At 36.9% G+C, this 72,089-nt stretch overlaps 4 protein-coding genes and 1 long non-coding RNA gene across 7 annotated transcripts in view; 2 read left to right on the forward strand and 3 right to left on the reverse strand.

The window, feature by feature from the left end:
- Window positions 1-4,926: 4,926 nt before the first annotated feature.
- On the forward strand, window positions 4,927-7,393 carry LOC147549549 (endoribonuclease L-PSP family protein). Its single transcript, XM_086664845.1, has 6 exons — window positions 4,927-5,326; window positions 5,424-5,539; window positions 5,631-5,675; window positions 6,334-6,407; window positions 6,496-6,545; window positions 7,090-7,393. The coding sequence occupies exons 1-6, from the start codon at window positions 5,155-5,157 to the stop codon at window positions 7,182-7,184; spliced, it is 552 nt and encodes a 183-aa protein (XP_086520971.1). The 5' UTR covers window positions 4,927-5,154; the 3' UTR covers window positions 7,185-7,393.
- A 600-nt stretch (window positions 7,394-7,993) lies between these two features.
- Window positions 7,994-11,712, reverse strand: LOC147549550 (uncharacterized). Its single transcript, XM_086664844.1, has 3 exons — window positions 10,891-11,712; window positions 10,279-10,404; window positions 7,994-9,832 (listed from the first exon to the last, which is right to left on the reverse strand). Exons 1-3 carry the CDS (start codon window positions 11,314-11,316, stop codon window positions 8,294-8,296), a joined length of 2,091 nt encoding a protein of 696 aa, XP_086520970.1. The 5' UTR covers window positions 11,317-11,712; the 3' UTR covers window positions 7,994-8,293.
- A 13,946-nt stretch (window positions 11,713-25,658) lies between these two features.
- On the reverse strand, window positions 25,659-26,003 carry LOC147549551 (uncharacterized). The gene has a single exon (XM_086668321.1). It carries the CDS (start codon window positions 26,001-26,003, stop codon window positions 25,659-25,661), a length of 345 nt encoding a protein of 114 aa, XP_086524447.1.
- A 12,168-nt stretch (window positions 26,004-38,171) lies between these two features.
- Window positions 38,172-43,047, reverse strand: LOC147549552 (polyadenylate-binding protein RBP45-like). 3 transcript variants are annotated; one of them, XM_086666685.1, is made up of 7 exons: window positions 42,561-43,047; window positions 41,574-42,051; window positions 39,298-39,353; window positions 39,090-39,220; window positions 38,900-38,996; window positions 38,589-38,771; window positions 38,172-38,495 (listed from the first exon to the last, which is right to left on the reverse strand). In XM_086666685.1, exons 1-7 carry the CDS (start codon window positions 42,846-42,848, stop codon window positions 38,493-38,495), a joined length of 1,236 nt encoding a protein of 411 aa, XP_086522811.1. In that variant the 5' UTR covers window positions 42,849-43,047; the 3' UTR covers window positions 38,172-38,492. The 3 variants fall into 3 exon arrangements, with proteins under 3 accessions (XP_086522811.1, XP_086522812.1, XP_086522810.1); XM_086666686.1 differs by having other exon boundaries at window positions 38,358-38,496; window positions 38,593-38,771; XM_086666684.1 differs by lacking the exon at window positions 38,172-38,495 and having other exon boundaries at window positions 38,583-38,771.
- A 26,410-nt stretch (window positions 43,048-69,457) lies between these two features.
- The window catches only part of LOC147549553 (uncharacterized), a 9,702-nt gene continuing 7,070 nt past the window's right edge, over window positions 69,458-72,089 (forward strand). Inside the window, exon 1 of the long non-coding RNA XR_015237920.1 lies at window positions 69,458-69,509. This is a non-coding gene — a long non-coding RNA (uncharacterized LOC147549553). The remainder of the gene's footprint in view (window positions 69,510-72,089) is intronic.

Genomic DNA, 72,089 nt, shown 5'->3' on the forward strand with positions numbered 1-72,089 from the left:
GTTTGTTTGTCAAAAATAAAAACAGGGGTATAAATGTCAAAATTAGAATTCAGATTTAAAAACAAACAAACTAACTTCTAAAATAATTCAACATATCAGATTCAGCCAATCCAATTCAGCGAATTCAGATTCAGCGAAATTCAGATTCAGACCAAAAACAAAAAACAAACAGCAACTAAGTTAATTGATCATCAAATTCCATTTCATCTAAGTTACATATAAAACAATTTGGATTTTGTTGATGAAGGAAAGAAACTCTGACTGGGTATGAATATTCAACTAACTCCCCGTCTCCAAGAATCAGTTTTGATGTTGCATCTGATGTTACATCATGAGAAAAAACTTTCACCAATTCCAATCAACGAATCTGTTCTTTCATTCTCATCCCCATCGTCTTTTCCAATATCTTCCTTTGGAGAAGGAAGAGGAAAATGGCCAGAATTGGAACAAGACAACAACCCAGAATCCCTATGATTAAGTAAAGAAGAAGAAGAATCACCCAAAGGCAATGGTAAGGGCAATGGTTGAGGGATTCTAGTTAAAGAAGAAGAATGATGACGATGATAATGATCGGAAACATTAGCAGATGATGGAGAAGGAGATGAAACGGTCCAACTTCCTGATCGAATAAATGAATTACTACTAGTTTCGAATCCTACATCTAGATCTCTGAGATGACGATGGTTACGTTGACAAGTTAAACGAGGTTTAGAACGTCGATGAAATCCACAACGTCTCTGAAGAAATTACTAGATCTGTTTAGAGACCTTTGAAGGTCTGCAAACAGACCTCCTGATGTAGATTGTTGCGGAAGCGTAAAAGTAATGGAATCCACCATTATAACAATGATAAAATGCGTAAATAAACTGATAAAATACGTAAATAAACTGATAAAGTAAAGAACAAAACTATAAACCTGATTAATAATAAACTCAATTGATAATATTCTCTGATCTAAATGACCAAGACAAACTGGACTTCCTTTTATAGGAACTAAGACACTTCTAGATAGACTCAAACTAGGATTCCTAAATATCAAAGATACTCAAATATAGAAACTTCTAAACCTGAAACTGTCAAATCTAACCCTAATGGGCCGTGAGGCCCAATGACTTGAACGTGAGGCCCATGATGATGGCCTCCATCATAACCTCCCCTCTCTCTCTAGATCTGTTTAAAAAAAAAAAAATTAGAGAGAGAAGAAAAAAAATTAGAGAGAGAGTTTTTTTTTTACGTTTGAAGGTTGCCGGCCGGAAAATTGGTCGGCCGGCAACTTTCGCCGGTGAAGATGATGAGGTGGCGAGAAAATGAGGTGGCAGAGAGAGGGGATGAGTTGGATGAGAGAGAGATGATGACTAGTTAACGCTGTTATAACGGAATCTGAAAAAGGGGGTCATCTGGGTATTTTGATAAAGTAGGGGGCTAGGCAGGAAGCCGGTCACAAAGTTGGGGGCTATTAGGGAAATAACCCAATATTTTACAACTATCTTAAAGTAGTGATGTTATAAAGGCCAGGCCGGCCCGGGTTGGGCTCGGGACCGGCCCGTACGGAAAACGGGCCTGGCCAACCCGGGTTCTATTCCGGGTCTGGGCTGGGCCTATGGTTTGGGCCTGACGGGCCTGACCCGTCAAAACCTGTTTTTTTTTTCATGCCTTATTTTTAAAAATTTCATAGAGAATTTGAAAACATTCCTTTTTGAAAAGATCTATCCAACAAAATCATTCCTAAAAGATTCATTTCCATAAAATATTTTCGAAAAATATTTCCTAACTTGTTAATTTATCTGTTTAAATCGTCCTCTATATTATTTCCGAAACGTAATTTCTAAAATCACTTTCACGAAATCTTTTCAACAATTATTCTTAAACTTGTTAACCTATTTATGTAAATCATCTTCTATTTATATAAATCATCCTCTACTAATTAGTTTCAAAATATAATTTCTAAAATCATTTCCCAACAATCTGTTCATAGATACTTTCCTAAACTTATTAATTTATTTGTGTAAGTCACCCTCTATTAATTATTTTCACAAAGTAATTTCTAAAATCAATTCAAAAAACTCTTTCTAAAAATCTTTTCTATACTTGTTTATGAAAATTATATCCTATTAACTAATAACTATTCCCAGAATCTTTCCAAAAGTCATTTCTAAATCATGTCATTATTTATAGAAAATCGTCTCTAAAGTTTTAATTTCTTATATTCAAAATAAAGAATAGATTTGTATTTTTTTTATTTTAATTTTGGTTTTTCAAATTTAAAAAAAGAAAAAAAATGTTATATAAAATCCTGGCTGGCCCGGCCAGGCCTGGGTCTATACCCAGTCCCGGGCTGGGCCCTTGTATAGCCAACCTGGATTGAGGCCCGACCCGGGACAATTTCAACCCCGTTTGGCTAGGCTCGCCCGGTAACTGGCCCGACCTGGACAGGCCTGCCCCGGTAACTGGCCCGACCGGGACAGGCCCGGGCCGGCCCGACCCGGCCTTTTAAGCATCACTATCTTAAAGTAGAAATTAGGTCTCTTTTTCTATATTTGTTTCCTCTTATCTAATCACTTTCATTTTCTTAGTTTTACAAGAGATATTTTTTTTTTGAAACCAAGCGAACCATATTCATTCATACGTGATTGAATCACAATTGTTACATGGATGATCATAATTATTTCTCTCTTCAAACATCATGAGAGTTGCATACCTTTAAATGCAAAGTGCCTCATAATGAGAAAGAAATTGGACTAGACATGACTCAAGAAAATGACCTTAAAGGTCGAAATAGAAAGGATCCTATAGATCACGGATGAAAAGACCCTAAAAGTCACCAAAATAACTGAAAATACAAATTAAGAATATACTAATTTACAGCCCCGTCACATTCGCCGAAAAACCGCCTTTGTCGCCGAAAAACCGACTTTTCATCGGAAAACCACCATCACCATAGGAAAAAACCGCAATCACTGAACCCAGTACCCCACCGTCACCACATCACCACCACCATCATCAGAGTACAACCATTTGTTACATAACACAGCATCATCGTACCACCCCTGAATCCCAGAGACCACCGTAACCACCACCACCAACAGTAAACATCACCACGGAACCCTCCACCAGACCACCAGATCTATACACAACATCCAATCGCACCCCAATCACCACCAAATCCGAGTTCGATGCCACCAGTACACAACCACATCCAGACATTTCCTAGGGCAAAAACCACCATTACGAACGGACAAAAAACCGTAAGAGAGTGAGAGAGGAGTAGAGGGAAAGAGAGATGTAACCCTCACCGGATCTGGCAAGGGTTAGAGCAAGTCCAATCCCAGCCTGTCTTAGGCCGAAAAAACCACTTTTTCACCTAAAATTATTGGCCTCAGCTCAGCCTCTAAAATTCAGCTCCAACCCCAGCCTCTCTTGAGGCCGAAAATTTGAATTAGAAATTTCCCAATTTACTAATAAAATTCAATTAAAAAAACATCGATTACAACTAATAATTGATTAAAAATTTAAAACTACTTAAATACGACTAAACAACACTAGAAAAATTAATTAAAAATAACTAGAAGGGGTTTCTTGGGTCTCGTGGTGCACCGTTGAACAAAGCCTCTCGCGCCGCTAAAAGCATTTGTTGAGCATGTTCGTCGAGAGACCTAATATCAATCTTCATTAAATCCATCGCATATTGTCGGTTCGCCAAGTCCGTTTGCACCCGTAGAAAATCTTGTTGCACCTTTAGGGTCTCTTGTTGAACCCGTACTGCTTCACTCAAAGTTATTGATCTTTGTTGGGAATCTTCGTCTCTTTTTTCCCAATATCCCTCACTGGGAGTTTTTGAAGCGGTAGAATGTGTGGATGGTTCGCCAACTCTTGCATTTGCTTTGGCTTGTTTACGGCCAATTGGTCTTTCTTCCGATGGATTGGTATTAGAATCTCTTTTACCGGATGTTGACTCTCCTGGCATGTCTGCCATCCACTTGTTGTGTGTCATCAAAATTTTGTAAACATGTAGGAACCTAAACCCTTTACCTTGATGATTTTTTTTATACATTTCGATAGCTCTTTGTAACTAAAATAAACAAAATATATATATAAGTATATATTATGAATGAAGTGAAAAGATAGAAAAAAGAAATTAAAAAGTTAGAAACAATTACCCGGTCATAATCGTTTTCTCCGCTTTTTGGAACTTTATTTATTATCCTCAAAGTCGATATAAAACTTTGACATTCCGAGCTTATCTCACTGAAACGAGATTTACAACTTCTAAGTGTGCGTTGAAACTTTGCACTCGCATTATATTCATCCGATATTTTTTGCCAAAATACTTTATATTTTTGGCTATTTCCGACAACCGCATCAAATGTTATTTTCAAATAACAATTAGTAAGTAAAATATCTTCATCCGGCTTATACGGTTCCCGTTTAGTTATCTTTGTCGAAAACGTCCCTCCTTGCACACAAGAATCCTCACATACTTCATAATCATCAACTCCTAATTGAGCCGACGGGTAAGTAGAATTAGGGGACAACATTTCCATATAACTTTGGTTATCGAATTCGTTGATGTCTAATGGATCCATGGGTGAACAAATGAAAAGATGAAAAAAAAATTGAAAGAAAGAGAGATAGAAATGGAGAGGAAGTTGCAAGAGATGGAGAGAAAGAAAGTGATGAAGAGGGTGAGAGATAAAATGGATCCAACCCCTATTTATGGAGAGGAGCAAATCCAACGGCTAGGGGGATCCCCAAGTGACCGTTGGAGGCCCCAACGGTCACTTGGGGCCTCCATTCAGTCGCCCCTAATGTTAGGGGCGACTGAATGGCCGACCCCAGCCTCCGCTCCAAGCGGCTGGGCTTGGAGCGGCGGGCTGAGGCCAATAATTTGAATTATTGGCCTCAGCCCGGCTGGGGTTGGACTTGCTCTTACACTACACTGCGACGAAAACGAAGAAGAAGGAAGTTGAGGAGCGTTTTACAGGATATACTACATAATCTACTTCAGCATGGCCTCCGGGCTCCGACCTTTCCATATACTCCAAAGGGCCTTATAAATATAGGAAGAGAAAAGAGATAGAGAGAGAAAACAACAGTGCTCAGAAGAGATAGAGAGAGAGAGAGAGAGAGAGAGAGAGACAACAACTCTGAACTGAAATGGCGTGGTCTATGGCAAGATCCTTCTCTGCCCCGGCGGTTGATTTACAAGCACTGCGCAACAGAGCTCCTCTTGCAGTAGGAATCGGCTGCGCTTCTGTAGCAGGATCGAAGTTGTGGAGTTCATCTTCTTCCAAGCCCTTCGCTTCCTTAAGCGTTGCTGCTGATACCAGTTAAACCCTCTTCCCCCCCTCTCTCTCTCTCTAGTAATTGTTCTTTCTCTGAATCCAGATAACATTTTGGCTACCCTAATCATTTCCTATTTCCAGGTAAAAAGGAGGGGATTCAAACGGAAAAGGCACCTGCGGCTTTGGGACCTTATTCTCAGGCAATCAAAGCTAATAACCTTCTCTTTGTATCTGGTTGTTTGGGTCTTAATCCTGAGGTTTGTTATCTTATCTTCCTCCCACTATTTGGATTATCAATCGTCCATTTTACCTTCAAATGATGTTCATGCATTTTGTATTTTATTTTAGACTGGAAAATTTGTCTCAGATGGGGTTGAGGAGCAAACAGAACAGGTATATGACTATAAACCCTAATTTTGCTTATATTAGGGTTCTACTGACAATGGCCATCAAATTTGTATGACTATAAACCCTAATTTTGCTTATATTAGGGTTCTACTGACAATGGGCATCAAATTTGTATGACTATAAACCCTAAATTGAGATATGATTCTTAACTAAGAATTTGATTGTTTCTCTCTTCACCTGTGATTGAAAAGGGCTTGTTTCTGATGTAGTTCTGAGTTATCCAAGCACATAATAAATTGTTAGCTAGGTTTTAAGAAGAATATTTCGTTTGTGGAGTGTATTTCAAAGATACTCTATTTGAATATTTATTACACAATAGGTTCTAACATATTATTCAAAACATTTAGCACAAATACACCAAGTCTAGTGTTATCTCTTTTCCGATGAATTTCATGTCGGAACATAAGACAACATATGGTATTGCTGATTTATACGCGGAGCTCTGATTTTCTTGTCGGGGTCACTCAAACTATAATTGGAGGCGGACTTTTGAGATTGTGCATTGTTTTCCTTTTTCATAGTCACAGTTGCTGAAAAGAATAGACAAAACTTTGAATTTTGAGAACTACTCCTTTATAATTATCAGGATCTTAAATTTATTGAGAGTAGATCATAGAAATTGAAGGGTATGCAATTTTTTCAGGTTCTTAAGAATATGGGTGAAATACTGAAAGCTGCTGGTGCAAACTACTCTTCGGTTGTTAAGACGACAATTATGTAAGGACTTGTCTTTCGTTCTAGTATGTAGTCTTTCGCAGTTGAGGACAGAAAAAACTGAAGGTTTTCTTATCTATTTATCTTACAGGTTGGCTGATTTGAAGGACTTCAAGAAAGTGAATGATGTATATGCTAAGTGTGAGTTTTAATGAAACCAAACTGTGATGCTTTAGTTACGCAGTTCTTGAAAACGTCCATATCAGGATAAAATACAGAAGAGACACATCCGGGTTGAAACATAATGGTCCTATAATTCACTCTGTTTAAATTTCATTGGCAGAAAAGACCAAAACTTTGTTGTCTTTCAACAAAATTCAAACGTCACGCATTTTGCGTCATGCATTTTGTGTCATCGTGCGGGTTGAGACGGTTTAGATTTTATGTAAGGAGATTAAGGAAGAGATAGTCGCACTTTGATGGTTTTTCTTCTTTATGTTGTACGAAGTCCGAAACCATAGACCTTCTACCGGAGTCCCAAGGCTCCTCCTGGCCATTAAGAGCGAAGGAAGAAAGAGCAACCGTCATTGTGGCACTATTGTTTCTTATACTGTCATTATAGTTATTCAAAGTTGCAATTTACGTTTATCAAACCTTTGACACTCTTAGTAATCAAACATCATGTCAGAGATGAACTTGTGAAATTAGGAAGCACATTAACCTGCTTGAGTGGTTTATTTTGCAGATTTTCCAGCTCCTGCCCCTGCTCGTTCGACATACCAGGTTGCAGCTTTACCCCTGGATGCCAGGGTCGAAATCGAGTGCATTGCAACACTTTAAAGTCTCTAATTCATTATCATTGGACTGGCTAAACAGGTTCAATAAAATATAATGAGGATTTCGCTAGGTAGATCTCAGTAGCTGTTTGAATTTGTTTTTTTTTTTTTTTTAGTTTCTTTTTGGAAGTTGTAAGTGTCCTGGAGTTGCATGGAACTACTGTCGTTGAATAATTGAACTTGAATAAACTTGCCAGCTTCAATTTCCTTGAATTTGTGTCTTTTACCTTTATAGCAAAATACTGATCCCTGAAGAACTTTTCCAATGCTGCTCCCCACCTCAACTCATGATTCTGCTTTTTATTTGGGAAGACATCCAGAAGCTGGAGCTGCTCTCACAAAATGATGTCTAAAAATCTCAGACTCTCAATGGGTACCCCAGATCAAATTCTGAAGTATCTCAGTTGGTGATTTTAAACCTTGGTTCTTATTGACTAACTTTAGACTTAAAACATTTAGTATTAACTTTTGGCAAATGGATCCAGACCACCTGCTCGAAGAGTACACATTTTTTTTGGTGAAGGTTCCATAGCATTTGGGGAGTGCTGAGATAACACTAAATTGCTTTCTCTATCTAGAGCTTTGGGAGGCCCAATAATGGAATTCCAATGAGTTCCATTCGTTTGGAGCTTCCAGAGAGCTCTGTCTCTTCGGGGCTTCCCAGTGAGCTCCGTTTATTACATCCCGTCTGCCTGGTCCATTGTTCCGGCCCAACCACGTAGTAAGATTTTTCTACCTCAGTCGTAGCCCAACGGCTGCATATTTATCACTTCTCATATCGGAAACTTGCAAACAGCAATAATGCAAGAAATATGAAACATAAAAACTACTTTTATTCATAATGAAGAAATATAAACTGAGCTGTTTGAAGCAAAACATCATATAATCATCATACAAGAAAAAGGTCATCAGGAAAAAGGTTATCGGCTTACCAGAACGGAAGAAGCATACAAATTGGCGACTCTACATTGAGTGGTCTAGAGAGATGAAATCGGGTATCTAGTGATTACATCAATCGGCGGCTAGAACCTACATTTCTTCATATTCTACTTTCATATGCCAAACTGGATTTCTGCATAATTTACACAACTTGGGTTCTAACTTGTAACTAAACTAAATCTTCTGCTTCAGAACATGACGCAATTGGTATTTATGGGAGTCTTGCCTTGCCTCCAAAAGCTTTGCCTTCAAACTGTTTCTCTGACCTCCTCGAGGCCATTCCATAAACCCTTTTGTCCCTTTAGTACGAGAATTTCCCAAGTCAGGTGAACTCCACTGACTCATCAGACTTGGTGAACTACATCCACCTTCACCTGACCTTCGATCAGGAGAACTAATTCCTCCTACATTAGACATTCTTGCATTTGATAGCCGTTCATTTCTCCTTTCAACTGAGATTATTTTGCACTTCTCGTTGTTATTTGGGTTTGATCTCCAAAGCCTAGATATCGAAGAACGCTTCTTTGATTGCTTAGATGCTAAAGAGCATATCTCACTGATGACAGAATTTGGTGTCTCGTGACCTGCATTCCTTTCCCACCCTTTAATACTTCCTGATGCATTACTTTCTCTTCTGTTCCTGTTAACAGATAGCTCACTTCCTTCAGGGGAATAACAAGATTCCCCTTCTTCAACATGAGTCATAGTTTCCCAACCACTTCCATCTTCTTCTATCTCTTCATTACGATTGACAAACCCAGATGAATATCTACTATCCATGGAGTTTCTCGTAATGCCACTTATTTCTGGGTTGAAATCTAGGCATGACTCAGTTTCATTTTCATTAGGTTCACCAGGTTGGAGATCTTTCATAAGGGATAAGATATCTTCTGAATTTGGAGGCTCATAAGCAAACTTTATGTCTTCGATATTTACCGACTTTGCTGATTCTCGCAGCATCTCAGCTTCTTTTGTCTCCTTCGAATTCATTGTTTCAGATTTCGACCTCAGAAATGCATCCAAATCTACTATAAGCTTGTTCATCTGCGAATATTTCTTCTCGAGTATAAGTTTTGCATCAATGAGTTTCATCTGTACCCTTTCCTCACGCCAGACCTCAGCCATTTGCAACATCTTCCTCTCCTCTTCCAATTCTGCACGCATTTTCATTGATTCTCTCTTCAGATCTTCTACTTCAGTCTTGTCATCTCCAATCTCCTTCGCGAGCTCGTCACATACTTCTTCCATAAGCTCTCTGCTTTTTCTTTCTTTCTCATAATCTTGCACTAACTGCTTGGCAGATTTTTTTATAGTCGTGAGCTCATTGACAAGTTTCGAGTTGACAATTTCTAGCCTTTGACGGGTTTTCTTTTCTCTGTGTAAGTCATCTTTGAGATCATCAATTATTGCACGAACTTTCTCATGCTCTCTGCTCCTCCATGATGCCTTTTCATCCTTCAGGTTCCTCAAGAACTGCTCAACTTGTTTCTTTGACGAGTGCCTCTCTATCTCAAGTTCATGAATACGGGATCGAGCCTGGTCAAGTTCTGTTTGCAGAGAAGAAACAACAGAAATGTGAGCTGTCTGTTGATCTTCGAGTAGCTTAACCTGGCCATAGAACTTGTAAACCTCATCGGAGGTTTTTGAGCACCCAGGATCCCACTTTGTTGCCCCCTCCATAGCACAGTTGGAAAATGACGAAGGTGGTTGAACCTAAACACAAATGATTCACGTAAAGAGCGAAATTAAATAAAGCAAGAAAGTATTTAACCCTAAGGCACAGATACCCTTTCTCATTTTGTCTATAAAGAAGCGTGATCCGAGTAAAAGAGAAACAAAAAACACATGAAAACTCTAGCACAAAATCCCGAGGTGGGCCTAGTTCGTCACGTAGTTTACTTTCTATTCTTCAATCATTTATGGAGGTCTCCTTATCAACATTAGGAACTTTGGTTAGTTTTCAGTCCGGGGACTCGCCTTTATGGATTTTGTGAAACAAGAGTACATTTTACAGATTTAACAAGGTAAGGGCAAAGAAGAATCGAAGAAAGCATATTCCGCTTGTGCAGAAGAGGGACTCTTCCTATGCCTAACTCAGTTATTTACCCACTCCTAACCGGATTTTACGCCTTATATGGTAATAAGTGAGTGACATATACCTTATAAAGATTTTCATTTCTCGGTTTGGTAACACAAAATGGAGTTTCCAAATCTTTAGTATCAGAACCAACGTCTCCGTTCTTGCAGTGAAAGAAAAATGGTGAGCCTACATTGCCAACACCAGGCTGCAGCAACAAGGAATTAAAGATCACAAATAAATCGACAAAACGTGGAAATTTATTAGTTTCTTCGTATTAGGGAAAAAAAATCGACTCTAGATCTTCGGAAATACACATACTAGTTCTCATTATTGTGAGATAAATTAGATCACATATGAAGGTAACTGAGCTCCAAAAATTTAGGTAGAAAGGAAGAAACTTCAAACACAAAGAATATGTAATAAGCAATTACCAGACATTGTTGAGTTTCTAACCTAATAGAGAACCATGAAGAAGAACTCAACCTAAAAAGTGAGAAATTTGATCTAAAAACTTCAAATTGAAATTATCCAAGCCAAAAGTTAACCACTCTCTATTAAACAACAATCAAGTTTCCATATTTTAAGAATGATAAAAAACTTCATCCAACCTAATAAACTTCACAAGGGTGGAATCAAATTCACCTTAATAAACCACTAAAATACAAAGATATGTATAAAAATGAAATCTTACCTCAAACCCTAATCGATCAGATACCTTATTCTTCTTCTGCAAACCTCGAACATCATCAGGATCTTCTCTATTAATCTCAGGTTGCTGTAACTTCCAAAGTCCAGCAGCAAGTTTCCTAGCCGAAATAGAACTCACTTTCTTACTAAGTTTCTTACCAGATTCAACAATCTTATCCTCCTCTTCTTCCTCTTCTTCAACAACAGAAACATCTTCTTTCTCATTAATCTTCCACTTCAACAATGGAGTTGTAGGTCCACTTCTCTTCCCACCAATAGCACAGTCTTTCTTCTTCAAACGTATACCTGAACCAGAAAAACCACTCTTCTTAATAACTTTCCTCCGACCAAGTTTCAAATCTTGGGTGTTATTTAGAGAGAGAAAGTGAGAATCAGTAGTGATCTTATCAGTTCCTTTAAATGTCTTCATGGTTTTCTACTTTTCCGCCATTAGAATTTAGAGAGAGAAAGAGGTTCTTCTTCATCCATCAATCTTTTAGTAGATAGAGAGAGAAAGAGAGAGAAGTTTGGATCTGTAGTAGTAAATAAAAACAAACGAGTACACAGGGTTCGACGAGCTTGCTTGTATAAGGGGAGGAGGAGATTTTGTCGAGACAACGTGTATTTCGGATTTGTATTTTGTATGGATACTGTATTTTTATACGGTCTGTATGTACCTGTGATTCCTGTGGTTTATAATAATGAATTGTTCATGACCGTTGGAGGAAGCAGCTCCAACTTGACGACCGTTGGCTTCAGAGATAGAGAGAGAAAATATGACAAGTTTATTGGGTGGCTGATGGTCAGTTGATTTAGGTCAACTGTCAATTGACTATTATGAGCGAGTGGGTTTTTCTAAGGGTTATTTCTCAAATTGCTCCCAACTTTGTGACCAGCTTCCTGCCTGGCCTCTTACTTTAGTAAAAATGCCCATATGGTCCCCTTTTTTCGTTATCTTTAACATTCCGTTAACTAGTCATATTCTCTCTCCTCCATCTCATCTCATCTCTTCTCTCTGCCACTCATCTTCTCTCCACCTCATCATCTTCTCCGGCGAAGGTGGCCGGCCGGCCAATTTTCTAGGCGGCGACCTTCAAACTTAAAAAAAAACATTTTTTTATATTTTCTCTCTCCTCTCTCTTTAAAAATTTTTGTTTTTTGTTTTTCTCCCTCTCTCTAGAACAGATCTAGAGAGAGGGTATGTTCTCACGAACAGACCTTGAATAGTCTGTTCATGAGAACAGATCTAGTCTATTCTCACGAACAGACCATCAAAGGTTTGTTCTTGAAAACAGACCAGATCTACCATCAAAGGTCTCCAGATTTACCATCAAAGGTTTGTTCTCAAGAACAGACCTCTCTCTCTAGATCTGTTCTAGAGAGAGAAAAAAAAATTAGAGAGAGAGGAGAGAGCGAATAAATTATTATTATTATTTTTTTATGTTTAAAGGTCGCCGACCGGAAAATTGCCCGGCTGCGACCTTAGCCGGAGAAGATGATGAGGTGGCGAGAAGATGAGGTGGCAGAGAGAAGAGATGAGATGGAGGAGAGAGAATATGACTAGTTAACGGAATGTTAAAGATAACGGAAAAATGGGGCCATATGGATATTTTTGCTAAAGTAGAGGGTCAGGCAGGAAGCTGGCCAAAAAGTTGGGGGCCATTTGAGAAATAACCCTAAACTTTTCTAACGTACTCCCTAGCAATGTTGCTTATTTTTAAGGAAAATGATTTTACCCGACCAATCCCCATCTCAGTCCAGGCCGAGATATATGTATAGGAGCATCTCCCGTGCAAGACTCAAAAAATTATAGAAAATTTAGGTGTCAAGTGTGAAAAATGGATCTCTAAATGGCTTTTCTCCTACTTGGCTATGTAGAGATACTATACTAAAAAGTATTCTCCAATGCGACACTCGAGAGAAACTCAAAAGCTTATACTTTAGAACATCTCCAATGCAAAACTCAAGAAAAATCTTTATTTATCCTATGCGTCAAGTTCCTATTGAGATTCTTACTTTAGGTTGCGAAAATAGAGATCCTCAATTTTTTTTTTTTTTTTGTCTCCAATGCAAAACTCTAAACTTATCTTATTTACTTATGTGACATAGTTATTTTTGTAGAAAATAATTAGTTATTTAGAAAATATAGAAGACTTTATTTCTATTGGTTGAAATTTAAATATTGATGACAATTAGAGATATCTTATGAAGACACTCTAGAAATAAAGCGTCTTCTTAAGATATCTCTATTCCACCCTCGGCACATCATCTTAGAGATCCAAATAGAGATGCAACACTCTACAAAAACTCTAAAAATCCTAGTTGTCAAGTGTGAAAATTAGATCTCTAAAAGGTCTCTTTTCCACTTGGCCATTTAGAGATACTCGATTAGAAAACCTTCTCCAATGCCACACTTTAGAGATGAACTCTAGAGAATCCCGTGTGGCACTTTAAATTTTAGAGTTTGAGTGTTGCATTGGAGATGATCTAAGAGCATCTCCAATGAGACACTTTAACAAAAACTCTAAAAGTCCTGATTGTCAAGTGTCAAAGAAGATTCTCTTTCCTAAGTGGCAATATAGAGACACTCTAAATTTTCTTTGTCTTCGATAGAGATATCTAAAATACTTATACTTAATACACATGCCATTCTCAAATTCAATAGGGAAAAAGTAGTTAAAAAGCAAGAATTTCTATTTATTTAAAGTTTAGAGTGACACTTAGAGAGTCTCAAGGAGACAGTCTAATTTTAGAGTGTCTCTCTTGAGACTCTCTATAATAAAAGCATCCACCTCATAATAGAGTGTCTAACAAAGTGTCACATTGGAGAAGTCTTTTTGACAAAGACTCTAAAAAATCATATGTGGCACTCTAAGTGTTATAGTTTGAGTGTCCTATTGGAGATGCTCTAAGTTCTGCACTGGAGATGGTTTATAAATAAAAACTCTACAAAAATCCTATGTGGCACTCTAGGTGTCAAGCGTGAAAATTGGATCTCTAAAAGTTCTCTTTACTACTTGGCCATTTAGAGATACTCTAAAAACATTAGAGATTCATATTGAGTTTTGCATTGGAGATGGTTTTTAAAGAAGAACTCTAAAAAAATCCGGTGTGACACTCTAAATTTTAGAATTTGAATGTTGCATTGGAGATGCTCTAAGTTCTGCACTGGAGATAGCGGATTCGGAATTGTCTTTCATTCCAAGGCATAACTTGTATCCATGCGCTTCATATTCGCCTGGTTTTCGCTCCCAGAAATATAGCCATCCCTATCCCCTCACGTCAATCCCACGAGCCTCTTATCCATTCGCATTCGATCACGGCGGGGGAGCAAGCCAAAATAGAAAAACTCTATAAAGAAAAACTAAAAAATCTTATGTGGCACTCTAAGTTTTAGAGTTTGAGTGTTGTATTGAAGATGCTCTTAGTGTGATAATTTACATGGAAGAAAAGATATCTGGCAAACAAGAATGTAATGTCTAGGTCTTCTCCACTCGTTGCTAATTAGTTTTGAGTTGGATGACCACAAACTTAACATGGTATTAGAGCTAAGCGTACACGTGATGGTCCACATCACCCAAAAAGAAAAAAACAGGTGCTAGGCTAACTCCACACGTGAGGAGGCGTGTGAGAATAGTATCACATAAGAGAAGGGTTATCAAGCAACCAAGATATTTCTCAGACGGTAACCGTTTTTTTAAATGGAAAATTATGCTTACAGTCTTTAATTGACATATTTCATCAAAATATCTTTCGAATTACGTATATACAATTGCAGCAACACATATGTGCATATTAACTAGAATACTTATGGTTTTCTAACTTCTCCTTCTGAGCACTGGTTAACTCAAGATGACTTTTTAATTGCTAATTGAACTTACTTTCTTCAATTGAACAATTTAAGTAGTTTGACTATTATACCTTTTACAAAATGAGCTAGGAGTCCAAATAATGGGTGGTAAATGAGAGCCCAGTCCCTTTTTGCCCCAAAATTCATTTCCAGTCCAAATGTCAGGACCAACTCTTTTTTTTTTTTTTGATTTTTCTGTTTTTTCTATTTTTTTCTTCCCCTCTTTTCCTTAGACGAGACATTCTCACGTTTTCTGACATGTTGTCAGCGTGATTGCAAGGGAACATTAAATTCCCAGCAAAGGTTGGACGGGTTTCAGACCAGAAACCCTTAAAGAAAAAAAAAAGATCGGAAAACTCTCTCTTCTCGTTTTCTTTCTCTCTCTAAAACCTTTAGAAAACCGCTTCTTCCTCTCTTTCTCTTTTAAATTTCTGGACAACGCGCTATTTTTTTTCCGAAGTTTTGGCCGAATTCTTTTCATCCCGCCCATAAATTGGTTTCAATTATTCCATCTTCCTTCTTATTTGTACATCACAAGGTCGTAAATTTATACTTTCAGTTCTTATCTTCTTCCTCTGAATCTGTTCTTTACCCTTTCTTTTTTCAGGTGAATTGTTTTAATGTTTCTGAATTTTATTCCTTTGTCTTCAATGGTAGCATTTAAACAAGATTAGTATTCCTTTCCTAAACATAAATGATATTAAAAATGAACGAAATTCTTCATCCAAATCACTAAAATAGTTATAGTGAACCAACCAATGTCTGCAACTAATTTTTTTGCCAAACTTCAAAGTTTTTGCTTTCCAAACTTTGTTTAGCTCATTGGAATACCTGTGCGTACTTTGTTTTGCTCGTTTGAAAAGTGTTTCATTTTCCAACTTTCTAATCTTTCAGGTCTTTTTTGGCCATTACAGAATGGATAGTGAAGAAATTCCGACCTAGTTATACAGAGAATCGCTCACGTGTGTAATTACCATGATATTCTTATTATTGGAATACCCATGATAAATCATTTCGTATTCTTATTTCCTTTTGTGTTTTCCATGTTTTAGTGAAATGCTTGCGAACATTGTAGCAAGACATCCTCTTTGGTGAATTATACTTTCAGTTACTTTATTTATTAAATCTGTTTTGGATGTTTTAGTAGTTTTATTTTTACATTATCTATTGAGGCTGGAGCAAGATTTTTTCGGTTCTACATCTTCTTCTGCTGCTGGAGCATCAGCTGGAAGAATTCAACGGGAAAGAAATCGGTAGTCTACTCTAGTACTCAGTCATTTTGCATAGTGTGTAAACCATTAATTGTATGTGTAGCCGAAATATTATTATGCATAGTATTTTCTAATCTTGCGAGTACATTAGGTGTTTTACAGTGAATGATCCTGCTCCCGGTCTCTATAGTGTTGCACTATTGTAAAGTATGATCCTCCTTTTCCGTCGTGCGAGTACATATTTTTCTGTGTTATTGTACACCAGTACGTTCCCAGACCATATAATGATGTATATATGTTTCCTCCCACCCCAATGATACTACATGTTGTATTCGTGCATGTACATTTGCAACTGAATGTCTTAGTTAATCCAAGTCCAAATGTTATGTTTTTTCAAGTATGGCGTTATTATGCAACTGTCATGAAATATTTGTATGCACTTGAAATGAACATCTTGCAAGTACGTTTGGTGGTTTACAGTAAAGGATCCTGAACCCGTGATCGATAGTGTTGCATTATTTTTTGTATAGTCCTGCTTTCCCATTCTTTGAACTAAAAATAAACATGATTCATTTCCAATGCACTGGACACTAAAATGTTGTGAGTAAATTATCTTGTGTATTGTATTCAAATTCCTTTCCAAACCATATTATGCTTCATTATTCTGTATTGTACAGTGTCTATCAAGATATTTCTGTCCTTCATCATCCACTCATGGTGATGTATCTACTGCCCCTGTGAGGACTGAACCTCTAAGGTCTGACAGTTGGGCGGAAGTGTTTACATTGTTGACCAGGAATTTTAGGCGCCACAGCTTTTCGACATGCTCATAGTCGCTATTCAATAAAGCATGACTACAATTATAAATTTTTGAAGAATGATCTTGCCGGTATTATTCGTGTATGCAAAACTCTTACATGTGCTTGGACCATCCATGTTGTTGCTCCTTTGAAGTCAAGGTCAATGTTTGTGCTGAAAGCTTACAACCCTGTGCATACATGTGATGGTTTTATAACGTCTTCACGTAAACCTAGGTTATCGATAGAAGCTGTTAGCCTATTAATAGTTGATGATATTAGAGAGAACTCGACCAAAAGTACGAAAGATATTGTAACATCATTCAAGCAAGATTACGCTATAAAACTTAGCTACTATTATTCAGAAACATCAACAAAAGTTGAGATGATGTTGTAAAAAATAAATTCGTATATATGAACCAGCCAGTTGCGTCACGACTTCATGTGGGTATACATATAACTTATTTGAAGAGTTTCGTTATGGGCAATTTGGCCAAAACTCCGTAAAAAATGTGAGTCGGTTCAAAAGGGTCGTCAATTTTTTTATTCTTCAGCTCCTTGGGTACTTTTTTTAATATGCAACACCTTGCGGCAGCTATGTAACACTTTGCGCTAGCTTACGACAGTTTTGGAGTGTAATGCAACAACGTTGCAACCGCTTTACAACAGCTTTGGAGCGCCTTGCAACACCTTACAACAGCTTTGCAACGCCTTGCAACACCTTTACAAAAAATATTGGGGTTTTAACCAAACAAATACAAATATTTCGATTTTTAACAAAAAAAAAAAAAAAATATAAGTTACCTTTTTTAACAAAAAAAAAGTTTGAAACTGGGGTCTTCGGCCCAATTTTGTGTTTCTTTACTAGCCCTTAAATAAAGTTCTTTTTAATAACCCAGTTGAGATGTTTGGTATATTATATAGAAAGAGTTTTCATATTAAAAGAAGCTAGGATGGGGCGTTTTTTTTTTCCTGTTGAACTAGGATGGGGCGTTTAGTAAAAAAAACATATAATTGTCATATTGCTGTTATTAAAATAATACACTCACATAATTATATTAATAGAAAATATATAAATAATGAAAATTAAAATATTACACAAGCAAAAAAAATTCATATACACATATAAAGCAGCCATTGGTACACCGGGGGCGGTGGAATTACACCGGAGGAGGTGGAGTTACTGGAGGAGGTGGAGTGCTGGTGATGTGGTGGGGAGGTGGTGTAGCGGTTGTGATGGAGGTGGTGAAGTAGTTGTGATAGTGGTGAATGTTTATTGACGATAAAATAGGTAAACATGTAAGTTTTCATGACATAATACTACTTTATTTTAAAGCAGCTGTACAAAATTTACGAAATTGTGATTTCTTATTTTTGTAGAGAATTAGTTCTTATTACCGGAGGAGGTGGAGCGCTGGTGATGTGGTGGGGAGGTGGTGTAGCGGTTGTGATAGAGGTGGTGAAGTAGTTGTGATAGTGGTGAATGTTTATTGACGATAAAATAAGTAAATATGTAATTTTTCATAACCTACATTTTTTTTTAAAACAACTGTACAAAATTTACGAAATTGTGATTTCTGATTTTTGTAGAAAATTAGTTCTTATTACCGGAGGCGGTGGAGTGCTGGTTATGTGGTGGGGAGGTGGTGTAGCGGTTGTGATAGAGGTGGTGAAGTAGTTGTTATAGTGGTGAATGTTTATTGACGATAAAATAAGTAAATATGTAATTTTTCATAACCTACATTTTTTTTAAAACAACTGTACAAAATTTACGAAATTGTGATTTCTGATTTTTGTAGAAAATTAGTTCTTATTACCGGAGGCGGTGGAGTGTTGGTTATGTGGTGGGGAGGTGGTGTAGCGGTTGTGATGGAGGTAGTGAAGTAGTTGTGATAGTGATGAATGTTTATTGACGATAAAATAGGTAAATATGTAATTTTTCATAACCGCCTTTTTTTTAGAGAAAGTGTACAAAATTTACGAAATTGTAATTTCTGATTTTTGTAGAAAATTAGTTCTTATTACCGGAGACGGTGGAGTGCTGGTTATGTGGTGCGGAGGTGGTGTAGCGGTTGTGATGGAAGTAGTGAAGTAGTTGTGATAGTGATGAATGTTTATTGACGATAAAATAGGTAAATATGTAATTTTTCATAACCTACTGTTTTTTTTTAAAGCAAGTGTACAAAATTTACGAAATTGTGATTTCTGATTGTTGTAGAAAAATAGTTTTTATTACTTAAAACAAACGATTTTTTGTAACCAAACTCATAAAATTTTACTACGCCCGTAAAATAAGCTAAAATATAATTTTCACAACGAAGCAAAGCCTACCAGCCAATATTACAGTAAAAGCGACAAATTGAAGTGTTAATGTTTGGAGGTGGGACTTTAAGTAAGTAGTACATTTATCAAATCTAGTTAACAAGATCTACAACATATTCCGGTGGAGGTGGGATATTTGTAACCGAACCATTGAATAAAAGAAGAATTAATTTATGTCGGTTCATATCATGTCTACTTTCGTGGCCAACAATTTTCATTTCCATTCTTTATGTGATCTTTAATTAATCCAATTGAACTCACATGTATTACGTTTGTCTATTTTCATATCTAGGTGCATGTGGTAATAAAAAGTAGAACTCTTGTGGACAGAGATGATTTTAGATGATGAATCTAGTTTTGCTTATTGTGACTTCAATTCCTTTTTTCTTATGGGAATTCTTCTTTCCAAACTGTAATCGAAGCATATGAAACTTACAATATTGATTTAGAGTGGTATTTTAAAAATGGAGATATAATCTTTTTTCTTTTTCGGGATTTACTGATTTTTTTTTTTTAATTAACATAAGGGAGCCAGAACCTTAATAGAGTAAAATGTAGGCTTCACGCCTACTGCATCAAAAAACAAAGCTAAAAAACTACCACCAGACAAAGTGTCTAACCCGTTCTAAAAATTCTATTCATCCCTCCATTTTGGTCCCTCTCTCATCCCTCCGCTGATGTGGCGACATATCGCTGAAGTATACTTTTTCATCATTATCTCTCCAATTGCTCCACACTTAAGTGATATGTCGCTACATCAGCGGAGGGCTGGGAGAGGGGACCAAAATGGAGGGATGAATATAATTTCTCAACCCGTTCAGTCGCCCTAAGGATACCTCTCATACGTATAAAAGACAATCAAAATCACTCTCACCTAATCATTCAGCGGAACACAAGTAACCCTCCCGGCCATTCTCTTTAGTTAAGAAATCTTAGCTTCGAATGTCTTTACATTCTATCAAATTGAAGCCAACCTCGAGGCTATGATGGGAACATTATCAGAAGCAAGTATATCACCATCCAAAACCTTCACCTTTCCAAAATCAAGACTACGAGTAGCCTTACCTTGATCACGAGAAACAATTCCATCATGCAAAGAAGTCAAAGAAGGCCTATCATCAAAATCCTGCAACACGCTTATATGCTCTATCTGACCCCTCTCCACCCTCTCCAAACCTTGTGATGTGGCACCTTCAACTCCCTTAAGCCCATAATCATCCTTATTTAGCAAGGACTAACTACTGAGAGGTGTCAACATGAGTTCTCACCTTCTTGTGCCTATAATCTGGTGAAGAGGGCTCACTAGCCCTTCCCTTTCGCTTCGCAAATTCATGTTCTTGACATCTTGCCAACCCTCATCATACCCAACCATGACAATTGAACTAACTAGCTGAATCGGAACTGATAACTCAACTTGGATGATAATCTCTATAGAAGCATCAGTCTCAATAGCCCCAGCTCCCTCCATATGATCGTCCTTCTGAATTGGAGGAACCAATCCACAATCACACTCCATAGAAGCAGCTTTATCACCAGCTTTCCCCTTCTCCTTAGGTACCCAAACTTGTTTCACCTTCGGGTGTGAAGCCAGTTTAAGGCACTTAGAGAGAGTATACCCAAAAGCCTTACAATTAGTGTAATAAAATGGCTTCCAAGGGTACTCCACATCAATATAAGGGATCTAATCACAAATAACTCCGCCTACTTCCAATAGAAAGTTACGAGAGATCTCTTTCCCAATTCAACCTCAGTACAAACCCTCGCGAAAACCATACGACTCAATGGGACTGTATGTGAATCCGAAAACAAAGGTGAGCCTATAACAATAGCAATAGCCGCTATATCCTCACAATTCTACATGACTTGGAACACTATAAAAACTAGGCCACATAGGAGCAGACTTTAGATTTAGATTTACTGTTTCTTCTCTCATACTGTTTGAAGCTTCTTCAGACCAACTCTAAATCCTGGGAAATTGTCAAATGCTATCTTCTTGTCAAGGGAGCACCTTTAACAAATTTGGTCATTTGGGGCGTTTTTAGGAAAAATAGAGGCGCCTTTAGAACTTCATTTGTGGAATGCATTCTTAGGGTTACTAATTGGGTCAACGAAATGGTATGTCGGCTGCCACCACTTTCTTCCCGGGTAAAATGCACACAATTTTTGTTACGGGAGTGTTACAATGACAAAATCCTTGATAAGATCCTTGACATGACGAGTCATTTTCACTACAAGACAAAAAAATTTCAAAGCTTGACTTTGATCTAGACCGTTCTTTTATTCGTGTGACGACTCATCGTGTCAAAAATCTTGTCAAAGATTCTTTGTACACTTGCATATCCCTTTTTGTTATATAAACTCACATTTAAGTTATATTTGGTTCAATTGAAGGATTGTAAGTGTGGCATGTAAAAATGGTAAATATACATAAAATTTCTCCTTTCAGTCATTTGTGATTTGCACATTTGACCAATAATCCAGACTTACAAGGGTTCCAGCAACCACAACTACAAGCCACAGATGGACTTCTCTTCCCTCAGGTCACCTGAGTCAGGTGGATCTGTGGATGGTGCTTTCCCATGGTGAGAGGATAACTTGTTTATATGTTGTTCGTCTACCATTGTTGATGTACATCCGTTGAAGTATGTGAGGTTAATTAGGCTTTGAGCCATTTGTAATCTTCTTTAGTCACATTGTTGTTTTGTGTTTTTGTGAAGTTAGTCTTCTCATCTAACTTCTGTAAGCTTTTTTTAATCAATGAAACTATTCTATTTCTTCCAAAAAAAAATAACTGAAGGACACGCTCTCTTGATTGTACAGGCTCTTAGAGAAAAGGTTGAAAATATCATTTGGTCATACCCTTGTATACATAAACTAAAAACGATATGCTCATGAAGAAAACAAACCTAACAAATTATGAGTTAGACATATATTTAAATCATATTCTACTTTTTTGAAATATTATGAAGAAAGCAGATGTAAGATACATATGTGGAGGAGGATTTGAACTAGCCCACAATGTCAACACCAAACACACTAACCAATTACCAACGTGATGAAGGGTCGCTCGGTTTAGATTTTGCATGTCAGCTTCAAAAATGTGGTTGCTTTAGTCCCAACGTGACGAAGAATTTCTTGATTTGGATTTTGTATGTCAGGATTAAAATAATAATTATATTTTACCCAAAATTCGAACATGATTTTAAGTTGTAGTTAGTGGTTAAAAATTTTGAGCACATGCAAAAGTTCAAGAGTTTAAATCCTCCCAATACAAATTTAAGTTATTTTTTTCTAACATGCCTCACGCTCCAATATTAACTCCGTTTGGGGCCTCCAAATACTTAGCCCACCAGTAATAACCACTAAACTATATATTCAACTTTATTTTTATTTTGTTGAAGTCTACTAATTAAAAAATAAAATAGGCGCCCGGATGAACATTTGCCTCTAACCACATACATCTAATGAGCTAAAAATGTATATTAAAACGGAAGGTTGACAATCAAGCGTTTACGGATAGAGTATGAACAAAAGTCACTTAGAGGTCTCGACTCAGTGGCGTGGCTGAAATTATAAGAGCAGGTGCGAAGGGAAAAGAATAGGTTCACGGTCCTGATTTAGGAATAGTGCAAATACCTCAAACCCTAAACCCTAAAACCTAAACCAATATCAAATCCTAATCCAATATCATCTCTTGAAACTTTTATTTGCCATGTTTACAAGATATCTCTTTCTTTTATCCTCTCTTGAAAGTGTTTATTTGTAGAGTTCACAAGGGTACTAAACCTAAACTTATGAAATCTCTCAAGGACCAAAAATAGCCCACTCCAAAAGGAAATCAACAACTGCCAATTTTATTTATTTGTTTTAACCACTTAGACCTACTTTAGTGTCCACTAAAAACGGTTAAGGGATTTTTCTTAATACGTGACCTAAACATATGAACGATAAGTCAGGAACAAGTTTTTTTCAACCCAATTTCCAAATGCGTAGGATTCACGACGACCCCTTCCCGTATCTATTCATTTTTAAGATTCTAATGGTGAAAATCTTTAGTGATTAGCGAGCAAATCTCTGATTTGTAGTGGATCAATGTCCATTGTCCCTCTGCTTTCCTAAGTTCTATATTTTTATATGTTTGTACATGATTTTGGTCTTTTAAGATTGCTAAAAGCCATTATGGATGTAGACAAATGTTTGCAATAAGGTATAGATTTCCAAGAAGAATAATTCTTCTCGAATAAAACTCACCTCTATACCTAAACCACATTTGGAAGTATGCAAACATGTTAGTCAATCCTGTTGGTGTGCACACACTGTGAGAATAATGCCAGATAGCTGAGGGTATTATTTTATGAATGATCAACAATATAATGATAATTTATTACTTCTACCCAAATGATAGTAAATTTGGTAAGGTAAGAGCATCTCCAATGCAAAACTAAAAAAAAAACTAATTGGCTTATGTGTTGAGTCTCAATTGAGATTCTCCTTCCTATGTGGCTAATTTAAGTGTCTCTAATTCAAGTCCTTCTCAAATGCAACACTCTAAAAAACTCTAATACATGTCACACATACATTTAATAGGAAAAAGTGGTTGAGAAAGAAAGACTTTTTATTGGTCCAAAAATTAAATTTGATGACTAGGACACTTAAGACTCTCAAAAGAGATCTCAAAAATAGAATTTTTAGTTGAGACATCTTAAAACTTAATGCTTTCACATCATCTTAAGATATCAATTGAGTTTTGCATTAGAGAAATTTTTTCTCAAAAAAAACTCTAAAGTCCTTGGTGGCACTTAAGTTTTAAGATTGAGTAGTGCATTGGAGATGCTCTAACAAACTTAACATGGTAAGGGAACTAGACCCGACAATAATACATGTTTTATGTCAAATTGATAAAATGATAAATCTTAGACTCAAACAATGTCATATCTATATAATAAGGGAAAAAGGTATCCTTTTAAGAATATAATTCTGTATTCAATAGATAAGATTACACCTCTCAAATTTGTCTTCAAGAATTTTTTTTCTTTTGAGGAATCGACTACGATCTACGTTAGCCTTTACAAGGCATTGACACATCATTAAAGTGTGATAAGCACGCTAACCGGTCAAGTTAAACTAATAATTAAAGAGGCCTAAAGCCCGACAAGAAAGAGCCTAAAGTCCGACAACATCTATTTTTTTTAGTGCCTAAATTACATAGGATAAATCTTGGTACTGCTTCCACTGAGACTCGATCCCAAGATCTCATGGGCTTAAGAGAGATGTCCTACCATTACACCAAAGGGTGGTGGACTGTCTTCAAGAAGTGAAGTTACATCTTCCAAACTTATCTTCAAGGGTTGAGATTATACCTCTCAAACTTATCTTGAATGATTAAGATTACATCTTCCAACTTATCCTCAATGACTAAGATTATACCTCCCAAACTGATCTTCAAAGGTTGAGAATTAGAACTGTCTGTCTCCATTAGACACGTGTTATATCCTCGTAGAACTATATGATAAACACAATAACCGCTTAATTTAAACTCTAATAAAAAGACACCTAAAAGCTAACTAAACTATTGGCACAAGGGTTTTGGAGTAGCCGCAGTACCAACTGAGCCATAAATTGGTGGTTTTAAATTTGATTATTAATTCAACAAAGATCTATAAAAACTTGATTTTTGGCCAAAAAAAAACTTCTTCTTTTTTGTTAAGAGGTCAAAAAACTTCTTGGAGATAAAGAACTTTTACAAACCTCACCATGTTGAAAGAGTAATGATGGAACTATAACTGGGCTGAAAATTATATTAAATATAGATGGCATGTTGACAACTTATACTTTTAAATGTGAGATAATGAGATTCCTTTGCCATTTAGTTATTAACTAGAATTATGTAATGAATATTGTCAATCCAAGAGAGTGGCTTCCTATGTCATTGGGGTGAGAACATTGTTAATCCAAGAGAGTGGCATTATTCCTATGTCATTAGGATGAGCATATTGTTAACCGAAGAGTGTGCCATGACATTATTCAGAATTTCATATGTCATATTAGGGTAAAACTTGTAACTTTACATTCAAGAGAAAGGAGAATTACAAACATGTTATGAAATGTTATTTCATATTTTGGGAATGTCATTCAACGGGAGACGAGACATTAGAAAAATTGTTACTCTAAACAATTAGGATACCTCTAGTACTTATACATTGTTTATGTTCGTATAGAAAATTCAAAGTTTTTCGCTAGTTGTACATCGTTCTTAGGATATCGTTTTCAAGCATTTTTTAAGTATACAACCTAAATCTATTATGTGGAGCTCTAATCACTAATCAAGTACTTTTGCCCATCTTTTTAGTCTTAATCATAAAGTAAATATAGTTTAGACCTTGATTAGTGTCAAATTGATCAAATCATGTCATCTCAATATCAATTCAAAAACTAATTAAACCCAAAATTAAAAGTAAATTGATATATTTGTTCTTTCATATAAACTTTAAACTCAACAAACCATCACATTCCTTTCCTTTATAACAAAGTACAAACAAAATCAAGAAAAGTACAAAGAAGAGAGATGAGAGAGAGAGAGAGAGAGAGAGAGTCAATTGAGGAGAGAAGGAAGAGTATTAGAGAAATTCTGCCTACCATTAAAAAGCAAACGTTTCCAATTCTTCAAAGGACCCATAAATTGTTTAGAAACACAAACTCTAGCAACTGAAACACCAAACAACATACTCTTCCTTAACCTCTTCAATTTACTTCCAATCTTAATTCTCAATCTACAAATTCTAACTCTCAATGAAGAAGATTGCTTTCTTCTAAAATCAGCTTGTTTCATTGTTTTATAAATCATAAATTGTGCTTTTCTATGCTTCATATCTTCTGGGTCTTCTATTTCCATCTTTGTATACCCATAAACTCCCTTCCTACCCATCAATTGATTCATTCCCACTATTTCTTTTAGAGAGAGAGAGAGAGAGAGAGAGAGAAACAGAGGAATAGTAGATCTTGCTAGCTAGTTAGCTGTTAACAAGTGATTGAGAAACTAGTGAGGAGTACTTCAATATATATACATGTTCATAAAATGATTAATATTGGTGGTGGTGGGGTCAAATGGGTTGAGAGAGAGAATGAGAGATCATCTCTAATTCTAGAGAGAGAGAGAGAGAGAGAGAGAGAGAGAGAGAGAGAGAGAGAGAGAGAGAAGTTAGAGTCGGAGAGAGAAAGATGAAGCTTTCAATGGTAATGCATGTGAAGTCATAGTTGTGGGTGTATAAGAAAATCAAATAATGGAGGTAAGAGGGGGAAATAAGATAGTGAGCTGGGGACAAACGTCATGTCTTAATTTAAGAAATAAATTTAAGTGACCCTTATTAGACATCAAGAAGCAGAATCAGATGTACTAATCACTAGTGAAATGAAACTGGCTTGTTTCATTTCGTCTCCCTAGTTTTTTCATGCCATGATATAAAGAAATCAACCATTAAACAATTTGGAATAATAAAAATAAATCAACCCCTAAACAACAAGTTGTTGTGCTAAAGAAAGACGTGGGCATTTGACGTATGTGATGCAACCCTTTGAAATCTAAAATTATACTACTGCGACCTGATGATGCCTCGGTGGTTTCTAAGGAGGTTTCATCTGTGTGGTATCTGAAGAGATTTTGCGTTATATATGGTTTTTTGCTTATTTGACTTCTATATGTACATTATATATTACAATTTAGTACATGATCGTTCGATTAAATATATATCTTTCTAGTTCAGTAATTCCGTTTAGTTTAGTTGTATATGACAATTTGCTTTTAATCATCGACATTTGCTAATGAATTTAAGAGTTTACAATCTTTATAAGTGAAAAAAAGACAAACTTATTAGTAGAGTGCTCTATGTAAATGGTATTGACAATGAATTTACTCGAATTTTCGATGAGTTCAAAACTTTTGGGCCTTCCTAAGTGATACACTATTTTCTTCACTCTTCTTTAGTATGGAGGTTACTACACACCCCCATTTTCGAAAAAAATACTAAATTATCCATTGTTTAGTCTACTAGTTAGATAAGTTACTATTTAGAAAAGCTTGACACTGATTATCTATATCGAACCGTCATTCTAATTGAATATGCCGACTTAAATTGAAGAATTGTATGGAATTTCAATTTTAGATAAATTCACGTGCGAAATTAATAGAACATGCATCTACCTTAAACAAGTTTAGCAATTTAATGAATCTTGATTATATACTTCTTAGAAATTTATGATACAACTTCAAATTTGTTTAGATCCAAAATAATTTAGAAAGTAAATAAGATATAGGTTAAATTTAGGAACTATGGACGGGCAGACGGCACTTACCATTTTGGATAAACTCACAAACATGATTTGTGACACAAGCCACCATGACTTGAAAGCAATAATGGATTTCAAAATTAGGTTTACATATTGTCTGAATGTCAACTCAAAAGTCAACAATGGCACCAATGTGTAAACCCTATTTTTCTTCCTTTTTGTCAGTATTAAGTGGCAACATGTTCGGATTTCGAATGGGGTGGTACGGTTACAACGGGCCTTATTCTCAGGGTGTCCAAAGTAATTTTGGTGATAACAATTTAATATTTTGAGCTAATTCTAAGATTCTTTTAGTATAAGTAATTGTGTATCTAATTAGAAGTAAAACTAAAATAATGAAGGTATAAGAAACATTAAATCATTAATGAAAAGGAAGGAAGAGACTATTGATCATTTGTGTAGGAGATATAGAAGTGCAATGGAAGTTTAGAGCTGCTCCATACTGTCCCTTACGCTTGATGGAGATATAGAGTTCAAGAAAGAGTTGCTGAAATGGTTAAAGGAAGAAATTGATGTCAACAAATTGAAGTTGAGAATATACACCATCCAGTGTTTATGCAAGGCTCGAAATAAACATATCTTTGGTAATACCTTACCATGTGTAAATGGCATTGTTTAACAGGCAGTCAAAATGGTAAGTGGCGAAGAGAATGTAGCTTGGAAACAACTGGGACTGAGCTACAGTTGGAAGATAATTCAAGCGGTTGGTTTCCTCCTTATGTAAGTGATATTAGAATAAATTTTGACGCATCGTTTAAACAAAGGTTGGCAGTTGTTGATGTTGTGGCCAGGGATCATGAAGGATCATTTTTATGAGCCAAAACTGAAGTTATGGTATTGACCGATGTCATGGTGGGGGAAACTATGAGCAAAAATAACAATCTGCTTGACAAATGAGTTGAAACACCTTGAGGGGGATTCGTTGCAAGTTATCTTAGCCTGTATGGCAGTGAACGAACAACCTTCGTTGAGAATATAACATATAGTTTCAGATGTTCAGTTGGCGGCGCAGAATTTCGATAAACTAGAGTTTAGGCATTGTGCTCGAATCATGAATAATAGTGCTCATTTACTTGCAAAACTTGCTTTTATAAATAATGTAACTCAAAGTTGAGTGTATCTGATCATCCTTTCTTGCATTGTAAGTAAATTGGCAACTGATGTAGTCAATATTTCGTCTTAATAAAATCAGGCCAAGACCTTTTCCCATTAGAAAAAAATATGGTTAGAAAAAAATGTCTCTGAAATCTGTGATAACAATACAACAACAACAATGATGATATATTTTTTTATTTTTACCATTTGTTTTTACAGTAAACACGAAGTAAGAGAGAGACGAACAAAGTTGTCAGTTTGGTGTGAAGACTGATATTGTGCGACCTCCTAGGTTGAAGATCAAATTGTGGTTGCACAGATAAAATCTAATTCATAAATTGCAAAAGAACATGTTTAATATAATGTGTCCTTCAATCGAACGTTGTACTAGTCATACTTTTTAGTAGTTTCGGAAAACCTTAGTACCCACTGAAAAATTGATTAAAAAAAAAGATATTTTCGAAAATTGGGATTACTCATATGTGTATACCCATGTTTCACTTTGTTCTCATTTATCTGGTTTCCTCTATTTTCATGCCAATATATGGATAACAAATTATCTTATATGGACAACTATCCTTGAGTCTAGTGAAAATCCACTATGTTTGATTTTATTGACTTTGATTTAATAAGGGGACGATCCTTAAATGTTAAAACAGTGACTAATCTGAGGACCATTAAGTAATACAATAGTCAAAAATAGAAAACTTAATTGTCGTTAATGTTCTCCTTCTTCTTCTTATTGTTAGTCTTATTATTATTCTTTTACGATTATTACAAGAAAATACAATTTTTACCACTTCACTATTGTCAAACTTTAGATGGATGAGGAAGATAAACCCCCTTAATCTCCACTGAAAGAAGGTTTTCTAGTCGTTTCTGTAGTAGGAATTAATGATATTGATGAGGTAAAACTCTAACTTTTATTATTTTATTTTGTATCTTCGTTTTTTGTAGTTTGGAAGAATCGAAAACGATTTCATGAGCAAAATTCGAAGAGAAAGAGACGACTACTAGAATTTCGTGGAAAATTCACGAAAATTTATTACTTTTTTCAGGGGTTTTTCTACGAAAATATGGGCATATTTCTTGTAGTTTTCCACGAAAATATAGTTAAATTTCTTTTAGTTTGTTTCATAATACAAGCAGACCTGCTTGTTGTTTTGGTACCAAAAGATTAACTTCCTAGTGTTTTATTTTTTGATTTCAAGGGGTTTAGGGTTCATGAAGAAGACCCGATCTACCATGGATTGGGTCGGTTTTGTTCAACATGCAATTCATATTTAGAGAAGATTCTTCTACAGTTTTCTTTGATTTTCTTGGTGCCATGATCAACAATGTTTTCAAAGTTTCTCTCTACAAATTTTGGTGGTGATGAAGAAAAATAATATATAGGGTTTATGGAAGAAAATATGGAGAACTTAAAATAAAAACTCTGATTCTTAGCGGACAAGAGTGAAAAATAATAGAGTTGTGTCCCCTTAAAAACTGTTGTTCATATAAAATTCTAATTTTTCTAGTTGCCCACATAAAATAGTTATCCATATAAGATAATTGGTTGTCCACAAATTGACCTTGAGTTTGTTATTTAAGTAATTGTGGAAAAACGTCTTTTTTCTTAAACACAGCATAACCTGATCAGATTCATCATACAAAAGAAAAAAAAAAGTAAAAAAAAAAAACAATTAATTACATTAAAAAAACGTTTTGAAAAAAAATACGAAAAAAAAACAGTTAATAAAAAACACTGTGATAGGTTTGGAGGGAATAAAGTACTAAGATGTAAACGTGATTTTTTGAATTGTTATTGATGATCCAAATATTTGTCATCAATTGACCGAGTCAAAAAGTCAAATAAAGACTCAAAAGTACGGGTCGATCCGTATTCAAGTCATTGGGGAGGTGAATCCGACGAACACCCTAATATTCTTGCAGAATTTATAGCCGGACAATTCAAAAATAGAGTTTCATTTCGAAAGGCAATGAAAAAAGTTATTGAAATAACTAAGCAAGCAGATAGAAAAGGAATTCAAGTATAAATTGCAGGACATCTCAACGGGAAAGAAATCTGTCATTTAAGTCCAGAATTGGGAGGTTGGCACGAGTGTCCTAGGCGCCTTAAGCCATTTCCTATGTCTAACTACAACGAGGTCTACTCTGAATCCAGAATAAGCAGGGAGGTCTACGAAAATTGGGTTGATACTTCAAAATCACGAAATATGGGAGGGTATTGATGGGTCATGAAAATGTCTTATCTAAGTCATTTAATTTAGGCAAGTTAGTCAATTTGGAGTCTTTATATAATAAAATGATTGGTTTGCTTGATTACGTGTGTTTTATGGGATTAAGTGCGAAAAAACGGTCAAAAGGTACACAAAAGGCATTTTGGTCATTTGGAGTCAAGGAAATTCTGATAAATTAGTAATATCAATATATGGGTGAAAATTAAAGTCCAAGACTAACCCGTAGGTGAAAACGAAAGTCAAATCGGAGTCTGGACGGATAAACTAAGCAAAATCAAAGTTGGGGCCAACATTAGGTCAACGCTCGGGACAAGTTTGAGACCCATTTGAAGAAGTAGGACATGTGATGCATTTCAAGAGGGTGACATGGTGCAATCCGAAGGCATGATGCACCTTAGTCCCATAGTGCGCGATGCATCGAAACAATATCGAAGAGCAACCGATACACTGTGTCGCGCCACAATTTAGCAACAGTGGCCCCTAGACGTGTGTTTCACCCAGATCCGTCTTTCTTCATCCAACGACTCCTGATTCCGCTGCAACTTATCCCTGTGATCGCGTAGAAGTGGAAAGGCGTCAAGAGTCCATCAGAAGATAAATTTCCATAAAAACATCTACAAGATCAAAAATACAATTTATTGAATACGAAATATATGCAAATAAGAAAATATTTGGGTTATTTCCCAAATGGCCCCCAACTTTGTGACCATCTTCCTGTCTAGCCCCCTAGATTAGCAAAAATACCCATATGACCCTCTTTTTCAATTACCGTTAACTTTATGTTAACCAGTCATCATTTCTCTTTCTTGCATCTCATTACCTCTCCCTGCCACCTCACGTTACCGCCACCTCATCATCTTCTCCGGCGAAGGTCACCGGCCGGCCAATTTTCTGGTCTACCCTTCAAACATTAAAACAAAAAACCTTTTTTTCCTCTCCTCTCTCTCTCTCTAAAAATATTTTTTTTCTTTCCTCTCTCTAAAACAGATTTAGAGAGAAGCATGTTCGTGATGTGTTATTTAATTCATAAAAACATCTAAAGGGCTGTAATGAACCATTTAAAGGTCGGCAAAAACCATCCAAAGGGTTTTCTAAAACCGTCCAAATGGTCTTCTAAGACTATGTAAACTATTCATAGATGTACTCATGGTGGAGATGCATAATTTTTCAATACTAGTATATTTAATCGTCATGGTAAAGTACATGTCGTTGAAACTCGGTAAATTCATCATATCTTCTTTCTGTCTAGGGGTTTATTAATCAAGGGTACAGAAATCTTACGTCCTCAAGATTGTTTAATTGATAGGATGAGAGTATTAGGGCAACCTGTTTTAACTCGTCGTAGATCTTACTATTCTGCTAACCCTAACCCTAAAATTTCTAGAAAGTCAGAATCAACCAAAAAACCATCGATTTCAAAGAAATCATCATCATCATCGTCTGTTGAAGATGTAGTAAAACCAGTGAAGAAAAACAATATCGTTATAGGTCAAGTAACGATTTTGAAACGTGGTGAATCACTTAATGTGATTAAGAAGAAGAAATCAAATGATTTGAAGAAGAAATCATCAAATGATTTTGTTGAAGTTTTTGGTACAGAAAGATTAGGACCTGGTCCAGAAATGGTTTCTAAATAAATTCGTATTTCAGATCTGATCTCCTCTCTTCCGATTATATCTGGTGATGTTTATACTAGCATATTTAATCGTCATGGTACAAAAAAATATATATTTGAAGTTTTTTTTTTTTATGTTTGAAGGTCGCCGACCGGAAAATTGGCCGGCCGCGACCTTCGTCGGAGAAGATGATGAGGTGGCGGTAACGTGAGGTGGCAGAGCGAGGTAATGAGATGGAAGAGAGAGAAATGATGACTGGTTAACGGAAAGTTAACGGTAACTGAAAAAGGGGGTCAATATGGGTATTTTTGCTAATCTAGGGGGCTAGGCAGGAAGTTGGTCACAAAGTTGGGGGCCATTTGAGAAATAACCCAAAATATTTAATATCACAACTACAAAATCAAAGGTCCAATCTCTAAACTCTGACTTGTAACTCAATTCTTTAACTGCAAGAACACCATACTGACTTGAGTGTCCGAGAAGTTTATGAGTTCTTTGCAGGTTATGTCCTAAATTTACGGTAAGCAATTCAACATTTGATGTAGCGAATCTTCACCTAAAGTTATTTTAGACATCATCGGTTATTGTCGTTTTAGTAATTTCATATTTAATAATCTTTAAGAGCCATTAAATTGGTGATTTTTTTACATCCCTACTCTTTCTTTTAACACGGGTATTATAAGTAGAGGTGCTCAAAAGGCCGGGCCGGGCCGGGCCGGGTTGGGCCCGTTCCGTACAGGCCCGGACCGGCCTGGCCCGTACGGAAAACGGGCCAGGTCAACCCGGGTTCTGTCCCGGGCCCGGGCTGGGCCCCTATTTTGGGCCCGACGGGCTCGGCCCGGCCCGGAAAAGCCCGGCAAATTTTTTTTTTTTTCCTTTTTCTTTCTTTCTTTAAATATTTCTATTCCTCCTAATCATTTATATCCTATTTAGAAATTTAAGTTGGAGAAGAAATTTTTGGTAAGCTTTAAAAAATCTTTTTAAAAAATAAATTTAGGTAAGTTGTTGAGATAGAAATAAATATTTATATTTATGTTAAGGATTCATATCCTTATGTAAGTTTTTTTTTTTTTTTTATGAGATATCCTTATGAAAGTTTAGAAAATCTTTTCTTTTTTAAGTTAGAGAATATAAAAAGAATATAGGTAAGTTTCATTAAACCATTTTTGTGTAAGTTTTAGAAAATCTTTTCTTTTCGAGTAAGAGAAGAAATTTTTAGTAAATACTATAAATTTTTTAAGTAAGTTCCATTTTGTTTTAATTTACTTTAGGTAAGTTCGATTTGTTTAGGTATATAGTCGTTACCAGTGGCGAAGCCAGAAATTTATATCAATGGGGGCACTTTTTAGTCAAAGTTCTTTAAAAAAATCAAACATACGTACTAAAAAATTATACCTCCGGTGGTTCGTTCAATCCAATACATATCTATAATTGTAAAAGTTGATTCTATATCATTATAATAATTATCACATCACTGTATCATTTTCATCATAAGCGCAAGTTATCATTTATCCATACATTTCTCATTTAATATCATAGTTAGTTTTAACAATTTTCTTACCTGAAAATAATTGTGGATCGATCTATGACTTATAAATTGAAATACCTATGGAGCAACAAACAAACATTTTTATCTGTATCATAAACGAAAGCAAGTGTTATCAACTTCTTTTTTGATATCCTCTCGTTTTGAACTAGTAATATGAAAAAATTACGAAGATATTTATGTTGTTAAAAAAGATGTTTGATGCAGAGCAGTTAATTCAATTATTAGTAAGTCTTAAAAAACCTTAGTATGTGAGGTTAGCTTAACTTTTTATAAAAGAAAAAAAAAATGAAGGTAGGTGGGTTTCAAACCCGTGATCTGGTGCAGCACAATCACTGCATTGCTTCAATCCCACCAATTCACCAGCAGCCAATGTATGAGTGTAAATGAGTGCTTCAAGGATTATATCTGTGTTGTTGCATTTTGGGTGTAAAGAGTAAATACATAGGGGATGTGGGGGCACGTGCCCCCACTTGCCCCTATGTAGCCCCGCCCCTGGTCATTACTTTAATACTACGTGATAAGTTTTATTTTCTTTTAAGTAAGTTCTATTACAAATAGTTTTATATTTGTAATATTACTTTTTAATTTAATTTTAGGATTAGTTAAGTTTTAATTGAGTTTCATATTAAAAAAAAGGAAAAAAAAAAAAAAAACAGATTAGCCTGGTCAAACCCGGGTTTGGCCCGGCCCGGATAAGCCTGGCCTGGGTCAAGTCACGGTCCCGGGCTGGGCCATAGGTTTAGCTAACCCGGGACCGGCCCGGCCCGCAACCCGGCCCGGCCCGCAACCCGGCCCGGCCCGCAACCCTGCCTGGACCGTTCTATAAAAGGCCGGGCCGGCCCGGCCCGGCCTTTTGAGCACCACTAATTATAAGAAAGAAAAGGAAAGGCAATTTCCCACCGGCAAATAGAAGTGAAGGGAGGAGTGGGAACAATGAAATAAAGGATTGTTCTTTCCTAGTTAATGCCTTAATGGATTGGGGCCAGCATTTTTTCTGATACGAAGTCTGAAAAAGAGTCAAATCTGTTTATATTTAAGGAGAGAGAGTTTAAGATTGCTTGCTGTTTCTTCCGTGTTTGTCTGTCCGTTGTCCTTCCCATGTCCTATACCGTGTTTGGCTGTCCATCTACACACAATTTTCACCTCTTTCTAATTAAATTTGCCATTATCCATCCGTACGTGCCTATTTGTCTCCTAATAAAATCTTAAACTAATTCTTTTTCATCTTTTTATATCAACTTCAAATAATCTCCAGAATGGTAATTTGTGAAAGATAAAAAGTTTGATGTAAATTTCACTTAATCTTATAGAAGTAGAAATAGTGAGAGAGGATTTAATTTTTACTCTCCAAACGTGCCCTTTCTGTCTCTAAAACCTCCCGAAAATCTCAACCGCTGGTCACTTTTACATGTCAATTTTGGGTGACATTTTTGTCTAGCCTATGTACATTTTTCTAGAATTTGATGTTAATCTAAAAAATAGTTCATAGTTTCTTTTAAACATCATAGACCATGTCATGAAATCAAGAATATATTACATAACATTGATACATCTTAAAGAGAGAATAAAGATATAGTTACATGAAATATCCCTTCCTTCTATAGTTAAAAAGAACCCTAACAATATCTCACAAAGATCTGTAAGTGCATGGGTGGTTAAATATTTCGTACATTATATATACAAATTACAAGAATTTTGAAGTAAACTTAGCGCTCTAAGACTCGAACCCCAACCTGAGAGATATTTTTTCGGGAGGGCACAACCAACCGGGTTACATGCCCATGTGCAAAAATAGTTCATAATTGAGACAACATTTTGTTTATTCCTAAAGTAGATAGTGTTATAGAGACTTCTACCGTACCCCGCGAATAAAATCCTAGTACTATATAGGTTTATGTACATAAGCTAGACTCTTGGATGGAAGTTTCTAAATTTGCTTCTAAGCCGCAGTGGTTATCGACATCTGACTGCTCAATATAATTATCCCATCACACCTTCTAGTGTGTCAAAGGTAGAAAATTTCTAGATCATACTATTCATGGCAAAGATAAATCAGCAATGCGCGAGAAACACAAATACAACTTCGAAAATTTTGCGTTTTTTCGTACTATAAGAATTTAGTTGCATGTCGTGGCAATGGTAAGGGATCATTCATTTTGGAAATGTAATTTATGTTTGGGACGTATAATTGGAATACATTTTCTTTTTCTTTAAATACTTAACTCCCATCTACAACATTATTTATTCAAAATAAGAATCGACCCCCAAGACTTCTTGTCAACATTATTTATTTAAAATGATTTTATTTATTAATATAAGTTTGAAAAAATAAGTCTTCCAAATATACAACATGTAGATCTGATCTTGCCCACACTTTGTTGTCTTTAAACTGATGCAAAAGGGTATTTGCTCCGTTCCACAAAATGTAATTGTTTTCCACACAAAAACATCTCCAATTCCTATTTTCCCTATGTGTCAAATTTTAATGTCATTTCTAATTAGTTTTATTTTAGGTAGAAACTAGAGATCCTCTATTCAACTTTATGATTGTAGTGGTAATCTTCAGTGTTATTCTTTTGAGTTCGGGTTTTGAAGCATCCCAGATATTCTACTAGAAATAAAAGTTTTGGTCAATAAATAGAATTTAGGGGACAACTTTATTTTGAGTCTAAGGTGCTGTTTGTTTTTTATAATTTTCAGATCTGAAATCCAATTCAGATTTCAGATGTTTGTTTTTGTATTTAGCAAAATCTGAATTTTCGTCTGAATTGAATAAAAGTCTGAATTAGCTGAATTAATGACCAGACATTTCAGACTTCAAAAGAAGTCTGAAAGTGAACCCAAGATCTGAAAAATTGCAAAAGACAAATATACCCCTATTAAATTTTAGAATTCATAACTATATCCATCTTCTTCCCTTCTCTGCCACCACCACCACCGCCGCCACCAAAACTACCACCACTAAATCGCACCACCACTAAATCGCACGGAAACGACCTGATACTGTTCCTGCTATTGCTATGTCCGTCGATGGCACCTTGAAAACTCCAAAGAATACCCGGCAACTAACAAAGTCTGTGGTGGTACCGGCATAGGTGGTAGCGGAAATGGTGAAAATACCAAGAAGAACAAGAGGAAACGACCTACTTCTGGTGAGATCAATGAATCTGGTAGTGGGGGTTCACTTTCTTCCAGTTTAGCCCCAATTGAGATTATTCCTGCTACTATGGCTGCCGGCGACGGCGGTGGAAAGAGTGGTGGTTCGATGTAGGCTTTTAGTGGCGGAGCAAACAACAACAAACACCATTACTGGACCTTCAAATAATGGTTGTAATGTGATGGAGAATTATAGTCTTTATAGTGATTGAGAAATAATGGTTGCTAGGGTTTGAGAGAAGATGATATGATGTTAGGGTTTTGAGTTTGAGAGAGATAAGTTGCTAGAGTTTTGAGTTTGGGAAGGAGGCTGCTAGGGTTTTGAGTTTGGGAATTGGGAGGGAGCCTGCTTGGGTATTGAGTTTGGGAATTGGGAGGGAGGCTGATAGGGTTTTGAGTTTGGGAGAGGATAAATGAGTTTTATATTATAGATAAGGGTATAAAAGTCAGTTTCGAATTCCAGACTTATCAATTCAGATGGAAAAAAAAAACATTTTATTTCAATTTTTTAGATTCAGTATTTTCAGATTCAGATTTTTCAGATTCAGTTTTTCAGATTCAGACTTAATAAAAAAAACAAACAGCACCTAAATATCAACTTTGTTTGATTTTTAACCTCTTATCTTCATCTTCACTCTCACCACTTCTAGCCACAACAACCACATTAAGGACTCCCTGTAATAACCAGCACCATTATTATTTCTTATCTCTTCCCTTTTCCCTTTCGCTGGAAATTGTGAAAAGAGAAATCGAAATCCCCCATGCACTGACGAAGGGATTACCCCATGGCACAGAGGAGGGGGTTCCCGAGAATTCCCTTCACCGGATTTTAGAAAGAGAAAGAAAAGAGAGAGAAAAGTGGAGAGAGAGGATAGATAACAAGGTAAAGACAGTGGTTGGTGGTGATGGGAATACCCCGAGTAGTGTTGAGAAGGGTGGGGATGAAGATTAGGGGAAAGAAACCAAACAAGTTAATGCAAAAATAAACTACCACTACAGAAATGTCATGTAAGTATATAACTAACATGATCTCCTTGAACACAACATCAACTCCAAATTGTTATGACAACGATTACGTAAAGTTGGACCAAAACCAGAATACATATTTCAAATCATCTTTCATTTCAACTCCCATAGTTTAAATTTGAACACTGAAGACAGTAACAGATAAAGCAATAACAAGCATAAGAAGTTTGATTAAGTTCAACATCCAAAAGAAATAATACCATAAAGAAATTGTCTACGGGCTATCTATAGCCCTAAACCTCAGAAGAAACCAAGTAAAACAGCAGCAAACCCCCAGCTATGGGGGGATAATATATCATCTCTTCGATACACAGATACCTCCCCTTCTCGCCTTCAATAATTTAGAGAAAGTGAACAGATGTTACCCGTATGTAGGCTCCCCCAAAGTGAACAGTGTATCACTGCATAACAAAAAAAAGTTTGTTAGGGTTGCACCATAAACACTGATCCAGTTGAATAGCATAAGAACAATGTGACCATGTAGAGATTCATACCTGTTGTTGTTGTTGATGATAATTTGCATATCCAGGATACCCTCCATATGCATACATGTTTGGATCCTGTGGAGGTGGTGGTGCATATCCGTAATTTTGATAGCCTTGGTTGTAGCCAGGATACCCTCCGTACTGATACATGTTCGGATCTGGTTGCTGCGGTGCCACTCCAGCAGATGCATCCTGTTATAATAATAATATGCGTAAAATTAGCATAGAGAGTAGAGAATTGAGATTGTGAACTTAGTATAGAGAGTGGAGATCCAAGATTGATTAACGAAGGAGAAAAGCTATGGGTTTAACTAAAAAACCTGTTTATTGTTTTGGCTTCGTCCCCATGAAAGTCGAATGCTTTGTCCACCCAGTTGAGTTCCATTCAACATTAATAAAGCTTCCTCAGCACAAGCTCTAGATAATAAAATTTGGAAACAACATCATATGAGGAAAGCCGAAATATCTGATGGTTCGGTATCATAGAATATTAGGAAAAATAGAACTAACCTGTTGGCAAATTGAACAAAACCACAACGTTTTCCTACTGGTATTTTAACGTGCACCAATTCCCCAAATTGGCTAAAAACTTGTCTCAAATGGTCATCAGTAACATTTGAATCCAACCCACCTACAAATATCTGTAGGCAAATATTGAACAAGTTATAATCATGTACGAACAATAAGTCCAACACCTAAAATGAAGCAAAGTACGCACAGTTGTATTATTTGGGTCATTCTCGTTCTCAGTTGCAGGAGCACTCTGGTACGAAGCTGCAAATAATTATACAAGAGGATAAAGGAAGAACTATGAATGAGAAACGATGTACATCACCAAGATGAAACCCAGCAGGACGGGATATGAAAGAAAAATAATACCTACCAGGCAGAACCCTCTGTCTAGATAATATAACTGAAAAAGTGAGAATACTAATAGCTAATCTAAATCAATATGTCAGAAACCACATAAAGATACGTATACCAAGTGTACAACCAAATATCAGTGAAACCATCACAAAGATTTCTGCAACAAAACTTCAACCAGGGTAAACATCAAGTTGTCATAACAGAGTGTTCTTTTCTCTTTAAAATACCCATAAAATAGGCCTCAAAATGGTTTGCTTCAATAAGGTAGCCTCCATGAGGAACCAACCAAGGCATAACCTTGTTTAAGACTCAAAGTTCAATAAATACTTCTCACACTGTCAGAAGTTCATTATTTAGATTAGTAACTAAATTTTCAACAATGATGTTAAGATTCACAAGGAGTGCATAACAAAACAAGCGAATAAATAACTAAGAAAATGAACTAGTGAAATAAGCAGACTATCAAGGCTATATTAATATATTATCAGGTCAAAGTCAAACTGTGTGTGCACTCTAAAGTGACAAATCCCTGGTAACTCTTAAAACAAAACGCTCAATTATCATCTAAAAAATTGCATGAGGGCAACTATTTAAGTTATTCAGAAAATATTCTGGTACGCCTAGAAGAAAATTGTGCTAGAAACAGAACTTTGAGTACTCAAGAATCAAATTGTCCATGCAGAAACCACTCCAAGTGGCGCAGAATAAGTACTAAACTCTCTAGAGAACAATTTGCAGGCAAGCTGTCCACATGAAGGCAGAGAATTCATGCACACTCCAAAATTGCGTAAGCACCAAACTGACTCTTGACAACTTGCACAAAAAAGTCAGGGATTATATGTGCCATTTAAAACTAGTAGCATCCTACAACTGATAAGGATTGCTACACAGCAGAAAAGACAGATTTAACTTAAAGTCTTTCATCGATCTTGCGACCTCCTTTGTCCATGTGCATGTCCACAAAGGAACAGATGTTTTGGAATAATAATCTGATCAATGGAAAATAAACTCTATACTCAAATAGAGTACGTCCTACCTTACAGGAGATAATTTCATTACAGTGTCAATTTTTAGCAAGAACATATGTAACAAAATGATAGTAAATCATTACAATTACGAAAGCAGGAACTTAGAGTTCAACTGGATATAATGAACTAATGAAGTAACCACAAATTCTTCCTGCCAAGCAAAGATACATATGAAACAAAAATTCAGAACTGAAGAAACTGATAAATGAAAGGACTTGCGAAGTTCAGAACAACCAATAACACTAATCTTGGAGAGCTAAAGGCTGGGTACACAATTATAAACATGACCCGAGTTTTGTTCTGGCACTAGAGTTTTGGCAAAACTTCTGGTAAACTCGGAGTCAATTTTTGAGCAGGACAATAAAAACGGAAACATGAATCAGAAAGGAACACAGAAACGAAAGAAAACCTTGTGAGCAATTATTTACTATAACTGCGGAAAAGGAACTGATTTACAGAGAACTAAAAGCAACATTTCTAATTTGCCTTGCAAAAATAAATGATAAAAGAATAATGGAATTTGAAAAGGTAACTGAAATTTAGCTTGGCTGAAAGATATTCCAATAATCAGAAAAAGGAATACGAGAAAGTAGCGTAAATGGTTCTGAGGTAAATTTAAGGACATGTACAGACATTAAAAGTAAAACTGACCTAACCGAGGCCACGCACTAAAGGGGAAAGCATTTCAGCCGAAACCAGTTCCAGGCCCCTATTTGAGAGAGCCTCTTGGCATCCTGCTTCGAGACAAGATCAGTTTTGTAAGTGTTTCCATCTCTTAAATGAATTAAAAAGTTCCCAATCTTACAATGGAAAGTACTGGAAGGAAATGACTTTGAAAATTTCCATAATCTTCAAGTGCATAACTGATGGAATAAATAATCTTAAGACCAATGCGTGGAAGATCAGACTCAAGCAACCAAACATTCAGCCAAAATTCCAATAAAGCTCTAGCACAAAATATAAGAACATTAAACACGAACAGAAGACAAAAAGATAACCGATCCTAAAGAGTAGAAGAGTAAATCATGATATTTTAACACCAACATATGGTAGAAATAAGAGATATGGGAGCAAATAAGATTGTTTTTTTAAAGCATACCATTTGGATATGTCTGAGGACCAACAACATTCTTTTTGGTAGTAGCTGGTCCAATTCGCATGGGCCTTGTTGAACAGAACATTCCATTCATTTCAGACATAGCCCGAACCTGTTCACTTTCATCACCGAATCTAACAAACCCATATCCCTTTGAATGCCCAGTGGTTCTATCTGTTACAACCTTTGCACCCTTAATCGAGGTATAGTGACTTCTAAACGTCTCTTGTAACATGTAATCAGTAACATCAGAGGCCAAATCTCCAACAAATATAGTAAAATCAGCACCATCATTAGGACGTCGCTCGCCCGAACCGAAAGTTGCCCAGTTCAACCTGAAATTTTGTTCTACATTGGGCATGAGTGTGCCATTGTATGTCTGCAGAGCTTTCTCAGCAGCAGCACGTGAGACAAACTCAATAAATCCATAACCCTCTGGTTGTGAAGTTTGCTTATTCCGGATAACTTTTACTGAAACAACCTATATGACGAAAGAAACATCATTTATCTCAGTATTTAGATACTCTTATGCAAATAAAAAGCACTCAAGAACACACATAATTGAAACGAAAGAAATTAGATTTAAAAGAATAACTATACTTCAAAAGTGAACTTATTACTCATTCGTATGGCATAAATTTATACAAGACAGAAACTCTTCTTAAGAGCTCGCTATAATTCCCTTCAGACAACCATGATTTTCTCTAACCTCGGCGCTAATCTTATAGAATTACAAGAGATATTATCTTTTTCGACTCATCAAAACTACTGCTAATGAAAAGTTAGGTCAACCCATAACCATGAATGGTGAACCAGCCTTCAGTCATTAAGATCTAAAATATAAATTATTCCCTCAACAACCCTTTTTCCCTGGTTCATCAAATAGTACAGAAAGTAGACGATTGTCCATTAATAACAGATATCAAGTTAAGCTATATATCAATTCACATTACGAAATTGAGAGAAGATCAAAGATGAACAAATGATTACCTCTCCTGTGTGAGAGAAACAACTGTGGATATAACTTTCATCCATCCAGTACTGCAAATCTCCGATCCAAAGCGTACGAATCTCATCAGAACTTGCAGGCTGCATAGATGTATAATTCGACTGTGGTTGTGGTTGTGGTTGCGACTGAAGCGCCGCCGGTTGCTGCTGGTTCCACATAGGCTGTGCTTGTTGTTGAGCCTGCATCATCATCCACTGTTGTTGTTGTTGTTGATCCATCGTTGGTTGGGTCATTGGAGGAGGAACAACACCTGCTGGTTGCTGCATCATGTTATAAAACCCTAAATCTAACTAAAGAGTAGATAAGGATTTCTACGGTAGTGTGGAAACCGAACGAAATGAAATGAAGGGCGGTGGAATCTGACGGAAACCCTAACCCTAGAAAAAGTAATGAAGGACGACAGAGAGCAAGGGGGAAAAGAAGATGGTGAGGAAGTGGTCTGGGCCTCTTAATAGACATATCGCGGAAGGAGAAGATAAGGAGAAATAATTGGTATTTACAAACACCTCCCTTGAGTCCAACAAATTTTCGTATGTTCTTCGAATTTACACCCATTTTTAATTGGTAATTCAACTTACCCTCCTTTCCATGGCAAATTCCGTCCATCAAAACAGTTAAAGTTAAGCTTTGTTGCCCTTTTACGCACTTGGGCAGAAAGAGATTCGTGTTTCTCTCTTCTCTCTCTAGGAAAAACCGTCTTCCAGATGATTCCTCCGGCGAAGGGTCATCCATTTGTCGGAACCTTTTATGTTTCTTCATTGCTTCTCTCTTCCTTTTCTTCTTTCTCTCTTCTCTCTATTTCTTTTACCGTAAACCGGTTCGTGATGGGATGGTGGTGGTGCGATATATGGTATGATTTGGTGGTGTTTTGTGTTGGGATGTGGTGGTGGTAGTGTGGTTTCAATGGTGGGGTCTAGTAATGGTGATGGTTTGATGGTGGGGGTGGTGCGACTGATTTAGGCTAGATCTACTAGTTTTCGAGTAGGTTTAGTGGTGGCGGCGAGGGCTATGAGGGGTGTTGGGTGATGGTGCTGTGGTGGTGGTGGTGAAGCATGGGATTGGTATTAATGGTGGTGGTGGAGGGTTTCATGGTGTTTTGTGGTGTTGGTGGGGAATGGTTAGTGGTATGAGAAGATGGTGATTTTGTGGATAACACATGATGGGCTCTTCGTCGGGACAGTGGGTGCTTGAAATAGAAGCGATTTCTCTGCGGTGGTGGTGGTTCTCCGGGGATGACAACGGTTTTCCGGCGATGAAAGCGGTTTTCCGGTGATGAAAACAGTTTTCCGGTGACGACTACGGTGGTTCTGTTAGTATTAGTATTAATAATAGTATTGTTTTACAGATTTTTTGTTGACCTTTAGGGTCTTTTCATCCATGATCTTTAGGATCCTGTCATCTTTTTTCTTTCTTATTTTCGTCAGTGTCTAGTCCAATTTCTCTCACTTCATGAGGCACTTTGCATTCGAAATTGTGAGAATTTACTTATGTAACTCATGTTGCTGAACCGAGAGAAATAACGTTATATCCATGTAATCAGTGATTTAATCACTTTGGAATGAAATATGGTTTCAGAAAAAAAAAGTGCAATGTAGTTTGTTTTTATCACTTAAAAGTGTAATATCATTTAATTTTCATACTTGTAAGTGTTATAACAAATATTGATTTATCTAAATTATCATTTCAAAAAGTCTCTTAACTTTGTGTATAAGTAATGAAAATTCCATCACTCCCTGCATTGTAGGGCCTCGTCTAATGAAAATTTACATGTTCACTTTTGAGGAGAACCGATCATATAGAAAACTTACATACTTGACATTCATTCATCATTTTTTTTTGTATTATTCATTCATTAATATAATTCTCAAACTTTATTTTATTTTTACTTCTCCCAAACATGAAGATTCATTTATTTGACAAAGAATGAGTAGGTATATCAAATACGGTTCATCGAAAAATAATATGGTTCATTCCTTACTGTGTGTGTTTGCATTATTCACACTTGGTGAAATTTATCCTACATTTATTTCTTCATAAACCTAAAATCAATTCTTCATTAACTATTATTATATATATGCTTTGTAACACAACAAATAACTCGAAAACAAATATCATTGTTTAAAAAGACATACCCACTTCACAGACGACCTTTAATTATAAACCTTATGATTATTAAAGGAGTATAAATATAATTTATGAAAATTTTGAATTAGTTATAAAATCATTTTGGCTTTGCTTGTTTGCTTCTGTGTGAGAAGATTGTCGAAGTTAAATATTGTACGTAAAAAATCTACCCAGAAACAGGCAAAAAGATATATGCAGATTACCTGTTTTTGTCATTACTTATATACAAAGTTAAGAGACTTTATGAAAGGATAATTTTCATCACCTATACACAAAGGTAAGAGACTTGATTATGATATAACCGCAATTAACGAAAGTTTACATGGTCACTTTTTAGGATAACCGATCATATAGAGACCAGAGGTTACTCCAATTTGGGTTTGTTGGATATCTTGATTGTAAGAAATCCATATCAGAAAACATTTTTGTGGTGGTTGGAGGGGTTGTTTTTTGAAAAAGAATAAAACATCTCTTAGAGCATCCCCAACGACACTGGAGATCACCAAAGATCTCACGTACCGTGAACAGTGACCGACCAAATGTTCACTCCCACCAAAAAAAAACAGTGGGATGGTGGGTCATGGCTTAATTTGATTTTTTATACCCTCTCTTTGTTTTTATATTTTGGTTTAGTCCTTTTTTTTGTTTTTGTTTTTTCATTTTAACTTTGTTAGTGTTTCTTTTTTGCGTGTTTGGTCCCATAAAAATTATAATTACTTAATTAAATTATAATAAAAATGAAAGTAAACACTGCATTAAAATATTCGAAAAAAAACTACCGTAAATATTTTATTTATACCTTTAATTCCACATAATCGAAGTATTATGATTATCATCTCTACCGTTATCGATTTTAACCCTTTTAGTAGTTTCAATTTGTAGTTTTTGTAAAACATTGTAGTTTTAGTAAAATGGCGTATTAGCTTCAATTTGTAGCTTTGGTAAAATGTAGTAGTTTTAGTAAAATATCGTATTAGTTTCAATTTGTAGTTTCAGTAAAATATCGTGTTAGTTTTAAGTCATGTAATTTCAATTAGTTATTATCTAATCTTATTTTAATAAAAAAATGAGTGTTAAAAATGATAAAAATGAAATTTGGTGTGATGTATAGTGATTTGGTGAGAGTTTTTGTGTTTTGTTGGGTTCAAAAATTTGAAAACACCAAATAATTTGGTGAAGATTCCTTTTCGGTGACTTTTTTATGCCAACCATTGGGGATGCTCTTATAACATTTTTGACCATGAAAATAGAGTTCATAACATGCTTTTAAGTATCCAATCATGTTATTTAGCTTTGGAATTTTGTGTAAAAGTTTGAAAGTGGTCAAATACGTAAAACGACCAATGAGGATCTAACGTGACTGTTAGGCAACTAAGTTGTACTTCAATAATATCAGAAGTTCTTCAAAGTCCATATACAGTGGCATTGAGTACCTTGCGGTAAAGGATAAAGTTCAGAGTCTTATAGTGTCTATTGAGCGCATTAACACGAATTCAAATATGGTGAACCTGCTCACTAAAGGTTTACTGCAGAAAGCGTTATACCACTTATAGGTGATGAAAACCAAACGACGTTACACTTGTAAGTGATAAAAAAACAAACGATTGTGCTTAAGTGGTTAATAACTTTGTGTATAAGTAATGAAAACTCACACATTCCTGTAAGTACCCAAAACTATTTGCATCTCTTTAATTCATCAAATACAGATGTTGAAGGAGATGTCCTTCGACCAAAGATGCAATGCGAGCAATTTGTCGGATAGAACACTTGATGAAGAAGATCGTCAAGTCCGAACGATTTAGGGGTCGTAATGTTTAGATAGAAACCAACTACGATCGTCGAATTACGAAGTAATTCGCGGCTAACTTCGACCGGATCCTACATCGGGTTACACAAAAGAATGCCTATTTGATCGGATGATATGACTAGTGGGATGATATGACTAGTGGGATGAGACATATAATCATGGGAGAGTCCCATAAACATGTCTCATAGGCCTAAAAGAAGTTTAGGCAAAGATAACACAGAAGACCAAAAAGAAGGGATTTTAGACCGGGGCAAAAAGGAGTAGTTTTTGGGCCTGGATAGGGGCCGGCCTTGGCTGGTCGGTTCCCCCAATGGGGCTGGTCAGATCTGCCCAGTTGGGCTTGATTTGGACGACCACATCTTAGGGAAATAGGAAAATAGAAACTAGTTTCTATTTTTGACTATTTCCTTAATCTTATTCAAAAGTGACTTTTTGAGAAACCTAATTAGGCTGGGACTCTAGATATAGTTCTATATAATGTCTCTTAGGGACTTGAATAAGGTGTGAAATTTCTCGAGAAGCTTTCTTACTCTACAACATCAAGTAGAGAGAGAAAGTGAGCTAATTCCCAAGCTATCTAACTAGTCGTAAATAAGAAGGTGTTCTTCTAATCAAACCACCATTGGAGTTCTAGCTAGCTACAAGGTGAGAGATCAAATTGATCATTCGGGTGTCTTGAGTAGAGGAGCAACACTTGGAGCTCTTGGTCTTCACATTTGATTGGAAAGGTTCGAGGAAACATTTAGCTATTAAGGTTATCCTAAACTCTTAGTTAATTATTAGCTTATGCATGATGATCTTGGGATCTGCTAGTGTTAGACATGAGAATGTCTGAGATTCCGCGTAGAACACTAGGAGACACCACAACCCAACATTCCAGTGAGTACCTACAACTATTTGCATCTCTTTAATTCATCAAATAGAGATCTTGGGTTATTTTTATTACCTGTTTTTATTCATGATTTATTTGCGTATAAGTATGAAAATTCCAACACTCCCTGCACTGTAGGCCCCTCTTGTCTATGCTACATGACTTGACGGATTACTATCTTCATAACAATGTAATGTTTGCATACACACTTATGAACCAGAAATTGCGAAATTAGCTTTTTACCCCTCCTTATTAACATAGAGGACAAGGAAGAAGCGGACACCTTGAAGAAGTTACCTAATTTTCTTAGTGGCTTGGTTTTTCTGATTTTTTAGGTCAGTTATTTATTTGGTACGTAGCGTCTGAGTTTTAGCTTTTTGATATTACTTTTACGAGGTTCTTTTGTATTAGGTTCGAGTAGTTTGTTCATGCTACAGTGGTCTTAGTTTATTAGTTACAATTTTGAAATACAGCCAACTTTATGGGTTATTTGGTATTAGCTCATAATTTCCATTGTTATCTAGTTGTAATATTAAAATTAATGGTCTTAGGTAATTAGTTTATCAATATATGGAACCTATTCTGACAACGGTTCATAGTATATTAAGGTTAATGGTGATGGAGCATCTGACAATGGTTCAACTTCTGTGTGTTGTGGCTCGTCATCATAATGACACCATTATAGGACTTGCACCACCTATAATTCATTAAGATTCAACTACAAACATCTTAAGCTGTCGGATTTCTCAAGTTGATTTGGCCTTATAGCTTAGTTCATCATATTGTATTACTGAAGGTGGTGCAGATACTATTCTTACGACAATCAAGAATCTAGTTGATCAAGTGTCGTGGTGGTATGGTATCCATATATTATAACAAATGTTTCTTGGAAAACCAACTCACTACAATCAACTCATTTCACATTCTATGATTAAGCATGAAATGGAGCAGGGCCGTGGTTGAGAATTTGAGGGCCATGTGCCAAATTTTAATAGAGGCCCTCTTGAGCGTTAGCATAATGTTAAAAAAATATTGTAAATATCAATCAATAAATACAAATTTAAAACTATTCAATGATATAAAAGATATTAAATTGTTGACGAGACTAAATTCATTGTATGAAGTTTCTAAAAAACAGTTTCAATTATTTTCCAAGTAAAGTTTATGTTGTACGCAAACAATATAGCAATTAAGTAACTAGACTCTTAGATGATCAAAGAAAACGTAATGAACGTGAGAGATTATAGTCGAAACATGTAGAACTAAGGTTTCACGTCAAAATAGACTAAAATAAACTTGAAACTATGTGAATTAAATCAATTTCGCGAGTTATTGCTCTTACGAAATCATCTGAGGGCAATTTGTCTACTGGAATCATCTAATAGATATTTTTGTTTTCTTCTTCAATCGCCAATGATACTGTTAGAAAATTTCAATGTAGAAATTAATTCTAAATGTTATAAAAATCATTACATATTTATTAATCTTGATATCTTCCCCTACTAAAAATATAACAAGATAGAACAAATTAAAAATGTTGATTGAACTTTTGATGTTTGATTCTTCAAATTATCATTTAACCAAATTTGGTTAAATCAAAGTTAATTAGGGATTCCGTTTACTTCGAAAAATAATAGCTCAATCGAGATTGATTTGAATATTCAGTAATTTGAAAATGAAACTAAAAATTATATATATACTTCGATATAAAAAATTAAAATTAGGGCGAGATTCATGCTCACAAAGTCTAATTTGCTATCTAAGTATGACTTCTACTAGATTAAAAATGAGAATTTTGTAAAAGGGGCAAAGTAATGTTCCACGTGATGAGTTTGGAGCACAAATTTGAAATTTTTTTGAGTTTGGAGCATTGACTAACTTTGACTTAATTTTTCATCTTAAAGTAACAAAAACTAACTTTTAACTTAACTTTCCATCCAAAGTTAATGGAGACTAGCGGATGTTAGTGTCAATTTTTCATTACCGTTAGTTTCTAGCATCAACGACTCACATTAATTTGCATAAATGGTCAGAATTAATTCATATTTTACGACCAAAACTTTTTCTTCTTTGGAAGAAGTCCACTTTTAAACCAATGCAAATTCCATCAATTCATTAAAAAGTGACACCAAAATTAGTAATCAAGGTGGATGCAACCCTAACTTGCTGAGAAAAAAATGTTATTATCGATGATTAAACTAGATTAGTAACTCTTACATTTCTTGATATTTTGGATCGCATAAAGATACTTAACTAATTTAAAGATTGTTATTTTTTTGGACGAGCTAAGTTACTTTGATTTAGGTGTTTGCGGTTATAATTTTTTGACAAAACTAAATTCCTAGATGGATGAATGAATGTGAAAAAGTGTTGAGAACATTTATATAAAATAGAAAAAGTTTTGGTCCTAAACTATGAGTTAATTCCGACTATTTGATGCAAAATAATGTGAGTCGTCGATGTTAGAAACTTAACGGTAATGAAAAATTGATAGTAACATCCATTAGTCTCCATTAACTTTGGATGAAAAGTTAAGTTAAAACTTAGTTTTTGTTATCTTTGGATGGAAAATTAAGTCAAAGTTAGTCAATGCTCCAAACTCAAAAAACTTCAAATTTGTGCTCCAAACTCATCACTTGGAACCATACTTTGCCCCTTTTGCAAAATATCCCATTAAAAATAAGGTAGACCAGAACCATCAAACCCTTACAATATTGAAATAAGGTGGGATCGAACCAGTAATCTGTGATGCCTGGGTTAAGCATGTTTTCGTCGAGCTATTACAACATTATTGTTAACTTTTAATTACAACTAATAATTGAAGGAGATGTCCTTCGACCAAAGATGCAATGCACGCAATTTCTCTGATATGACAATTGATGAAGAAGATCATCAAGTTCGAATGATTTAGATGTCGTAGTGTTTAGCTAGAAACCAACTATGATCGTCGAATTACGAAGTCATTCGCGGCTATTTTCGGCAGGATCCTACATCGGGTTACACAAAAGAATGTTTATTTGATCGGACGATATGACTAGTGGGATGAGACATATAATCATGGGAGATCCCCATAAACATGTCTCATAGGCCTAAAAGAAGTTTAGGCAAAGATAGCAAAAAAACCCGAAAGAAGGGATTCTGGGTTGGGGCTTAAAAGTGAAGTTTTAGGGCCAGGAAAGGGCCGGCCTTGGCTAGGCGGTTCCTCTAATGGGGCCGGACTTGGCTGGGCGGTTCCCCTAATGGGACTGGTCAGATCTGCCCAGTTGGGCTTGATTTGGACGACCACAACTTAGGGAAGTAGGAAACTGGAAAGTAGTTTCTATTTTCGACTATTTCCTTAATCTTATTCAAAAGGGACTTTTTGGGGAACCTAATTAGGGTGGGAATCTAACTTAGGGTTCTATATAATATCTCTAAGGGACTTGAATAAGGTGTGGAATTTCTCAAGAAGCTTTCTTACTCTACAACATTAAGTAGAGAAAGAAACAGAACTAATTCCCAAGCTATCTAACTAGTCAGAAGAAGGTGCTCTTCTAATCAAACCACCATTGGAGTTCTAGCTAGCTACAAGGTGGGAGATCAAATTGATAATTCGGGTGTCTTGAGTAGAGGAACAACACTTGGAGCTCTTGCTCTTCACATTCGATTGTAAAGGTTCGAGGAAAAATTTAGCGATTAAGGTAATCCTAAAACTCTTAGTTAATTATTAGCTTATGCACGATGATCTTGAGACCTACTAGTGTTAGACATGAGATATCTGAGATTCCGCTTAGAACACTAAAAGACACCACAACCCAACAATAATAACATCTATTTGTGGTTTATATGAGTGAGCCCCTATTTGGTGCGAGGCCAGTGTGGACGCCCTCCTGCACTGGGCAAGACACGACCCTGAAATGGAGTATACCATAATCTTGTTTTTTTACGCTTTAAATTGTGACCTCCTTTGTTTTGGGAGATTAGTAACATTAACATTTTAATTGAAACTTATCTCCTGAGTAAAACCATCTAACGAAGTTAATCTTGTTTCAATTTGTGTAAAGATATAATAAACCTTTAATATAGAGTATCAAACATCCCATAACATTAGTGAAAAATAGTTTTGTTAAAGTGCTAACAAAAAAACTCTTAAAATAAACCAAATGTAAATTCGAAGAAGACCTTACTTAACCAAATTAAATTTAATTTACAACTGATTATCTTACAAAATAGTTTTTCACAATCTTAGGAGGGTAGTGGTTGTGGACATTGGGTGGCATGAGAATGTCCCCCAATGTCTATGTTACTGGTTGGGGACATATGAAATGTTTCCGGATGTCTGTGTTATTGGGACATTTTAAATATTTCTGAATGTTTGCGTTATTCGTTCGAGACATTTTAAATGTTCCGAAATGTCTGTGTTGTTCGCTCGGGACATTTTAAAGTCTTGAAATGTCGTGTTACACCACTTTCGTAGAAATTTAAGAACATTTTGTCCCAGGGACATTCAGGAGATTTCTATGAAGGATTTTGGTGAGTTTTGGCCCACATATGTCCATCAAAAAAGGACAAACACTTGGTTGGGGGCATTTCGAGCGAGGATCCTTTTCGAGTTGAGGCAAGAGTCAGCGACTTCCTACTGAAAATTGAGTTATAGTGAAATCATTTTAGGATAAGTTTTGATCTATACTTTTTCCAGTCTTATTCTTCTCACAAAAGCAATCTTCTTGTTCTTTTTTTTTCTTCTTCATTATAGTTCTCATGGTTCTTTGTTTTTAGGGCAAGAAGGGGCTGAGTTCTTCACCATCATCATCAAACTTTTTCCCGTTCAAAAATCTATTATTTGTGGCTGCCTTTTATATTTGAAAGACTGTTGTCTTTTTTTTCTTTTCTTTTTCCAGCAAGTGAGAAATTGTATGTTTGTAAGTAAGAGTTGCTTACTAAAAATTTAGAATACGAACAAAAAGGAGTTACTATTTCCTCTCCCTCTCACAGTGATGCCATTTAATTGAAGATTCCTACGAGTTAATCCTACTACGACTACTTGGTGGTAAACAATGAAGAAACACAAAAGTTCTTGGGTGTGGTAAACAATGAATGGCTTATCTAGTGGTGTATCCACTTAACATTTCTTAGTTCCCTTCCCCTTGGAAGAGGAACTATAATCATCATTACGACCCTTAGAGGATGAAACACTTTTATCCTCAATCTTCTTCCTGTTCTTACTAAATTTTCTTTCATTCTCACTCAATTTCTCAATTTCTCAATTTCCTTGATAAGTTCATGCATTTAAGCAATAAGGACAGTCTCTTCTTTATTTTGACAATCTCTAAGTCATATATGGACCTTACTAGAAGTTTGAATTGGCTCAGGTCAATGCCTGGTTTTGTGTGACTTGTCTAAATTTCTTTTTTGACTTGATTGTAGGTCAATTTGATTAAGGAGATTTAAATTCATACAATGGAAAAAACAATGACTACCTCAACAAATTTAACACACCTTAGATGATGATGCATAAAAATGTCCAGCCGTTAACTAACGTCTTTAGAGTCAAGGTCAGACTTGAAGTCCAACGGGTTAGCCCGACTTAAGGCAACAGGTCCGTTGAATCCTTGAGGATCCGCTACACTCCCCTAACTGGGGGGGTCGGTTAGAGGAAACCAACCCTGTTACGCCCTCGGCATGGCCAGATGCCTTACACCAGAACAGGCAGGAAGAAGCGCACTGACTTACCGACTCAATCCCGAAATATCCTTAGAGATCTTAGTCGGTTATAGATTTGGAAGTGTTTAAGCAAGTTTAGACTCCACGCGTCTAAGGGAGGAAACTTCTCCCAGAAGATCTATCACATTGGCAGGATAACCATGAAAGATCCTTAAACTTTGGAACTTTCACATATTTCGAATCCGAGATAAACACAAAGGGAAACTTTCCCTCAAACGTAAAAGAGACCGTCGCCTCTTAAGCCTATAAAAGGCCCTCCACATCGTCTTCAATAGGACATCCGTGAATCACACGACATCTCCCATCACCCGAAATCTTGGATATGGAGGAGACTTCCCTAATCTAAGAAAACATCTTAGAACATCGTCTTCTACCCCATAAACCCTAGAAGAATTATTCAGAGTTCCCATAACTCGCCCCCCAAAAGGATCAATATATATTCATTCTTTTACTACAAAGAGCACCCTGACTGTCTTGAGCGTCGAAGCGATTTTCGAACCCTTTGCAGGTTTTCCCTCCTTTTGGGAATCGACGAACAGAAGCTTGGTGATAGCTGGAATCAGAGCTAAAAGACAGGAAACCTAGGCTGGAGCAAGGAACCAGAATCGAGGAGCAAGAAGCAAGGATCAGAAGCAAAGAGCAGGAGCGAGGAGTAGGAGCAACGTAGCAGAGAACCAGAGCTGAAAGCAGAACTACTCAGGGAAATCTCACCTCTCAAAACAAAATATACCATCATAACGGAGGTTGTCATGCATCAACTCTCTTTTTTATGCTGATATAACAGAAGACCATTTTTTGACATCAGCATTTGGCGCTAGAAGGAGGCGTATCTTCAGCAAAACCATCGATTCGGTAAAACTCGAATCCTCTTTTCCACTTTTAAAACTAACCTTTTTTACTTTGACGAACATGCCCTCAGAAGAAAGCACCCAAGATATGTATCCCAATCAAGTCTTATTCGAAGCCACCTTCGAACGACTTAGGGTTGAACGGCTGCAGCGAGAAAAGAAGATCGCACAGTTACAAGAGAGCCTGTGCGTAGTTGAAGCAATCAGGAAGGAGCCAGTGATAGGCCCAAAATAGGTCTATTCCCGCAAGTATACGGGGTCAAGTTATAGTATAATTTGTAAATCGGGAAATCGTCCCAAGGAATAGGTAGGTAACTTCGGATATTGACGGCGAGTTTAGCCCAATAATCAAAATGTCAATAGCTAACTTAGACTAACACACACACCCCACTTTATAAGTTTGATGATTGATTGGTAAAAAATAAGAAAACGAATAAAACTAAATAAACTAACTAAGAGAGAGGTAAGAAGATAGCTAAGGTTATAAAATCCACCGCATAATTTCACTTTATAAAACAAGCACTTAATTACTTAAATCTCTTTTGTATTTACTAGGGATCCAATATAATGAACTATTTGGATTCCGGATGATGTTCTAGATAAAACAATTTTATAATTACTAATTCTAATTGTCTTCCTTATAAAGATTCGGATCACTTAACTATTATTCATCATCTAAAAAGCATACTCCATCTAACAACTTAACGAAAGTATGAACTATCTAATTATGAGGCATGAGTAATGGAAAGAAAATCCAGTCCATATAGATAAACAATCAATAGACATTAAAGCACATCAAAGGATTTAATTAATCAAGAACAAGTATTATAAAGATCCAAAATGGGTTTCATTTACAACCTTAGATGACTAAATTAACTATACATGGAATCTAGAATAACATTCATTGACATTGTAAAATAAATGAAAATACTAAGAAATTAATGGAAAGAAATCACCAATCAAATTCCATATCCCCATGTATCTCCAATTTGTCTAAGATTTGCTCCATTTGTGCTCAAGAATCTTACTCCAAGAATTCCAAGTAATAGCTATTTTATTGCACCCAAATAAGAAAAAGAAAGAGAAGGAAGAAATTAGATGTAGAAAGAAGTTAGAAAGAAGAGATGAAAGGGGATAAAGATGATAGAAGAATATGGAAGAAAGAAGGAGAAGACTATTAATGGAAGAAAGAATAGTGGTAGAGAAGAAGTAGTAGTAGAGAAAGATGGAAAAATAATGGAGAAAATGAATTTAGTAGTAGAGAAGAGAGAAAGAAATAGGTAAAAAGGGATAGGTTGAAGAAAGAAATGGGTAAGAAGAGGATTGAGAGGAAGATTTTAGTTAGAGAAAGAAAAGTAGAGAAAGAGAAGGTAAGGGAATAGAGAAGAGGGATTGAGAGGGTTTGCAAGTCTAGGTTTTAATTGAGGAGGAAAAAGGTATTATATAGGGTTAGGGTTTTTGGTAGAAAAGGGATAAAATGGGAAAGATGGTTTAGGTGAAATTAGGGTTTTTGTGCCCATTTGTGCAAGAAGGGTTGGCTGGTTTTAACAAAAGTGAAATGGAGGAGGACATGTGGCAGCTGGGAGAGGAGTAAGGAAAATTTCGGATGTTAAGGTACACCGCGGCTAATGAGACGGAGTGCGGCAGCAAGCAGGGAGCGTCGGATGAAGGAAAACCCGCATCTGGATGGTCAAGATAAGGCCACGTGGTCGGGAGCACAGAAGCTAAGCAGCTTCGGGTGCACGGGATAAGAAATGAAGGACGGGATGCACAGGAGCCGTTGGATTTTTAAGACACGGAGGGTAACGACTGCGATTAAAACGCGAGCAAGGAACTACCGGATTAAACTGGAACGCGCTACACTGGATCATGCTCATAGGTCTCATTTTGTTACTCAGCGGGAATACGGGAACCGGATGTAACGGCCTCCGGATCTGGACACTTGGGTATCTGGACACGTGTCGGCTGTTGGTGCGGCATCAACTTCACCCGTTAGATCAAAGAAACGCGGAGGCCAACGTACCAGATTATAACGTTGGTTCCTTTTTGATATTCGGCATAAATACGGAACCCCGATGAGACGACCTCCACATTCCGCCACGTGCCAAAAGTTTACCGCGAGCCCGAAACTATGCCCGACATCGTCCCGCTAGTCAACCTGATTTGACTCCATCTTTGACTTTGCCTAGTTCGCTCATCCGGACTCCGATTTAACTTCCGTTTTCTCCTACGGACTCGTCTCGACCTCTACTTTTCAACCACGCACTGACCTTAGCCAAATTACCAGAATATACTTGACTCCAAATGACTAAAATACCCTTCATTCATCTTTTCCTCGTTTTTAACCGTTTTTCACACCTAACTCAGCAAAAGACACCTAATCAAGAAAACCAACCATTTTATTCTAATAAAGACTCGAAACCGACTAACTTGGCTAAATTAAACGACTTCGATGGGACATTTTCATGACCCATCAGCCAGCACACGGGACCCCCCAACCTCCGCTTAGTCGCAAAGTACTGGAATCAGGGGACCTCGAGGAAGTCAGGGCTCCCGTCCTAGAACAATTCGACGGCTCATGGATCCGCAAAGATTTCTCAACATCTACGTCTCTGTGATGAACCTTTATATGACTGACCGTGACATCTGGTATGTAATTTTCGTAACTACCTTAGTAGGGCCAACTCAGGAATGGTATCAATCGTTGTGACCAGGGTCGATAAGATCCTTCGAGGAGCTCGCCCAGGCCTTCCGCGAGGCCTTTCTGAACGAACATACCCCCGATCACGCGAATCCTCTGGGCCGAAAGCACCCAAACATCAGTAAGGCACCTAACCCGGGTCGGCGCAAGACCCCGGTGAGACCAGGTAGCATGAAGCGGATAAAGACGAACGTCGATCGAGCACACAACCAAAACCTCACCCAGATATTAGCCCGACACCTGTCCGGTCTAGTGCAGAAGTTTGAGGACGTAGCAGAAACACTGATAGAAGGGTTCAGACAAAAGGAAGATCACGGCCAAAAAGGGAAGCATCAGAAAGAAAAAGCAGAATGGGACTTAGAGGTGTGGGGAAACATCAACGCCATAGCCAGAGGCCCGGTTTACAGAGGAAGTCAAGGTAAAAAAGGAAGCAGAGACGATGGTGGAGCCGCGATAGTGCCAACCTCACCTCCCATAATCTTCACAGACGAAGACTTGAAAGAAATAATCACGCCCCATACCGACCCTCTGGTGATAACAACACTGGTGGCCAACTGGAGTATAAGCCGCATCCTAATTGATACCGGCAGCTCCGCAGAGGTCATGGGCAGTACTTGCCTCCGGAAGCTCCAGGTAAGGGCACCACCTCCCAAAACGTATGAACCCCGTCCAGCGAGATTTACAAACAATCAAGTCGAAACAGAGGGAGTGATATCTCATCGGAGAAGGAGCAACCAACAAAGCCATGCTCAACTTCGTAATAGTTGACAAGTTGCACGCCTACGACATCATCTCAGGAAGAAATTTCTTAAGGGAATCAAGGGTCGTCGTCTCCAGGAGCCACTTAATGATCAAGTTTCCAATCGAGGGGATGAATCTCGTAGGAATAGTAAGAGGGAACCACGCAATGACTAGAGAATGCTACACCATCTCGGCTCGAAACTACAAGAGAAAGCATACCCTCCAACCACTATCGAAAGAGAAGGAGCTCCTCACCACGGTCACACGACGGACAAGCAGGAGTAAAAATTCCTATCTCCCAGGCACGACAGGTAGCCACCACTTTACTCTTCGCTTTATTTCAATTCACAATAAAGAGCCGTTAGGCAGAAGGGCAGTGCCACAAGCTACGGTTTTTATCAATAAAATAGTATTTTTCTAAAAACGGTACCGCGAAAAGGAAGATTCTGGTGGCTTCGATAAAAGGTAGCCTTGGCAGCGAAAGCAACGACCAGGGGACCTAAAGGTAGCCTTGGTAGCGAAAGCAACGACCAAGGGTCCTAATCTAAAAACAACCCTGATAACGAAACCCACAACCAGAGACAAGGTAGCCTCGGTAGCTGCGGTGACGACCGAGGGCCTTAAGGAGCAGTCCTAGTTAAACTGAACCTTTGCTCGAGTAAAACACGACCCCCCAATAGGGGCCCAAAGAGGAGTTCTAATAAAACTCTTTGCTTAGGCGAAACAGGCAGCCCGGTTAGCTGAGAAAAGGGAGCCACGACAACAATCCGGGACCTCAAGGAGGAGTCCTAGTTAAACTCACTTTACTCGAGTAAAACACGATCCCCACCAAGGATCCCAAGGAGAAGTCCTAGTGACCCTAACGCCCCGTTAGCAAAAGCGACGACCGGGGGCAGGATATCTCTGGTAGTAGAGGCTACGACCGAAGGTCCTTAAGGAGAAGTCCTAGTTAAACTAGTCGTGCTCAAGCTGACGAAAACAACCCTGGTAGTGACGACCAGGGGTCAAGGAGAAGTCTTAGCTAAACTAGTCGTGCTCAAGCTAACGAAAATAGCCCTAGTATGACTGAGGCAAAACCTGTCGGTACTCCATTGGCAGCACACTTCAACCTTTCGGGTGAACTGTCACCAACAACTGATGACGAGACGGAGTACATGTCTCGGGTGCCTTAAGCAAATGCAGTAGGTAGCATTATGTATGCTATGGTGTGCACAAGGCCTGATATTTCAGATGTTGTTAGTGTAGTAAGCAGATACATGGGCAAACCTGGGAGCGGTCATTGGCAGGCTGTGAAATGGATACTGCGGTATTTGGGAGGAACTGCGGAGCTTGGTTTGGTTTACGACAGAAGAGCTGACACTTCTGGATCGTTAGTTGGATTTGTAGATTCGGATTTTTCGGGGGATCTTGATAGGAAGAGGTCGCTGACGGGCTATATGTTGACACTCTACGGGAGTGCCATTAGTTGGAGAGCAGTGCTGCAGTCGGTGGTAGCGTCGTCTACAACTGAAGCTGAGTACATGGCAGAAACAGAGGTGGTGAAGGAGGCAATATAGCTGAGTGGTTTAGTTCGAGATTTGGGCCTAAAGCAGGAGGTGACAGAGGTCTACTGCGACAACCAGAGTGCTATTCATTTGACCAAAAAACAAATGTACCACGAGAGAACTAAACACATTGACGTCACGTATCATATGCCGACCAAGGCAATTACAACTTTCAAGTTTAAGCATTGCTTAGACTTGATTGGGTTTTCCAGATGTTAGCCCTAGCAGGGCTGGAGCGACGATGGCTTAGAAGCGCTGAGCTATGGTGGTGGCAGATCTAAGTCAAGAGGAGGATATTCAAGTCAAGAGGAGGATATTCAAGTCAAGGTGGAGAATTGATAGAACTGACTCGAATATGGATTGGTATCAAACCCGGTTTACGACCCGCCAACCCGCTTAGTCTCGGCACCGAATTTTGGACCCATTAACAGAGCTGATTACTGAGACAAAGCTGGTATGCGAAGCAGGGCTGTGAGGCAGAGCTGACTCCGAGACAGAGCTGGGATGCTGAAGCTTGGCTTATGTCGGTGATTAGTGTTATATGGGTATAATGTCGGTTGTAGAGAGAGTCGGCGAGGCAGTGGGATTAGGGTTTAGTGGCTATATAAACTAAACCCTAAGGAGATATCAGTAGACACAATCTCACGAATCTCTTGTGTAAACTTGTTTGCTTATTGATGAGACATGAAAATGTCCCATCTGAATCTCTTAAATCGGGTTAGTTAGTCCAATTCGAGCATTTACTCTCATGAATTACTTGTTTCTCTTGTCAGGTGTCTTCTATGGAATTGAGTGCGAAAAACGGTTAAAATCGGAAGATTGACACATTAGGGGCATTTCGGTAATTTGGTGTTAATGGTGCACTCGTAGTTTGGTCTATTTTGATAGTCGGATGAAATTAGAGTTCAAGACGAACTCGTGGGCGAAAACGGAAGTCGAATCGGAGTCCGGACGAGCAAACTAGAATGGGTCAAAGTTTCGGGTCAAACAAAGTCGATTGACCAAGTAGTTCAAAGACATGTGGCGATCAACCTTTGGAGAGGTATAAATTCTAGGTATTGTGGTTGGTACAATGGTTATTTTCGGGACCCACTATAGGCTTTGATTTCATGTGATGCAAAACAAGATATTACCATGTCCCTGTACGTGAAACCATAATTCAGCAACAATGTGGCTTCTTTTGAACGTGCGCTACACCACTTTTCAGCTACCTGCGATGCACCATAGTAGCTTCCATTGGCAGCCAATGACCAATTCAATTTCCTCATATACGGTTTAAATCCAATCTGTTGGGATTTGGGTTTAAATTCAATATCCTTTTATTATTTCCATTTACTTCTTATTCTTTCCATTTTTTTCTCTCTTATCCTATTCTCTTGTCAAAATAGAATTAAACAGAGAAGGAAAGAAGGGAAGTTTTAGATATTTAAACAAAACCAGTAGAGAGCTAAAAGGAAAGAACAGAGAATGAGATGAAAGAGGAAAGTATAGAGGTCGATGAAGAAATATTTCAGAAAGATAAACTAATGAAGATCGGCTGGATTTGGAGATTCGATTGAAAATGTTCTTAACCGAGAAGGAAAGAGGACAGAGAAAGATTTGCTTGATATTTTATGAGAGATTAAGAAGGAAAGTAGAGTGATTGAGAAGTGGAAGATTTTATTTAGAGAATCGACGGGTTTTGGGGGATGGTTTTAATTCTTCTTCTACTATCTATATAACAGAACAGAGAACAAGGAAGTAGATTATCTCATCTTTGGGCAGTAAAACAGGGAGCTTTCTCTCTTAATCATCTTCTTCCTCTCAGGGCTTCATTGAATATTTAGAAAGAGAGAGAGAGATTATTGCTTAGAGAGAAACAGAGAAAGATCAACAGAGAACTACTTCTTCTTTTTTGTATTTCTTTGAGAGAGAATTGTATTGAGAGAGAGAGAGAGAGAGAGAAAGAAAAATAACAGAGTTGATGTTTTATTTTCTTCTATGTTGAAACCAGATTGTAGAGAGACAGAGCTTATATATAAAATTACAGAGAGAGTTTTGGTGAAGATTACTTTTGTGAGAGAAGAATCTAACTATCACTCCATCTTCATCACCTTCATCTCACTCATTTGATCAACATCCATCATCAAAAGAAAATAACATTACATTCGGTGATCTTCTCTACTTTATCTTTGATTTTATAACAATAATGTTTCTTATAATCACGATGATATATATGATGAGAATGAGTAGCTAGATTTCTTAACTAGGATTGATGATGAAACCATACTCGATCTTTTAAAAGCATATTTTTAATTGATTAATTCTTTGAATGTGCTCCAACGCTTAAGTTGTTTTAATTTGTTAAATCGGTTATCTTTTCACTATCTATGCTTTTAGATTTGATGCATCGTGCTTATGTTAAATCGTTTGACGGTTCATACTTATTAATTGATAGATAGTAGTTTAGAAATATATTTTTCAAAAGAAGACAATTGCAATTTTATGACCTAACAACCGATTTTATCGAAAACATCTTCCGAAATTCGGATAGTTCATTATCCAGAATTTTGAGTTATAGAAGAAAAGAACTAGTTAGTTAATTACGTGTAATAAAAGTGATTTTTCGTGGTGGATTCTAAAATCCTAGGTCCTTCCCCCATTTGAGTTCATTTTCATTTCCGTAATTTTATTTTAATATTTTATTCATTTTATTTTATCACCAAAACCACTTTCAAAAACCAAAAAACCGTGTTACTTCCAAGTCTTAGAATAGGTTTCACTTAGTCCCTGCGGATCGACCCGGTCTTACCGGATTTATTACTTGACGCCCGTATACTTGCGGGTGGTAACCTATTTAGGAAACTTTCTAGGCCCATCACTTATCATAATGGAAATCATCGCGCCGTTGTCGCCGTGGAGTAGGTCTCACCAACCGAACCACGTAAATCTCTGTGTTCTGTTCTTGATTCTTCTTTACTATTCCTATTGCTTGTCTTGTATTACTTGTATTGTTCACATTAACCCCGATTGGGAATAACAGTTCGAGGGAAAACTAGCGATTAAGGTAATCGTCAAACTAGTTAACTTAGTTATAATTATTAGCTTATGCATGAGATCCTGAGAAATACTAGTGTTACATATTAGAGCAGAACGTATGTCTAGGATTCCGTTATTAACACTAGTGACACCATAACCCTACAGTGGCGTTAGAGCCTCTTGCAAATAGCTATTTTTGCTAAGTTTCGGACTAATCCATGATTGATTAGATAGATAGTTATGTCTAAAAGAGTTTCAAAAGATTCGATTTTGATTGATTTCGGTATTGAAAAGTGTTTTCAAAAGAATTGAGTTTCTTTGATTTTAGAAATCAAACTTTGGGAATTTTGAGAAGTTACTAGTTAATTGGAATAACAACTTAGAGAAACAAAAGGAAAAAAAAAGTGGAAGTCCGTTGCAACTTTAGAAGTTGCTACAAATTGGTCGGGACGCGTCTAGGACGCGTCCAACCAGTCGCGTGCAAGTCTCGGCCTTCCTGGCATCTAGGACACGTCTCGGTTGCTTCTGGTAATCCGAGTGCGTCTCAGATTCGGTCCGAGATGGCTGGAAGCTTCCACCAGACGCATTAGGATGCGTCTGGGTGCTATAGGCATCTCGGTCTAGGACCAACATGACATAGGAGCTTCGACCAAGGTCCAGACGCATCGAGGATGGGTCTAGGACGGCCTTGGGTGTCTCAAACTTGATCCGAGACATCCCATAATGCTCGGCCATAGACCAGACGCGTCTAGGATGCCTCTTCGCCTAGGCTAGCGTTCTGGCCTAAGGCCAGAACGCGTCTTATGCCCAGGCCGAGGCCAAGATGCGTCTGACCTATACCGAGACGCATCTAGTCTCGGCCAAACCGAGTATAGGCTCGGCCCAAGATGTTAGCCTAGGGTCGAACCAAGCTTGGACCGGACCTATGCAAGTCATAGGCCTTGATTGGCCCGGACCTATGCAAGTCATAGGCCTTGATTGGCCCGGACCACCTTGTTGGCCCTTGACCTTAGGGTCTTGGGCCTTGACCAAGGATTGTGCCGGGCCATTCCGAGGTTGACCTAGGTCCACGTGCCGAAATTTTACGGGTCTTGACCCGAGTGGGAGTTTTTCGACGAAAGTTTAAGTTTTCTCCCGATTCCACCTAAATTTTACCGAAATTGTTTCGGGGCACCCGAAGGCCCGAAACGGTTTTTTCTTAAACTTGGTTTTGGAAATCATTAAGAATTAAACAATTTTTTTCCCGAAATTGACCCGGGCTCCCCGAAGGCCGAAACAAAGTTTTTCTTAAACTTGATTTTGGAAATCATAAAAGATAATCGGAACACACCATTAGTCGAATTCTTCGAATATAGACTTAAGGTCCGTAGCGTGACATAGAGATGTTGACAAAAGTATCTCCCAGATAATCATGCATATATAATTGTTAGCCTTGCATATTATATGAATGCATCTAATGTGAATGCGAGAACTAGTATGACCATGGAAAGTTATTTTCTTTCATTCTTCTTTTAAGCACGGACTGGTGCAAGTTATAATAATTTTAATTTCAAGTTTATACGATCTGCGTATCGTTGGAGTCTTATAATTAGAGTTTAGGGCATATGAGTCCATTGAAGAAGGTCAAGGATGAGATCCTGATTCGAGTGGGAGAAATCAATAGAGGTTCAAAGATGGCGATCTAGACGAAACAAGAAGAAACCAAAGGAGATTAGATCTTCTAGGTTAGGGGCCATACTAGGATCAATGTCTGCTTGATTTATTTTCTCGCGCACATTTACTTATTTATTTATGCTTTATTTAGTTAGGCTAAATAGTTCACTATAACGCATTCCAGACTAAACGTAATAGTCTCTAAAAGTAATTTTGAGAAAAAATGCCTACCTAGACTAAGACACCTTTTGAGCCCTTAATCAAGGAAGGTGGGTCGGCCTTCGCAGAATGCCTCCTTTATCTTGGGACAATAAGAGTAGACTCAACGAGATCAACAAAAGAGTTTTGGATACTTGAGGCAAAATGATAGATTTGACATTCATTAATGCAATCTATCAACCAAGAGTCATAAGAGTATGATCAGTGAAGTAGTTCGCTCACCTAGGACAACGGGGTTAAGGGCGGAGCCCTAGTCCGCTTAACCTCGAAGAACTAGGACCTTGGAATCACGTTATTTAATCGGGGACGATTTTACATTGAATAATGTGGGAAAACTGAATTTTTCTGAAAACGATAACGAGTTTAAAACTTTGCAATTCTTTCATGTAGTTTTAAGATGACGCAAGAAAACGAGTTCAACTTACAATCATACCTAAGGGAGGTGTTGACCAACTCTATCCTTCATGGGTCCTAACAAAATTGAAAAAATTAATTTTTTCAATATAAATGAAAAAAAATAGGATTTTTTATGGATCAAAATTTCATCATTAGAGCGAATGGGCTTCTGTAAATATTTTGATAATTTGGTATCAAAACTTTATTGATTATTAATTGTTGAGATTTTCATTATGTACTTAATCCGTCTTAGGGTTTAACAAACCAATTAGGTGGACATATAAATATAAGATAACAAAAGAGTTTTAATCTCTATCGGAATTTTCTCATACTTCAAAAAGAAAATCTATTTCTAAAGAAAAAATAGAGTTATCAAGATATATATCTATATATAGAATAACTTTTGGCCATTGATTTAATGAGAGGGTAATGTATAAATTTAATATGTGTGCGAATAAATTTGTTATTTTTAGGGTCGGTTATAAATAAAAGGGTGAAGATGCTATTGAAAACGCAACGAACGACTGGATTTATCTTTCAATTTGTCTCAGTTAACACAAAACCTTGTGTTTTATATAATAGATTGACTGCTTTGTTCAACTTAGGGTATTCAAACTGTACTAAATTTGGGGGACTCTTGTATATGACAAACATTTTGTTAGTCAACACTTATATCGTTACATAATTGTTTTTCTACATCTTGTAGGAAAATTGAATGAAATTGAGAGTTTATCTCAGTCATTTGTAACTCAAAGGTAAAACTTCAAGTCCATTTCTTTTTGTACATTTGTATTTATTATTATTAGCTTCAATTTGTTCAGTGTCCTAATTAGTATTAAAAATTTTTTATATTTAATTCAGTAATTTCTATCTTTTAAAGTTCATTTATTGAAAAATAATACTCCCTTCGTCTCGTATTAAGAGTCCCACTTTGGAACTCCAATTTTTTCATATATTTTTTTCTTCCATTTGTACCCTTATTTATATTTATTGTAGAAAAAAGTCTTCAAATTTAAGAGAGTCTCATTTTCCCATCTCACTAAATATCAAAGTGCCTTTATTGCAAATACTAATTCCAATAATTATAGTTGACTCAAGGTAAGGGCATTGTAGGAAAGTAGATGGATTTTAAATGATAAAAAAAGAAGGCCAACGTTTTGGGGAAAGCAAAATAGTTTCCGGGTGTGAAGACTTGGTAAAAAATTGGTCAATTTTGTTTGACAATTTTATTTTGTAAGTTTTTATAGAGAAATAAATTTAGGGACTTAAAAAACAATTTCAAATTTAGGGAAATAAAAATTAAAAACCTCCACCTCACCTCCCTCCACCTCACCTCACTCTCTCTCCACCTCACCTCTCTCTTTCTCCACCTTACCTCTCTCTCTCCCCCCACCTCACCTCTCACTCTCTCCCCACCTCACCTCTCTCTCTCCCCACCACTCTCTCTCCCCACCACTCTCTCTCCCCACCACTCTCTCTCCCCACCACTCTCTCTCCCCACCACTCTCTCTGTCTTCTCTGACCAGGTCGTCGGCCGGAAAATTTTCTGGCCGGCGACCTGGAAAGATAAAAAAAAAATTCACTCTCTCTTTAGAAACTCTGGCGAATGGGTTTCCCTTCGGCGGAGTTCTGGTCCGTTCTTCAACAGACATGTTTTAATCTGTTGAAGAACATACCAGATTGGTCTGTTCATCAACAGACCGGAACTTCGGCGAAGGGAAACCCCTTCGTCGGAGTTTCTAGAGAGAGAGAATTTTTTTTATATCTTTCCAGGTCGCCGGTCGAAAATTTTTGCGCCGGCGACCTGGTCGGAGAAGACAGAGAGAGTGGTGGGGAGAGAGAGAGGTGAGGTGGGGAGGGAGAGAGGTAAGGTGGAGAGAGAGAGAGAGGTGAGTGGAGAGAGAGTGAGGTGAGGTGGAGAGTTGTTTATTTTTATTTTTATTTTGAAACATATTCCCCATAAAATATGTTTCCACGGAAACTTTTCAAAATTTTGCATATTCCCTTTAAAATTTCACACTCCGGAAACTATTTAGCTTTCCCCAAAGCGCTGGCCAAAAAGAAATAGGACACTTAATATGTTTCCACGGAAACTTATTCCCCATAAAATATGTTTCCACGGAAACTTTTCAAAATTTTGCATATTCCCTTTAAAATTTCACACTCCAGAAACTATTTAGCTTTCCCCAAAGCGCTGGCCAAAAAGAAATAGGACACTTAATATAAGACATCTCTAAAAGGAAAGTGAGACACTTAATATGAGACAGAAGGAGTATTTATTTATTACTTGTTTATAAAGCTCTTATATACTTGTGATTAAATTATTATTTTTTGCAGGTCATACGATAACTAAAGTCCAAGCCTGCTTTGTGTTTGAAATTTGAAGCAAGTAACAAAACATCATAGTTCAATAAAGAGCTTTGGATTTGCTAAACAATACCTATAACATGTTATAATGTTGCATTTTATAAGGAGAAACTTGATGAACTACTACAAATAAATAAGAGAATACACAACTTTTCATTTGTTTGCTTATCTTAATCTCGTGTACTTGTGGTGGTTGCTTGCCTTTATGATCTATAAATATTAATTTATATCTCTGTGATTTTTGAATTTAGGACTTGAAAATAGCATACAGTTTTCAAATCAAATTAGAGGGTATGGTAGATTTATTTGCTACGAACAAAGAGTCTTAACGATGAGTCATTGAGGTTTGAATTTTTTTAGGAGACAGAAACACCCGAGCCAAGGGCGATTTTCTCATCTTCTTTCTTCCTCTGCAAGTCCCAAAACCTTCACCCTCTTCATCTCAAATCTCAATTTTAGTAGTATTTCTCATATTTGGATAAACGATCTTGAACTCTTTCCAAGATCTTGTTTCAAGCTGTGGGGATTTGGAGTTTTTTTTAGGAGAGAACCATCAAGAGCTCTCTTGACTTGTTTCTCCCCTTTTCTGGTCTTCAATCTCCAACACTAACGCATATTCTCAACCTGCTAGCAACCGTGAATCCAATCGTTAACCTCATATCTCTTGATTCCCCCAACAAAGATAACAATCAAATCTCTAAATAGGTTATAATTTTCACATATTCAATTAACCTTCAGTTAATCTTCAAACAACTTGCTCTTTCTCATAGATCTAGCATACCAAAATCGTGATTCATCATAACCCCATCTATCATTCATCAATCGAGACTAACAATAGAAGGATAAGTTTTGGTTCGAAAGGGGATTGATTTCAGGAAGGAGAAGCCTCTTCGACCTTCAACGATATGGAGCTACAAATGATATTGAGTTCGTTCTACTGTGATTCGAAGCTTGGATCTGTTTGGTTGTAGTATACATAGGACAATCGCAACTTTCAAACCAACAACGAAGATAACAGAAAACTCTACACTCCCCCATCGATCTCATCTAACAAGGAAGTCAATCTTTTAAATCTTTACTTCTTGTTTTGACTATTTAAAATATATTTCATATTTTCAAGATTTCAATCCCATTGTTGACTATTTTATGCATGCTTACTTAATCTTTATTAGTTAACAACTTTTTCTTTCACGTGATTGACTGCCTTCCCGTAATCTCATCCTTATTATGTGATTTCACTTCATCAAATCTGAGACAAACCATAGATAAAGTAAAGAATGACGAATATTGTGGTAGGAGGTCAAGTGTCTGTATTTTTACATCCCAGTCTCAATTTTTTCTGCCGACTAGTCATGTTTACTCTTTACACCTATTTTGATTAACGTTTTTTTCATCGTTATAAATCGCTATCATACCATAGACCTACTTCCATTTAATTTGATCGGCTATCCGTTTCAGTCTCACCTCTCTTTAACCGAAATCAGTTTAGGAACATTAATCGACTAGTTGCTAGCTACTTTTGCCTCTCGATCTGAACAGTCATTCAAAGCATCCTCTCGATCAGAACAGTCATTCAAAGCATTCATCTATACTTACCCTTCGAACCTTGAGGGCACTATATTTCAGACATTAGTTTCCACCTTTGTCTCGCACTTTTTGTTTTTTTATCTCACATCTCACGTTTTGTCGATTACTTTTGCCTTTGTTATCGTATAGATCTAATTTTTTATCCAAATTCTTAACATTTTCACTACCACCCTTATTCGCAATTCATTTGCGATCATTTGTTGGCTTAGTTCGGTATTTATACTCATGTTATGACAACGACCTCAATTACCAGGTGTCTGATTTGTTTCTTTTCATTAAGACTCGAATGGGTATGGTCTCTTTGTTTAGAGAATACTGGCGGAATAACTCAGAATCATTTTTTGGTTCCTTCTTGCAGACATCTTCGTTTATTTTTGGAACATTGGGTGTCTGTTTAATCCAGCTTCAATGTTACAGGATGCTAGGTACAAGTTTCATCTCTCATTCAACCAGACGAACTCCTAAGATTAAATTGCATACCATTTTCAAGATGTGTTGTCGGACTTGCAAGCTATAAAATGATGAATGTTTTACGGATCGAAGATGTATCATGCAATTCCTCATTTTTGTAATTTTGATTTCTATATTTTGTATTGTAAATTGTTTTGAAGTTTAATGCATAAAAAATTCAAAAAAAAAAAACAAAACTTTACATGTGAAAATTTGTGTTAGATGATTTATATTGACATTTTTGATCCCCTCTTTCAGACCGAAAAATTACATTTTGAATATTTAGGATTTTAATGTATCATATTGGTATTGTTGTGGGTAAAACATAAATTAGAAAACAACACGAAATGCACATAACATAAAAAAAAGCGAAACTTACATTGAGAAATTTTAATGTAATTATGTAATTAAATTGAAGATAATGATAATACCAGTTGATTGATCCGTTTCAAATTTTGGAATGAATCAACCAAGTAAAAATAATCAAGCGCTGTATAAGTGAAAATAGTTTTGTTATTTAAAAAAATTGCAAGAACGAAGAACAAGGGCAGAGCCGGGTATGGGCAGGCCAATCATGAACAAGTGTTATATACCAATACCAACATAATGTACTAGAATTTCGTACTTACTACCTAACATAATGCATCTAACAAGCTCCGCTGTGCCGGAGACACGAGATATATATAGTCAAGTTAAATAATTCTGTTTTGTACTTTTAAAGACACCTCTACAAGTATTAAAGGCACCTGTTTCCATTACAAATTTCTTTTAAACTTTATAAGGGGCGCCTTTAAACCTTTTGTTTCAATAAGGTCCTTTATTAATAGATCTCGGTTTCTCTCTCTCTTTAAATTAGGTAAAGAAAATAGAAGAACAACTCCCCCCACTAAAATGGAAACTAGCTCTAACCAATCTCTTTCGGCTGCTAATTGGGCCATTGCAGTGGCTAACCCACCTTCTCAAGCTCAGATTCCTCTACCACCACAGGACATCTTTCAACAGAGAGGAAAAAGAAAGGAGCATCACTCCCTTATTGAGGTCAAGATAGAGGAAGGAGAGGTAAGTAACAGTGTGGCTAAGAGGCAGAAAGATCGAATGATTGGCAATGTTGCTGGCAAGGGTAAGGAGCTTCAGTGGGTCTCGAAAAGTTCGTCTGAATCTTTGGGTTTCTCTTCTTCCATCCCTGATTGTTGGTTATACACACCTCCACCAGAATCTGTTGGAAGCCAGGAAGAGAAGAGAAGGCATGTGTTCGCTGATTCGTTGTTGGTCTCTCCTGGTCAATTCACTGATGCAAGGGAGGAAGGAGGCAGGGAACAGTCTAACTCTCTGGATTAACTTGTGTTTTAGCCTATTTTAAGTTATCGTTTATGGTTTTAGTAGTTATTTAGTTCTTAGTTTACTTTTAGTCTGTTAATTTAAGTTCATCCCTGTCTGTTTTTTGGTTTACAGAACAGTTCTCTATCTAATATAAGATAGATAGGAACTGTCTTCTGTTTTTTGCTTTCTAAGTTGATAGTTTATGTATGTTGTTGGGCTGGGATTAATCTTTTGTTAGTTACTGTTGATTATAGCATTCGGGTTGTATTTATTCTGGACTTTCTCTTTCGTTTTGTTGGTTTCAGTTTCTGTTCTGTTGTTTAGGATAGATTATTTTCTTTGTTTCCTGTTCTTCGTCGTTTCCTTCTCTTCTTCTATTTTTAGGTTTTAGTCCTTTGTTGGTTCCTGCTGGGCCTATTTTCTAGGCCTGGGAGGGTGCCTGCAGCTTTTATTGTTCATCCCCTGCCCAGTTTCTTTGTGGGCTTTTGGCCGGGGGCTATGAACAGCCCATCTATCCTGAGTTGGAATGTGAGGGGAGCTTCGTCCTTCCTCACTAAGAAACATATTATGAACATGATCATGAAAAGCAACCGGACATTATCATTCTCTCGGAGACGAAAAACAAATCTCATAACATGAGGAAAATTATTCCTTTAGACAAGAATTACTTGAGCTACTTTGTGGAACCCATCAATAAAGCGGGGGGTCTCGCTTTCTACTGGAAGCACCACCTTAATATTACTATTACCTATTCGGACAACAACATTATTCAAGCTGATTTATGTGAAGCTGGTTGGGCGGCTCCCATTACCATCACCGGTTTTTACGGCTCCCCCTATCACCATAACAAATACAAGCCCTGGAAAATCCTTAGACAGATTAACCCCAATAGAGATAACCCTTGGGTCCTCATCGGTGACCTTAATTGTATCCTTGACTCTAAGGAAAAACGAGGTGGAACTCATACCTCCAACTCTCTTGTTCCGAAGATCATTGATACAATGAATGAACTAGGTCTCACTGATTTGGGATATCAAGGTAATCCCTTTACTTGGAGTAATAAACAGCTAGGGGAGAACCTGATTCAGGAAAGACTAGATAGGGCGATGGCGAATCTTAACTGGCTTCAGCAATTCCATTCATACGGAGTCACTCATCTGGAGGCAGTGGGTTCAGATCATCTACCTATCCTCCTGGACAACAGGGACCCTAGCCAGATCCTCCCGAAACCCTTCAAGTTTCTCCGTACTTGGATGACGCACCCGGATTGCTTCAATTTCATTGAAGATAATTGGAATAACATTAAAAACCAACACACACCGAACCATATCCAAAGGGACCTTCAAAAACTGAGCATTCAGTTGACGAAGTGGAACAAAAGGGTCTTTGGTAATATCGAGAACAATATTAATAATATCATAAAGAGACTCATGAATAGCAGTTCAAAAGAAGAGGAACAAAATCTTAATCTTGCACTAGAAGAGCTTTATAGGCAGCAAGAGAGCTTATGGAAGGAGAAATCGAGAAACAATTTCATTACCCTAGGAGACAAAAACACGAAGTATTTTCACTCTCAAGCGATACAACGGAACCGAACCAACAAAATAAATGCGATCAAAGACAGCAATGGGGACTGGCAGGAAGATGCTAATACTATTCAAGACATTTTCACGGCTCACCTCCTCAATATTAGTACTTCCATTAACCCGAACATAGAACAGGATACTCTCAACCTCTTCGAGTCTTCGATAACTCAACAACAGAATAAGGATCTGCTTACGATTCCAGGTAGAGAGGAAATTGAATGGGCTATACATAACCTTAAGAAAGAAGCAGCCCCAGGACCAGATGGATACCCGCCTTTCTTTTTCCAATCTAATTGGGAAACGATCAATGCAGATATTTTGAACCTGGTGCAGAACTTTTTCATCACGGCTGAACTACCTCCAGACATTAACCATACTCATATTTGCCTCATTCCCAAAACCTCGGTACCACAAACCCCGGCTGACTTTCGTCCTATCAGCCTCCTGAACACCACCTACAAAATCATTACCAAAATTCTAGCAGACCGACTCAAACACACTTTAAAGCATATCATTTCACCTTTTCAAGCAGCTTACATCCCGGAGCGTCAAATTACAGATAACATTATAATGGG

This window comes from Eschscholzia californica, unplaced genomic scaffold, assembly GCF_041429995.1.
Source record: "Eschscholzia californica isolate CP2 unplaced genomic scaffold, dmEscCali1.0.p SCAF_3, whole genome shotgun sequence".
NCBI classification, from domain to species: Eukaryota; Viridiplantae; Streptophyta; class Magnoliopsida; order Ranunculales; family Papaveraceae; genus Eschscholzia; species Eschscholzia californica.

Excerpts from the sequence above, each read along its gene's own strand:
- LOC147549549 (XM_086664845.1), top strand. The coding sequence starts at position 5,155 with ATGGCGTGGTCTATGGCAAGATCCTTCTCTGCCCCGGCGGTTGATTTA. Across the intron at positions 5,327-5,423 it reads AAGCGTTGCTGCTGATACCA|GTAAAAAGGAGGGGATTCAA; the intron begins GTTAAACCCTCT and ends TCCTATTTCCAG. Across the intron at positions 6,546-7,089 it reads GAATGATGTATATGCTAAGT|ATTTTCCAGCTCCTGCCCCT; the intron begins GTGAGTTTTAAT and ends TTTATTTTGCAG.
- LOC147549550 (XM_086664844.1), bottom strand. The coding sequence starts at position 11,316 with ATGAAGACATTTAAAGGAACTGATAAGATCACTACTGATTCTCACTTT. Across the intron at positions 10,405-10,890 it reads CTGATCGATTAGGGTTTGAG|CCTGGTGTTGGCAATGTAGG; the intron begins GTAAGATTTCAT and ends TTGTTGCTGCAG. Across the intron at positions 9,833-10,278 it reads GAAATGAAAATCTTTATAAG|GTTCAACCACCTTCGTCATT; the intron begins GTATATGTCACT and ends ATTTGTGTTTAG.
- LOC147549551 (XM_086668321.1), bottom strand. The coding sequence starts at position 26,003 with ATGAATCAATTGATGGGTAGGAAGGGAGTTTATGGGTATACAAAGATG.
- LOC147549552 (XM_086666684.1), bottom strand. The coding sequence starts at position 42,848 with ATGATGCAGCAACCAGCAGGTGTTGTTCCTCCTCCAATGACCCAACCA. Across the intron at positions 39,354-41,573 it reads TCCTCAGACATATCCAAATG|CTTCGTACCAGAGTGCTCCT; the intron begins GTATGCTTTAAA and ends AATTATTTGCAG. Across the intron at positions 38,997-39,089 it reads TTTGTTCAATTTGCCAACAG|AGCTTGTGCTGAGGAAGCTT; the intron begins GTTAGTTCTATT and ends TTTATTATCTAG.